At 39.5% G+C, this 72,089-nt stretch overlaps 1 pseudogene across 1 annotated transcript; it reads left to right on the forward strand.

Moving 5' to 3' along the window:
* The first annotated feature begins 23,976 nt into the window (after positions 1-23,976).
* Positions 23,977-33,655, forward strand: LOC308240195 (beta-citrylglutamate synthase B-like; annotated as a pseudogene). The gene is made up of 2 exons: positions 23,977-24,461; positions 33,127-33,655. The product of its transcript is annotated as a beta-citrylglutamate synthase B-like (transcript).
* Positions 33,656-72,089: the final 38,434 nt, after the last annotated feature.

Here is a 72,089-nt window from a genome sequence, read left to right on the forward strand (position 1 = left end):
GCAATGTAGCAGGATACAAAATTAACGCCAAGAAATCTATGGCATTTCTATACACCAATAGTGAACTTACAGAAAGAGAGACTAAAAAAGCAATCCCATTTACCATCGCACCAAAAAAATTAAGATACTTAGGAATAAACCTAACCAAGGAGGTAAAAGACCTATATGCGGAAAACTACAGGACACTGAAAAAAGAGATAGAGGAAGATGTAAACAGATGGAAGAACATACCATGTTCATGGATTGGTAGAATCAACATCATCAAAATGTCCATACTACCCAAAGCAATCTATAGATTCAATGCACTCCCCATTAAAATACCAACAGCATATTTCACAGACCTAGAAAGAACTCTCCAAAAATTCATCTGGAATAAAAAAGACCCCGAATAGCCACAGCAATCCTGAGAAAGAAGAATAAAGTAGGAGGGATCTCAATACCAGATTTCAAGCTGTATTACAAAGCCACTGTCCTCAAAACAGCCTGGTACTGGCACAAGAACAGACATATAGATCAATGGAATAGAATAGAGAATCCAGATATCGACCCAAACCAATATGCGCAATTAATATTTGACAAAGGAGGCATGAGCATACAATGGAGTCAAGACAGTCTCTTCAATAAATGGTGTTGGGAAAATTGGACAGATACATGCAAAAAAATGAAACTAGATCACCAACTTACACCATACACAAAAATAAACTCAAAATGGATACAGGACTGAAATATAAGACGGGAAACCATAAAAATACTAGAGGAATCCACAGGCAGCAAAATCTCAGACATATGCCAAAAGAACTTTTTCAGTGATACTGCCCCTAGGGCAATGGAAGCCAAAGAGAAAATAAACAAATGGGACTACATCAAAATGAAAAGCTTTTGCACAGCAAAAGAAACCATCAACAAAACAACAAGAAACCACACTGTATGGGAGAACATATTTGCAAATGGTATCACTGATAAAGGTTTAATTTCCAACATCTACAGGCAGCTTATACAACTTAATAAAAGGAAGATAAATGATCCAATAAAAAAATGGGCAACGGACCTAAATAGAATCTTTTCGAAAGAAGACAGAAGGAAGGCCAAGAGACACATGAAAACATGCTCAAAGTCACTTATTATCCGAGAGATGCAAATCAAAACGACAATGCGATACCATCTCACACCTGTCAGAATGGCTATCATCAACAAATCAACAAACGACAAGTGTTGGCGAGGATGCGGAGAAAAAGGAACCCTCGTGCACTGCTGGTGGGAATGCAGACTGGTGCAGCCACTGTGGAGAACAGTATGGAGTTTCCTCAAAAAACTGAAAATGGAACTCCCTTTTGACCCAGTAATCCCACTCCTAGGAATATATCCTAAGAAACCAGAAACACCAATCAGAAAGGATATATGCACCCCTATGTTCATAGCAGCACAATTTACAATAGCTAAGATTTGGAAACAGCCTAGGTGCCCGTCAGCAGATGACTGGATCAGAAAACTATGGTACATCTACACAATGGAATACTATGCTGCCATAAAAAAGAAGGAATTACTACCATTTGTAGACACCTGGATGGAATTAGAGAACATTATGCTAAGTGAAATAAGCCAGTCAATGAAAGAAAAATACCACATGATCTCACTCATTTAGGGATAATGAAAAATATTATAAACTGATGAACAAAAAGATAGTTACAGAGGCAGTAAAGCATCAAACAGACTGTCTAATTACAGCGGTAAGGTTAGGGAGAGGTGGGGGAAATAAGAGATCAACTGAAGGACTTGTATGCATGCATATAAGAGTAACCAACGGATGCAAAACATTGGGGGGTGAGGGCAGGTATGGGAGTGGGGTGGGGGGGGGGGCAATGGTAAGATATGTACACATATAATACCTTAATAAAAATTTGAAAAAAAAAATAATCTCATGGACAGATTTTGTCATTTTATTGCTCAATTTCTATCTCTGAGTCAATAACAAACCCAATATTTGATTCCTGTGGTGGTGAATTTTAATCAACTTTGGGGTTTAACATTCTTCATTCCAATGGGATTACACTGCCAAAACTGATGATGTCATTCAATAAGTGGAAAGCAGCTGTTTCCAGGCGCTGGCCTGGCCAGCATGTAAAGTAGTGCTGCTGCCATTTTTACCAGGACCTCCGCAATGCACATATTTTATTATTGAAAATGTCAGACATGTACAAAAGTTAATATTACAAATCTTATGCATTTATTGCACAGTTTTAACAATCTTAATTTTAACGTTCTGTTTCATTTAGCCATTCCTCTCCCTAAATTAAAAAAAGGAGAAGAGTGTTAAAGATTAAAGCAATTCTCAGATGTTGTCATTTCACTCACAAATAGATTAATATGTATATCTAGCAGATTAAGGTGGGGTTTTTTTCAACATAATCATACTTCTAGTTATAAGACAAATAAATTCTGTGGATGTAATATACAGCTTGGTGACTACAGTTAACAATGCTGCATTGTAAATTTGAAAGTTACTAAGAGAGTAGAGCTTAAAAGTTCTCATGGCAAGAAAAAAATTGTAACTATGTGAGGTGATGGATGTTAACTAAATTTATTGTGGTAATTATTGCACTATATATATGTTGAATCATTATGTTGTACACCTTAAACTAATACAATATTATAAGTCAATGATATCTCAATAAGACTGTAAAAAACAATCATAATACTATACCTAATGAACAGTAATTTTCTAATATTAGTTAATACTTAGTCCAATTTTTGTTTTCCCTGATTCACAAGCTCTGCCCTTGAAAAGATATTTGAAATGAGGAATTGGAGGCTCTATGTGACTTGCCTTGTGCAAGGTCATAGAGCCAGTAAATGAATGAGCTGTGACTAGAATCCATCTCTCTCAATCCACTTTCCAGTGCTCCTCTTGCCTTTCTCATGGTTTTTTCTTTGTTTTCTACTCTCCACTACCACCTCTGATTGTCTTTCCTAAATTTCTCCATTTTCCAGAACAGATTGTCCTCTAAAACACAGTGGTGACAGAACAGTCACCAGTTTCTATTTTATGATGAAAAAATCAACAATAAGAAATAAGATCATGATGTTAAAAATCGTGATTACTCTATATGTCCTCAACTGAAGACTGACAACAAATCAATGCCAGAGCTGATTACTAACTATCTCAGATGACTTTGGCAACTTCTTATTCATATAGTAAAGCCAATGACATTCCAATGTCTCTGTTTGTACATGTTTGCTCTTCTTCTGAATGCATGGCTTTCAGAACACTTGGGAAATTTGCTAATACTTGGCCAAAATTCCAGTACTTCCTGAAGCAGTGGCATGCCTGGCACATGCAAACAAGAGGAACATTGTAGTGAGCAGACCAAATGTACTATAGAAGTACATAAAGATTAACAGGTAAAGCTCTTAATAGTAGCTGCTCATTGGGGTTTGCTGGAGGATTGGCAAGTGGTCCTCAAAGGTCAGGACCCATGTTGGAGAATCTGTGAGATTATGGGTGGGCAGAATGTAGAGTGCCAGGTGTATCTGGCAAAGGAGTTTGAATTTTTATACTAACTCTAAACAAACAAGCAAGTAAATCAACAAACCACCAAGTCAATCCATGATTAAGTAGTTAAAAATGTAAAATAAAGTTTTTATATATTTTCTTTGGACAAATATCTCCATAAAATATTTGCAAGATTTTAGCTTTTGGCCTCAGTGTGGTATTTTACCTGAAAGAAACATACCTTCTATATTGGTCTGAAACAAAACTTGGGCCAACTGCTTAGAAAGTAGATCCACCACAGCATGACCCCTTGAGCCAGACTTTGGGGTGGGCCCCAGACTGCTTGGGTGATGACAGGTAGGATTTGAGTAATACTTAGGTTCTTGGATTTTTGGTAGCCACTGAAAATCATTGGCTGTAGATGCAGAAGGAGAAGGCAAGCTTTTCCCAATTGGTTGGAACATGAAAATTAGAGAGCAATAACCTGAAGTTATGTTCAAATAACCTTGCTGTCTTACCATGCCAAGGCCAAGGTGTTTCTCAGACCAGTCATTTCCCACCATAACCAGTGAAGTGCTATTTAATTTCACCCTGTCTTGTTATAATGCATAATTAGTGAGAAATAGGGGCTTAAACAGCTTAAGTCATTTACCCCAAATAGTTGTTAATCTCATTCTTATTGGAGTCCGGAACTGATTCTTCATTCTTTTTACTATTTGAGTAATCTCCCTCTGCCTTAGTTTTCTCATATGTTAAATGAGTAATGATAGTTCCTCCTTTGTATAATTTATGTGAGGCCTCAATGAGTTGAAACATATAAACACTAAGTAATATAAGTATTTATTCACTTATTTATATATTCACTTAACAAGTATTTGTTTATTACCTCCCATGTATGCACACAGGAAGGAGCTAAGCATAAGCACTCTGAGTAATACAACAGGGTAAAGACAGGCTACTTCTGCCCTGACCGGTTTGGCTCAGTGGATAGAGCGTCGGCCTGTGGACTCAAGGGTCCCAGGTTTGATTCTGATCAAAAGCATGTACCTTGGTTGCGGACACATCCTCAGTAGGGGGTGTGCAGGAGGCAGCTGATCGATGTTTCTCTCTCATTGATGTTTCTAACTCTCTATCCCTCTCCTTTACTCTCTGTAAAAAATCAATAAAATAAAATAAAAGACAGGCTACTTCCTTCAAAAAATGTATAATCTCATAAGGAAGATGAGACATACTTCATGAATCTATGACACAAACTGTGCTAAATGAGAAAAACAGACAAGCTGTAAGAGATCAAGAAAAGATATAACTTCTAACTTTCCTCTTCTTTAAGACACTTCAGGTTTCACCTCCTCTAGAAATACTTACTTCCTTGACACCTCTATCCATTCCATCACTAAGCCCTGATATATCTCTCTCCTCTCTTCCTCCATAATACTCTAGGCACAACACTCTCATTTATCCTCCATGCTTCACTACATAGTCCATTTCTGTCTCCTCCACTAGACTGTGTTTTAAGAGTAAAAACCATGGCTTATTCATCTATGTTTTCCTAGGACATTGCACAATGTCTGGCACACAGCAGATTGTTATCTCTGTTAAATGAATAATATTTTGCTATAATGAAAAGTTTACTGGAAAGGAGGCCATAAAACTTAGGTTCTGGTCCTAGTCCTGCTAATAACCTAAACTCTCTGGGCTTTATAAGTCCTGCTACTCATCTGTGATTGATAAGAATTGAACCAAATGACCTTCAAGAATGCTTCTTGCCCTGCCATTCTATAGCTATTTCTTCTTCCACTGTCATGGGATATCTGAGGGCTGAGCTATCACTGTATATCTCTTCCCTACAATGAATGTGTATTAAAAGTTGCACACCTGTCAGAATGGCTATCATCAACAAATCAATAAACGACAAGTGTTGGCGAGGATGCGGAGAAAAAGAAACCTTCGTGCACTGCTGGTGGGAATGCAGATTGGTGCAGCCACTGTGGAGAACAGTATGGAGTTTCCACAAAAAAAATTAAAAATAGAACTCCCATTTGACCCAGTGATCCCACTTCTAGGAATATATCCCATGAAGCTAGAAACATCAATCAGAAAGGATATGTGCACCCCTATGTTCATAGCAGCACAATTTACCATAGCTAAGATTTGGAAACAGCCTAAGTGCCCATCAGCAGATGAGTGGACTAAAAAACTGTGGTACATCTATACAATGGAATACTATGCTACACTAAAAAAAGGAATTCCTACCATTTGCAACAACGTGGATGGAACTGGAGAGCATTATGCTAAGTGAAATAAGTCAGAGAAAGATAAATACCACATGATCTCACTCATCTATGGGAAATAATGAACAACATAAACTGATGAACAAAAACAGATTCAGAGACAGGGAAGCATCAGTCAGACTGTCAAACCTCAGAGGGAAGGTAGGGGAGTGTGGGGGTAAGGGGGTGAGATCAACCCAAGGACTTGTATGCATGCATATAAGCCTAACCAGTGGACACAGACAACAGGGGGGTGAGGGCATGAGTGGGGCTGGGGTTTGGGAAGGTAATGGGGGGATGAGAACAAATATGTAATACTTTAATCAATAAAGAAATTAAAAAAATAAAAGTTGCAGTGGACATACAGATGGCCAAAAGACATATGAAAAAAAAATGCTCAAAGTCAATGATCATCAGAAAGATGCAAAGTAAAGTGGCAGTATCACCTCACACCTGCCAGAATGGCAACTGTCAACAAATCAACAAATGACAAGTGTTGGCAAGGTTGTGGAAAAAAGGGAACCCTAGTACACTGCTGGTGGGAATGCAGACTGGTGCAACCATTATGGAGAACAGTATGGAGTGTCCTCAAAAAATTAAATATGGAATATATCCAAAGAATCCAGAAACACCAACCAGAAAGAATACATGCACCCTAAGTTCATAGCAGCACAATTTACAATAGCTTAGATTTGGAAACAACCCAAGTGCCCATCAGGACAGTCTAAGGCAGCCGTGGGCAAACTACGGCCCGCGGGCCGGATCCGGCCAGTTCGGCTGTTCTATCCGGCCCGCGGAGCCGAAAGAGCCGAGGGTTCTCTTGCTCTCCCCTCCGCTCCTTCACCAGCAGCAGTGTTAACATGGCAAGGTCGGGAAACACAGCCGCAGCTCCTTCTTCTGAGTGGGCGGATTTATATCCGCCCATTCAGTAGAAGGAACAACCTCTCAATCTTCCAGAGGCTCCTTGTAATGCCCGCGGACGCGTCCCCTGACATCACCCTGGGAATGCGTAGACACGTTATCCTGGTGATGTAGGGAGACACGCCCCTGGAGAGCACAGTATCAGAGTATTAGCTAAAAAGGAGACCAACAACACTGTTCCCACCGAAGTTGATGTTTTAAAGACCAAAAACCTTTCAACCCAGTCTACATTGCCATCTACATCTACGTCCCGGGCATAATTTGGAAGTTGCACTAAAGAAAATGTTTAATTTACTGTTTACACATTTTGTTCTTTTCTATTTGTTTTAGTTTTAAATTATTTTATTATATTTAAGTTTAATTTGAAAGGCTTTTGTACCTTTCCTTTGTTAGGCAATTTTATTTTGCCTTTGCCATCTTCAATATAAGGTATGTTATTGTGCTATGATTCCTCTATTTTTTTAAGTTTCAAATTATAATAATTAGTGTTTACATTCTTCTTGTTAAAATGTTTGAAATGAATAAAACTCTTGAAATAAAAAAAAAGACCGTACCCTTTTATGTAATGATGTTTACTTTGAATTTATATTAGTTCACACAAACACTCCATCCATGCTTTTGTTGCGGCCCTCCGGTCCAGTTTAAGAACCCATTGTGGCTCTCGAGTCAAAAAGTTTGCCCACCCCTGGTCTAAGGGACCTGTGGGAAAACATGAAATGTAACAATATTTGCATCATAGGACTATCAGAAGAGAAGAAAGTGAGCAGGGGATAGAGAACCTGCTTGAAGAAATAATGGCAGAAAACTTCCCTAACCAGGTGAAGGAAAAGAGTCACACAAATTCAAGAGGTACAGAGAGTTCCAAGCAAGAAGACTCCAAAGTTGGAGGAAAAACAATACCAGATGTTGTTATACTACAAAGCCACTGTACTCAAAACAGCTTGGTACTGGCACAAAAAACAGGCATATAGATCAAAGGAATAGAACAGAGAACCCAGAAATTGACCCAAGCCATTATGCTCAATTAATACTTGATGAAAGAGGCAAGAGCATATAATGGAGTCAAGACAGTCTATTAAATAAATTATGTTGGGAAAATTGGACAGGTACATGCAAAAAATGAAACTAGACCACCAACTTACACCATACACAAGAATAAATCCAATATGGATAAAAGACTTAAATGTAAGTCATGAAATCATAAAAATCCTAGCAGAAACCATAGGCAGCAAAGTCTGAGTCATCTCTCTTAGCAATATGTTTGCTGATATATCTCCTAGGGGAAAGAAAACTAAGAATAAAATAAACAAATGGGACTACATCAAAATAAAAACCTTCTGCACAGCAAAAAAAAAAATCAACAAAATGAAAAGGGAACTCACTGTATGGGAGAATATATTTGCCAATGATACATCTGATAAGGGATAAATTTCCAAAATATATAAGGAACTTATACAACTTAACAAAAGGACAGCAAACAATCCAATTAAAAATTGGGCAAAGGACTCAATAGACACTTATTGAAAGTGGACATACAGAAAGCCAAGAGACATATGAAAAAATGCTTAAAGTCAATGATCATCAGAGAGATGCAAATTGAAACAATAATGAGGTATAACCTCACACCTGTCAGAATGGCTATCATCAACAGATCAACAAATAACAAGTGTTGGTGATGATGTGGAGAAAAGGAACCCTAGTACACTGCTGGTGGGAATGTAGATTGTGCAGCCACTGTGGAAAACAGTGTGGAGTTTCCTCAAAAAATTAAAAATGGAACTGCCATTTGACCCAGTGATCCCGCTTCTAGCAATATATCCTAAGAAACCTGAAACACCAATCAGAAAGAATGTGTGCACTCCTATGTTCACAGCAGCACAATTTACACTAGCTAAGATCTGGAAACAGCCCAAGTGCCCATCAGTAGATGAGTAGATAAGAAAGCTGTGGTACATTTATACCATGGAATATTATGCAGCTATAAAAAGGAGCTCTCACCCTTGGAGACAGCAGAGATGTACCTGAAGAATATTATGCTAAGCAAAATAAGCCAGGCAGAGAAAGACAAGTATCACATGATAACACTCATATGTGGAATATAATAAACAAAATAAAGTGATGAATAAAATGATACAAAGACATAGAAGCATGGAACAGACTGTCAAATCTCAGAGGGAAGGTGGTCATGGAGGCGTGGGTAGAGAGAGATTAAACTGGGAACTTATATACATATATGCATAGCCTATGGACACAGATAATAGTGTGGTGAAGGCCACCGGGCGAGGGGCAAAGGGGCGGGTATATGGTACTATTGGGGAAAGAGGAAGATATCTCTAATACATTCAACAATAAAGGTAAATTTTTTAAAAACAATGTGGTACAAGCTTCTGGTCAAAATGGCAGTGCAGGTAGCCACAGTACTTGCATCCTCCCATAACCACATCAAAATTACAACTAAACTACAGAAGAACCATCATTCAGAACCACTGAAATCTGGCTGAACAGAAGTCCTACAAATATAGAATTAAAGAAGAAGCCACATTGCAAATGGTAAGAAGGGTGGAGGTGCAGAATGGGCTGGTCCCATACACACGTATGGTGTTGTTGTTGTTTTTTTTCTGTTTGTCTGTTTGTTTTTAATCAGGAGGGATATCTTGGCTGGGGAGATCTCCTGTGAGGAGCATGAGGTCCCAGACCCCCCAGACCCTGGCTCAAGTACCTTAAAGAGAAATCCCTGCAACTTTGGGCTTAAAAAAAATAGTGGGAATTGTGGCTTAATGACATGGAGGCTGCTGAAGTCCCAGGCAGTGCCTCTTAAAGGGCCAATGCATGGACTTACTTGATCTCACTCCCACTGAGCTCCAGCACTGGGAAGTAGCTTGAAAGGATCCAGAAACATATGGGGATTATCCGGCATCAGGGCAAGAACTTGGGGGGTTGGCAGCTGTCTCCCAGACAAAAGTACTGACAGAGGTCATTGTTCCTTTGCTAAGACCTTCCTGCCACAGGACAAATATGCAGTTGCCATATCTGAGTCTCCATCAACCTGACCTACACTGTTTGCCCCACCCTGGTGATTCCCTGAGCCCCTGCCCCACCCAATTTGCAACCCCACCCAAGCTGTTTTCAGTGGCTTTTCCATATGAATGGCCTCTCCTAACTCAGGCTTCCTAAAATCTCTCAAACAAGCAGCTTTCCACAGCATTCCCCAAACCTCTTGATAAGTGGCCCCAGGCCTGGCACTGGCAGCAACCTGCCTTATTCACAGCCAAGCCTCCCTGGACACCTCCTAGCCCAACACAAGTAGCAGCCATATGTAAATCCCTCTGTAGCTCATTCTGGGTAGCCCTAGGAAGTGCACAGGCAGTAGCCAACTTTGCACCTTCTAGGAGGCCCCAGAACCAGTCCACCTGGTGTTCAGCTTTAGACCACCACAGATTATAATTCTACCACATCCAAGAGCAACACTCAAGGGTCAGACTGGGGGAGCATCAAAGGCCCACGAAGCAAGACCTTCTCCACAGGGGCGCCTCCTGCATAGCAGCTCTTCCATTGTAGTTGCATCTGGTCCACACAACTAATCGGCCTGGGGGATCAATCCCTCTCAGTGATGCCAACAGCAATCAAAGCTCAGCTACAACAGGACAGTGCACACAGCTCACAGAGTGGCTCACCTAGAGTGAGCTCAGGTGACTGGGGAGGCTGAGCCACTGGAATCCATAGGATACCTACTATACAAGGCCACTTATCAGTTCCAGGAGACATAGAAACTCTACCTAATATGTAGAAACAAACACAGGGAAGCAGCCAAAATGAGGAGATGAAGAACATATTGCAAATGAAAGAACAGAAGAAATCTCCAGAAAAAGAACTAAATGAAATGAAAGCAAGCAAACTACCAGGTACAGAGTTCAAAACAACGGTTATAAGGATGCTCAAGGAATTTAGTAAGAACTTCAAGGAACTTAATGAGAATATGAACAACATAAAAAAGGAAGACATAAATGAAGGATACACTAACTGAAATGAAGAATAATTTATAGGGAATCAAAAGTAGAATAGATGATTCTGAGAATCAAATCAGCTATTTGGAATATGAGGAAGCAAAAAACACAAAATCTGAACAACAAAAACAAAAAGGAGTACAAAATTATGAATATAGTGTAAGGAGCCTCTGAGACAACTTCAAGCATACCAACATTCTCATCATGGGGGTGCCATAAGGAGAAGAGAAGGAGCAAGAAATTGTAAACCTATTTGAAAAAATAATGAGACAACTTCCCTTACATGGTGAAAGAAATAGACATAGGGTCCAGGAAGAGCACAGAGTACCAAACAAGAGGAACCCAAAGAAGTCCATACCAAGACATAACATAATTAAAATGCCACAGGTTAAAGACAAAGAGATAATCTTAAAATAGCAAGAGAAAAGCAGTTAGTTACCTACAAGGAAGCACCCATACAACTGTCAGCTGATTTCTCAAAAAAACTTTGTAGGCCAGAAGGGAGTGGCAAGAAATATTAAAAGTCATGAAAAGCAAGGGCCTACAGCCAAGATTACTCTACCCAGCAAAGCTATCATTTAGAATTGAAGGTCAGATAAAAGCTTCACAGACATAGAAAAGCTAAAGGAACTCATCACCACCAAACCAGTATTGCATGAAATGTTAAAAGGTCTTCTTTAAGAAGAAGAAATATAAAAAATATGAACAATAAAGTGGCAATCAATACGTATCTATGAACAATTGAATCTAAAAATCAAAATAAACAAACAAGGGATACAATAAACAAAATAAACTAATGAACAAAATAGATCCAGAGACATTGAAGTATAACAGACTGATGAATTTCAGAGGGAAAGGGTTTGGGTGAAAAGAGTTTAACCAAAGAACTTAAATGCATATATGCATAAGCCATGGACAGACAATAGTACAGTAAAGGCCTGGGGAGGGTGTGTGAATGGGGGTGGAGGGGGTCAATGAGGGGAAAAGAGGAGCATCTGTAATACTTTCAACAGTAAAGTTAAAATTTTTAATATATTTTTATTGATTTCAGAGAGGAAGGGAGAGGGATAGATAGATAGAAACATCAATGATGAGAGAGAATCTTCAATCAGCTGCCTCCTGCATGCCCCAAACTGGGGATAGAGCCCACAACTCAGGCATGCGCCCTGACTGGGAATTGAACCATGATTTCCTAGTTCGTAGGTCAATGCTTAACCACTTAGCCACGCTGGCTGGGCAAAGTTAAATTTGTAAAAGTAGTAATGGAAACTATAGACTCTCAGGGACTTTTAAATTTCTTTCCAAAGTTCCTCGGGTAAAAAGTAATTTTTCCAGATTAGGTTAGCAGGAAGAGGAGATAGTAGAAAAATAAACAGATGTAGGGATGCTTGTGGTGTGTATTTCTTTTGGGCTATGTGAAAACATATGGCTATTTGTAACAACAACAGTGACAAAAACAATGTGTAACTCAATATGACCTTAACTTCTTTCTCCTTTCTATGTGAGTGTCTTTTCTCTCTGGGCAGCTTCAGCTCAGTAGTTACCATGTTTCACTTTTTGTGAAAGAATTAACTGAGCACAGGTCATCCTTCAGTATTCATAGGAGATTGGTCCCAGGACCCCCTCAGATATCCAAATCCACAGATGCTCAACTTCCTTATATAAATGGCATAGCATTTGTATATAACCTGTACATACCCTTCTGTATATTTTAAATAATCTCTAGATTATTTATAATCCCTAATACAATGTAAATGCCATTTAAATACTTTTTATACTGGATATTTTAGAAAATAATGGAAAAGAAATGTCTGTACATGTTCTGGACAGATGCAACCATTGTAGGCCTAACTACATAGTACATGTCTAAAACAATGTAATATATGATTTTTAATATTTTTGATCACCAGTTGGTTGAATCTGCATATGTGAAACCCACAAATATGTAGGGCTAACTGTATATGGAAATCACCCTGAACCAGAAATACCACAAACCTTCCTTTGTTCCTTCCTTTGTTCTCTGCAACTTTCCTTCCTTTCACATCCCTAATCCAAGCTCTCTTGTTCAGCTTCTCACATGCTTCAATGCTCTGGAGTCCTCATTCCTGACCCTTTCACCCTTGGCCCCATGAACTACCTTTTATCTATTCAATGCATTTACCCATTCATCAGCATTCATTAAATACCTACTTTCTATCAGGGCCATAGTATGAATCTCAGAAAGTTTCATAGAGGAGACATTTGAGCTGGATCTTGAAAAAGAATAGAAGTATGCTGGGGATGGGGTGGGAGATGAATAAGGAAACATTATTCTGGGCAGAGGAACAACATGTACAAAGTCAATGAGGCATAAAACTCATAACATATGTAGGGGTCCAGTAAGTAACTCAGGATACCTAGAGCACAGGGAAAGAATTGGAAGTGATGTTGGAAAAGTGAACAGAGGACAAATAATGAAGTGTCATTATGCTGTGCTCCGGGGTTTGGATTTTATCGAACAGGTTATAGGAAGCCATTGAAAGCTTTTAGGTAGAAGTTTAAAAATCAGATTTACATTTAGAAAAATCTCTGTGGCAGTAGCAAGATGGATTGTTTGGAAAGGAAGACAAGTAATAGAAAGAGGACTTGTCAGAACAATATTGCAATATTCTATGTGAAATAGAGAGAGGCTTGAGCCAAAGCCAAGATAATGGGGATGAATATAAATAGACAGCTAGGCACATGAATGGGATATTTATTTAAGTGGTAGATGACAAGACTTAGTAACGGATTAAATGAGAGAGATGAGGAAAAAGGTTTCTGACTCCACTGAGTTTTTGAATGGAAGTGCTGTTTATTAAAACAGGAACACAGCAGAAATCATGCTTGAAGGAAAAGCTAATGAGAATTGCATGATTCTGTATAGCTAATAAAATTGAAAATTAATACCAATTACTTGATTTCTTAGTGAGAAATCTACTGTACTTAGGAATCCATTAATTTAAAAAGCAATTTTAAAAACCAAACCTTTTATAAAACTGGAATGCAAGAGAAAAAATACATTATCTTGACCTTATTAAGTTTCTCCTGTAGAACTTTTTAGCTGCGTTGTATGAAATAAATACTATACCCCTTCAGTCTTCATTATAAAGCTGTTTTTTTTTCCAGAGACTTAGAGCCAACTCAATTAGCTATGCTGATGGAAAAAAGACTAGCACGAGTAATTGAAAACCACAGACAATTCAAAGCTCCATGGGCAACTACTAGGAAAAAAATGTGGCCTCCTGTAGTTCTTTGGAACCCTGAGTTGACCTCACTGGAAAATAAAAATGGTCAGGCAGTAATCTTCATGGAAAGTTTATGTTGTGGAAGTCTAAAATTGTAAGTAGGAGGTAAGAGAAAACAGTGGGAGGAAGTAATAACATAATAACAATGAAGCGTAAAATTAAGATTAAAAGACTATTCATTATTATTATCACACAGCTGGGAGTTGGATTATTTGAAAGAGCCAAGGATGAAAAATGAAATACAGCAAAAAAGGACAGATCTACACATTCCTATTTTTGAGTTAGAACTACACAGAGTCCTATGGTTCCACATAGCCCAAAAGATCTCAAGAGAGATCTGAAACAAGGACAATTATTTATTTGTAATTTAGACTGAAAAATCTAAAAGTTATATTTTATTTCTCTCTTTCCTTCACAACCTATACTCCCCAACAGCAGTGTGTCCTGATAGTTCTACCTACAAAATATGTCCTGAATCCACCCACTTCTCTCCATCTTCTCTGTTACCACCTTAGTACAGGCCACTATCACCTTTTGCTTAGATTACTGAAGTAGCCTTATAACTAGTCTCTCTGCTTCTACTCTAATCCCATTCCACAAACTATTCTCTACCTGGCAGTCAAAGAAATCTTAGCAAAATTACACACAGATCACGTAATCCCCATCTTTAAAACCCTGCAATGCCTTCTCATTGTGTTTAGAAAGAACCCCAAATTCACTAAAACAGCCTTAAAAACCCATACTATCTTGTCTCTACCTATTTTTCCACCTTATGTCTCATGAAATGAGTAAAAAAAATATTATTTCTCACACATCCATGAAGTAATTTTTATCTTTTTAAAATGAGCTATAATTCGCATACAATAAAATTCACCCATTTTAAAGTGAACAGTTCCATGGTTTGTAGTATATTCTCTGGAGGAAAAAAAGGGGTTATATGAAAAGTAACCTAACAGGATGATCTGAATATAAATTCCTAACTGGGCAGGTCATGGTGCATAGTCAAGCTCCAGGCCTGTAACTTCTTTAGTGAAAGTTTTAGGCCAGCACTGTTCATTGTTCTTGTGCATCTAAGTTAACACACTTTTGAAATATTACAAGTAAAACCCCTCAAAGGGGTATTAACCTTTAAGAGAACACATAGTCTTGTTAACTATTCTGTAATCTAGTCACCACCTTGCTTTCTCCAATCTTCTTTATGTACCCCTCCTTAATTTCAAATGCACAAAAGACACAAAACTGTTATTCTGAGCATTTGATATCTTGCTTGCCAGCATATGTTACAAGGTTTGTGAGAATAAACAAGTCATCTTACCTGTCAAAGAACAGTTTAGACAGCTGCCATTTTGGACTGTGTGACTTGGCAGCCGCCATGTTGGCCACATGGCTTGAAGCTCCCCTGAGGGCCTCCATCTTGAAACAGCAAAGGCCAGCCCCTCCCTTTGAATTAGCCAATCATGAAAGACTGTGCGTCTGAGCTCTAATCAAGAGCAAGGGACAGGTCATGTGCATCAGGGATAATAAAGCCGAGCAGACCACCTGCTCTGTGTGTGCGTGCTTCCAGACCGTGTGTGTGCACCCTTCTCCGTAGAAGTAAAGATGTTTGCCTGGCTGCCTGGCTCCTGAGTATGTTTTGTGTTCTACCAGGACCCCTGACTTGGGGGGCTCACCTTATTTCTAACAGGTTGGCTCAAATAAACTTTTATAAAAATTTTCTACAAGTTTGGATGTTTCTTTTGTCCACAATTCATATAACTGTACAATCATCACCACTACCTCATTTTACATCATTTTCATTACCCCAAAAAGACACTGTATACCCTTTAGCTATTATACCCTCATACCTGCCATCTCCTCCTCAGCCCTAAACAAGCCATTGTCTCTATATATATGCCTATTCTAGAAATTTTATATAAACAGAATAATACAAAACGTAGCCTTTTGTAACTGGCTTCTTTCAATTAAAATAATGGTTTTGAAGTTTACTCCTGTAATAGAAGTGATTCAATCTTTTTTATGGTTGAATATTATTTCATTATATCAATATACCATCTTTGTTTATCCATTCACTATTTGAAAGGCCTTTGAACTGTTTCCACTAAAGAGGTTCAAAACAAGTCTCCCCAGAATATTCTACTTTGGCATGTGGAGTGTTTTGAGCTAAAGACAATCAAGGCCAAAAAACTCAGAAAAAGTGTTTTGTTTTGTTTTGTTTTTACCTCCCTCTTAACTGCCTAAAGGAATTTCTATAGAGGGCCTGGTCTAGGAAGAGAACTATCACCAAAGATAACTACACAGAATATGTACTTGGTGTGGTGGGCTGTGGGGGGAGCTGGCAGGACCTAGAAATAAAATTACTCTGTGTCTCATTGTCTCTGCATGGCATGGCAAACATTTACTTATCTAACATTTGCTTTTCTCATTTCCTAAATTGTCTTCCACCCTTTTGAAGATCAGAACCAGGCAACCTTCTCCTAGCTCAGGGTGTCATATAAGCCTCAATTACCTGACCACTTATGGGTCTCAAATTCTTATGAGGCCCATGTACATAGGTAATTAAATTTTCTTTCTTCTTTCTAAATTGTCTTATGTTAATTTGATTATTAGACCAGCCAAAGATACTAGAAGGTTAGAAGAAAAAATTTTCTATTGCAACACCCCTTTTTGGCTATTGTGAATAATGCTGCTGTGAACATCCATGTATGAGTTTTTGTGTGGGTCTGTTTTTATTTCTGATGAAGTTACATTGCTTCATCATATGGTAACTCCATGTTTTTGTCAATGGACTCACTCCTATTCAGGACACTGCTCAAATGTGACCTACTTTGAGAGCCCTTCCCTGACACTCCATCCAAAATAATCACACCACCATTGCCATTCTTCATCATCTTTACCCTATTTTGTTTTCTCATAGCTCTTACCAATGTCTAAAGTCATGTTTATTTTAGTAGTTTACTTTTATGCCATCTGTGGCTCCCCACTAGACCATTAACTGCAAGGACAGAGGCCTTGTTGGTCTTGCTCACTGCTATTCTCTCAGCATCTAGGACAATTATCAGCAAACAGTATGAACTAAATAAGTATTTGTTGACCAAAGGAATGAATCTATGGCAGAAATGTTTGTTCTTTTCTTTCCCACTGTAGGGCCTATACACAAATCTACTACTATTTTAGTGCTTTTCTATTTCCTTAATTGTTCTTCGGGAAAAGTAAAAACTCACCCATTTAAATTATAAAAAGAAGTGGCTATAGCCAAGAATGTGTGGATCATTTGACTTACATTTGCACCTCCCACCCCTCCCTCTGACCCCCACCCCAGGAGTTGCAGAAACAAAGCCCCATGCCTTTAGTGATTAAGATTGCAGTACATGGGGGTGTTGAAAGAAAGAAAACTCTAGTGAATTTTCTAGTGACAAGTGAAATGCCCAACCTTGCAGAGCTATAAATTGAGGATTTCTTCTTTGAAAAATGAGATACTCTTAAAAAATGACTAGACTTTTTCAATATTTAGATAAAATTTGTATTTTGTAATATTTACATGGTTCTAAACTAAAAAATATTTCTAAGAAGAACAGCAAAAGTCCATTATATCTTTATCTGGGAAATGACAGATAAATTGTGTGATAACCTTGTTTGATCTTGTTAATCAATTATTTGCATAAAACAAATGATACAAGTGTTGAGGAGAATGGGAGAGGGGATATTATCTGAGGGTTTTTTTCTCTTAGGTCTTAATAGAAACATAAGATCAAGATTTGTATGAAAAATGTTTTCTGAACTTGTTTCCATTTGCCTTCATATGCCCTTGTTTGAGGATGGAGGTTTAAAAACTATCAAGATGCAAAATTGAGTAGGTGTAAATTTCAAGATAACTCATTAGCATTTCAGAAAAAAATAGAGTTGCTTATGTAACATTTTCATATGTGTGTTAATACCTTTTTTGCAGAACTTTACATTTCAGAGATGTTTGAAATTGCTCATTGAATATGTTTAAGCCTTGAATGAATAGTATCCTTTGACGAAGACAAATGGCCTGAAAGGGGGAGAGGAAGCTGTTTTCTAGAGGTTTAAAGTTGATTGATTTCTCCAAATCTAATCACATATTGAAGTTTCAAGTAGATAGTCCCAAAGAGCAGGAGACAAGTAATGACATATATAAATGCAGATAAACATCTCACAACTATTTCTTTTCTAATGCATTCCTAGAGACTATAATAATACACAAAACAGGTGGCTGCACAAAGGATTCAGAGGAGGTAAATGTAATCAGAGATCAGTAGGAGAGGCAGGGGAGAGTGGCTGAGATTGGAAGCTTATACATCCCGGGACTCTACAACAACAACACCCAGGGACCAGCTGCGAACCCAGGAACACCGGATCTCAAGCAGCACGAATACGCGGACTCGGACCAGCTCTGCACCTTCTCACGGAAAGGTCAGATTTTGCCTAGGGAAAGGTGAGGTCTGTGATCCAGGCTGGAGAGAGAAACGTGCGCAGTGGGATCTAGAGGTTCAGAGGAAGTCTGTGCCCCACAAAATCCGCAGCCTTTGGGACCAGCGTGATCCACCAATGTGGAAGGGTATCCACAGGGCTGCTGGCAGAAGGGAACTTTAAAAATCAAACCATAGCTGGACTGGGCACAAAAAGGCAGCTTGAAGTTTTACCAGTGTGACGCTGCTTCGTGCCAGGGGAAAAATAGACATGCACAGAGACAAACACAGAGTTGCACGCAGTGCCAGAGGGTAAAAGTCGCGAGTTCGCGCACTTACTCTGGCTCTTTTTTTCTCTTTAAACCCTTGCTTTTGATTACTAAGCCCAGTACATAGGATCACCCAATTGGGAACACTCTCAGCAACTGCAGGGGAAAGTTGTATTTGTGGAACCTGGGGATCAGAGCGGGGAGTAACAATCAGGGAACCAGCTCTGGGGCAGTCCATTCTCCCAAACCAGTATTAAGTGTGACAGGGAAAACAAAATCGAAATACTGGCTAGAGAAGACTTATAGCCCCAGAGGTCAATCCAGAAACACTGCCACCCAGGGGTTGAGTCACAAATTGACTCTTGTGTAAACACAAATAAAGGCAGTCTAAGAAACAAAGAAATACTGCCTGCTTGATAATTAGGACTGTGGCTTACAACACAGAGGAGTGGTGGAACACAGGGAACTGCAATACTGTCCTGACTACCTGACAGGAAACAGGTGTGCCAAACAGAACAGTAGAGGAAGTGAATGACCTTCACTACAGCTCATTTTTATTTTTTCATCTTTAACTTAAGAAACTAAATTTTTTTCTTTTTTCTTCACATGATTTTACCATTTTAATTATTATATTTTTATTTTTAATCAGTATTATTACTACTACTATTTTACCTTTTTTAAAGTGTCATTTTATTTTCTCTTTATTTTATTTTATTTTGGGATTAGTGTTCTACATTCTATTTTAATTTTTCCTTTAGCATCATTTTACTCTATCTCAACTTTACCTTTATGCCAACACTCTCTTCCTCACTTGTCCCCTTTTGCTGTCCTGTTTCTCTTACACTATTCCTGCTTTAGATTTTGCCAATTCCTTCTGTTTACCCCTGTTAAAAATTCATTCTACTTATATATCTAATTTCTGATCACCTGCTCCAAGTCCATACACACCTCTCCTCTTTGTTCACTATCCAAATTTTTTTCTCTCTTCCCTTTTTTTCCTGTTTTTTTTTGTTTGTTTGTTATTTTGTGGTTGTTATTGTTTCCTTGTTTTGTTTTGTTCTATTTTTTGTTTTATTTTGCTTTGTTTTGCCTTGCTTTCTCTCTGTCCTATTGTTGTTTGCTTGATTGTTGATTAGGTTGGGATTTTTTTCTTGTTTGTGAGACTGTGTCTCTTTTTTTGTTTGTTTGTTTTTTGTTTGCTTTTTGCTTCTGTTTTTCCTCTCTTCACTTGTTATTAGTTGTTTGTAGTTTGCATTCACCTCTGGGTGTTTGTTGTTTGCATTTTTTTGGGATTAGTTGTTTTTCTATTGGAGTTTTCTCCCCATATAAATAGTTTCCCCCCCCTTCTTTTTATTCTCTTTCTTTTCTCCCTTACTGTTTTTCCTTTTCTCAATATCATTTTTTGCACTCTTTTTTTTCTTATCACCTAATTCTCTTTTCTCTAGTGGTCACCTTTATTTGGGGTTATTGACATCGTGAATATATTTGTGTTCAGTGCCTTGTGCATTGTTCCTTGTTGTATTGTATTTGGTGCCTTTATATCAACACAGGAGAGAGAGAGAGCTACATAACCAGACACCCAGAGAAGAGAGATCATGGGGAGACAAAGAAACAGCCTACATATGAAAGAAAAGGAGGCATCACCAGAAAAGGAGGTAAATGAAATGGAGGCAAGCAATATGTTAGAGAAAGAATTCAGAGAAATGGTCATAAGGCCGCTGAAAAGAATGGAAGACAAATTGAACAATAGAAAGAAGAACCAAGAAGAAATGAAAAATGACATCGCTGCTATAAAGAACTCAGTAGAAAGCATCAACAGTAGATGAGAAGAAGCAGAGGACCGCATCAGTGAGCTAGAAGACAAGGTAGGAAAAATACTCAAGCAGAGCAGCATCTAGAAAAAAAAAACTTTTAAAAAAAGGAGGAGAGCCTAAGGGAACTTTGGGACAACATGAAATGAAACAACATCTGCATAATAGGGTGCCAGAAGGAGAGGAAACTGAGCAAGGAATAGAAAATCTGTTTGAAAAAAATAATGACAGAAAACGTCCCTGGTATAGGGAAGAAAAAAAACTCACACAAGTCCAAGAAGCTGACAGAGTCCAAAACAAAATGAATGCCAAAAGACAGATGCCAAGGCACATTATAATGAAATTGGCAAACACCAAGGACAAAGTAAGAATCTTAAAGGCTTCCAGAGAGAGACAGAAAGTTACCTAAAAAGGATCTCCCATCAGACTAGCCATTGTTTAATATCATGGTATTTAGCCTCCAAGTGTTTGATTTTTTTGTTTGTGTTTATTGTAGCTGATTTCTAGTTTTATGCCATTGTGATCTGAGAAGATGCTTGATATGATTTCAATCTTCTTGAATTGAAGAGACTTTGCCTGTGATCCAACATATGGTCTATCTTTGAAAATGACCCATGTGCACTTGAGAAGAAATTATATTCTGTGGCTTAGGGGTTAAATGTTCTGAAGATGTCAATTAAACCATCTGATCTAGTGAGTCATTTAGGATTGATGTTTCTGTGCTGATTTTTTGTTTAGAGGATTTGTCCAATGGTGATAGTGGGTTATTAAAGTCCCCTACTGTGACTGTATTGCTATCAATCTCTCCCTTCATATCCTCCAGAAGTTTTTTTATGCATTTGGGTGCTCCTGTATTGGGTGTGTATATGTTTACCAGAGTTATATCTTCTTGTTGGAGTGCTCCCTTTAGTATTATGAAGTGGCCTTCCTCATCTCTTGTTACATCCTTCACTTTGAGATCTAATTTGTCAGATATAAGTATTGCTACCCCAGTTTTTTTTTTCATTTCCATTCACCTAAAAACCTTTATCTATCCCTTCACTCATCATTCTGTGTGAGTCCTTTTTTCTGTGGTGGGTTTCCTGTAGACAGCAGATATATGGGTCATGTTTTCTTATCCACTCAGGTACCCTATGTCTTTTGATTGGGGCATTTAATCCATTTACATTTAAAGTTATTATTGATAGGTACTTGTTTGTTGCCATTTTTTTTCTTTACCCCTGTGTTCCTTCTTTGCTTCCTGTTTCTTCTTTTCACAGCAGGCCCTTTAGCATTTCTTCCATTGCTTGTTTGGTGATAATAAACTCCCTTAGTCCTTTTTTGTCTGTGAAGCTCCTGATTTCACCCTCAATTTTGATGGATAGCCTTGCTGGGTACAGTATTCTTGGATTCAGATCCTTCCTTTGCATGACTTCATATATTTCATTCCATTCCCTTCTGGCCTGATGTGTTTCTGTTGAGAAATCAGTCACTAGTCTGATGGGTTCTTTCTGTAGCCACTTCTCAGCTCAAACCTGAATTTCAACATAATTGATAAGGAGCCTCTGTTGCAGATTGCCAGAGAATCCTGTGTCCTACACTGTCAGGACTGCCACACAGGGAAAAGGAACTTGGGTTCAGAGTTGTTTCGGCTTGGATGCTACTGATGCTGCCCTTTGCTGGCTGAAGATTCAACTTGTAGCTGACCACTTGCTGCATGCTTTTCCTGCTATCAATCTAGGCCACCCCCAATTTATAAACACTGTGTGCATGTTGAAATCCATTGTTTATAGCTTGCCTGCATTAACCTATAAACACAAGCACTGTTTCACATAGTAGTTGATCCCCCAGGGTCATCCCTCCAAATCCATAAAGTAATCAAAATTTACCTGTTTCTATATAAAATGCTTTCAATTAAGATCAAGTGTTTACCAAGTATCTCCTATGTAAGGGGAGATAAGACATTAGCATGAGTGACTATGAGAGGCAGACAATTTGAAGTGCAAATTGGAGTGGTACACATGGAGAACAAGTGAAGATCAAAAAGAGGAAGATACCACATTTGGGAAGGAGAAACCATGGAAGGCTTTAAGAAAGCAGTGGCACCTGGCCAGTGTAACTCAGTGGGTGAGTATCGACCTATGAACCAGGAGGTCACAGTTTGATTCCCAGTGTGGGCTCGATCCCCAGTAGGGTGATGTGCAGGAGACAGCTGATCAATTATTCTCTCTCATCATTGATGTTTCTATCTCTCTCCCTCTCCCTTCCTCTCTGAAATCAATAAAAATATATTTTTAAAAAACAGACAGCAGTGGAATTTGACATGAATGATGAAAGTTAAAGGGGTAGGGTGTTTCAAGGAGATGGGACAACAGAAAGAAAGGCATGGAAATCGGAAGACGTGAAATGTGGCTACGAAATGGCAAATATTGCTGCTGTTAAGTCAGAGAATTAGGGGAGAATCCAGATATGTAACTTGAAAATCCCAGGCTATCCTTGGCAGCAGGAACAAAGACAACCTCTTCCTCCCACCCCCTGTTTGGACAATGACTCCTGTAGTTCAAGTAAGGCACATTAAGGGTATTAATATGTAGAATCCAGCAGGTTGAAGGTTGCAAGTTTTTTTAAAAAGGACTCTTGGACATAGAATAAGCTCGTGGACTTGGAGGAGAAGCTCTGGGTTAGGGCTGAGAAATGAGCAAGAGATAGGAAATGGAGCTCAGAGCTGCCCCCATTTCCTCCCATTCTGCCCCTCTTCCCCTTTCTCCTCTCCACCTCTGGCCATCCCAAGAGACTGACACTGAAATAATAAGAGAGTGTGGTGGGAAAACTTCAGTTGTCAATTGGGGTTGACACTGATATTTACTTTGGGGAGGAGTTGGGTGGTCTTGGTAGGGAGTGGAGTTGGGGGAAGTTGAGAGTAGCTGTGGAAGGCAGTGGTTAAAAAGGGATTTTTCCTTCATTCCTCTTCACTTTCTAGAAGTTGGTCTTTATCACTGCTACCCTGGGCTTGCTAGGAGGGAGAAACGGAGATAGAAATGGGTATCCTCCGGCCATGCAGCTAGGGTGGCAGTCCTAGGTGGCAGCCATATGTAGTTAGTCCTACATACATCAAAGAGGCTCCCAGACTCTTTTTTCTATTGATGTGTGGAGGAAAATTTATTGCTAAGTTAGGAACATTCCTTTGTAGCAGAAGAGAGCAATCTATCATTACCAGAAAGGCTAAGGAAGCAGGAGTTTGAAACTCAATTTTGTAACAATAATGATAACAATAAAATAGCTAACATTTTTTTGAGGGAATGCTATGTGGCAGGCACCTAACTTTTTTATCTTGTTTAATCCTCATGGTATAATCAATATAAATGGAAGCCCTGAGCTCAAACCAACCTGAGTTTAAAATCTTTGCCCTGTTGAAAGAAGTTTCACCTGAGGACTCCTGCTCTCAGATTTTGGACTTGCTTTTGCCAGCTCCTGCAATCAAATAGTTTACATTCAGGAAGAAATCATTCAGGAAAAGGAAGAACAAGCAGATCAAGATGTGTAGTGCTGTGGTTGCTAAGGTATGATTTTTGACAGATTGTTAAATCAGGGAAGACTATCCCTCAAAAGAGATCTTATCAGAATTAAAGGCCAAGTGTTGTGAGGAGAAACTGGATTTTAGGGCCATGTTGATGGAAGAGGTGGTGCTGATAATTGAACAAGGAAACCTGGGTCTGTGGATCAATGGAAAATTAATTCCTGCCCACCCCTAAGTGGTACTGAGAGTTGATACTGAGTACCAACCCCATTAGGTGCAAAGTGATAGTGACATCACTGTTTTGCACCATCTAGAGAAGATGAAATGCTGGTTGATGAATTGATCTCAAGCCATCATGAACTGTGTTAATAAGTTCTGGACATTTTAAGAGTTGGTTAGGCATAGTGTTCCTCTCCCAGATACTCTTTCTTATAGTGGTCATGAAAATTTTTCTATGAAATTGTTGATAAAGCAGAAGTACTGGAGGTACCATTAGTAGTAAAGAATACATGGGGCCAGGCAGTGCCCTACCCCCTACCCCCGATCTGTCTCTTGCTTCAACAATGACAGAACAGATCCAGGGATGCCCCCTTCTTCCAGCCTCCGACTACCTTCCAACCTCTTTTCCAGTCACCACCATTGGAACCACCTCAGTTATCCTCAGCATCGGAGACCAGCCAACTCCATTGTGTGTGTGTGTGTGTGTGTGTGTTTTAACTTTAACTCTTTATTGCCAACAAACTATGAGCACCCAAATTTGTCAGAATAATTCCACCAAGGCAGAGGCTGTTGTCTACTGCCTCACCAACCTGCATCTGTGGGCCTCCTACACTTACCCCTCTCTGAGCTTCTATTTTGATTGCAATGATGTGGCTCTGGAGTGCATGGGCCACTTCTTCCACAAGTTGGCAGAGAAGAAGCACACGGGTGCTGAGCATGTCTGAAAGCTGCAAAACCAGGGTGGTGGCTGCATTGTCCTCCAGGATGCTAAAGCCTTCCCAAGATGAGTGGGCAAAACTCAGGATGCCATGGAAGCTGCCATGGCCTTGGAGAGGAACCTGAACCAGGCCCTTTTGGGTCTGGATGCCCTGAGTTCTACCCACACAGACCCTTATCTTTGTGACTTCCTGGAAAACCACTTACTGGATGAGGAAGTGAAACTCATCAAGAAGATGGGAAACACCTGACTAATCTCCACAGGCTGGCAAGCCCCCAGGTTGTGCTGGGCGAGTATCTCTTTTAAAGGCTCAACCTCAAGCATGACCAGCAACCTTTGGAGCCCAGAGGCCTTTAAGGGGCCCCTCTGCATTTCCCTGGTGTCTAGTTTTAGCCTGAGCCTCTCCCCAAAACCACTAGCCATTCTTTTAACCACCCTGGAGCCTTCTCCCATGCATTGGACCAAATGGAAACAATAAAGCTTTTTACAGCAAAAAAAATAAATAAATAAAAAATAAAGAGGAGATCCAAGATGGCAGCCAATGGGACAGCAGGCTGCAAGATAGTGTGTGAATGAGAGAACGAAAGGAGAGTGTGTGGACATGTGGGGAGTGTCTGTATTTGTGAGTGAGGTACAGCTATATTCCAAGGAACTGCTGGGGACTGGCAGACCGGCCCCCTCCCCTCCGACTGGGCAGCCTCTACTGCAGCTGAAATCTCTCCCAGAGCTGCCGGCTCTGCTGTAGAGGCCACACCATCTTGAAGGGGAGACCAGCTGTGATTGGGAGACTGACTGTGATCAGAACCCCAGCCTTACCTTCAACCAGGGAGATCTCGGATACCTCCAGGGACCCTACAACCACAACGCCCAGGGACCAGTTACCACAACTGCGAACCCACGAATGCTGGAATTCCAGCCTCCCTGACCTTGGGTGCCTGGGAGGTCTGCTCAGGGGGAGAAAAGGTGGCTCAGAAAATGTGAACGGGCCCTGCACCTTCTCACAGAGCAGATAGAAGGAACAGCTGAATCAAACAGCACCCACCCAAAACCGGTGAATTAAACATAGCTGGTGAGTAAATCCATGGATGGAAAGGTCAGATATTGCCTAGAGAAAGGTGAGATTTGGGATCCAGGCTGGAGGGAGAAATGCGTGCAGTGGGTACTAGAGTCTCAGAGGAAGACTGGGCCCCACAAAATCCGTGGCCGTTGGGGTCAGTGTAGCCCTTGAATGTGGAAGGAAGTCCACAGAGATGCTTGTAGAAGGGGATTCTAGATATTAACCCACAGCTGGACTGGGTCCAGAAAGGCAGCCTGAAGTTTTGTTCTGGCTGCGCAGAGCCAGGGGGAAAAGAAGCATGCAGAGTCACATGCAGAGATGCACACAGAGCCAGTGGAAAAGTCGTGCACAGTGCCAGGGTAAAGAGGCCTTTTAGCTCTGGATATTAAGACAGAAACACTGCCACTTGGGGGTTGTATCAGAAATTGACTCTTGTGTGTAAATACAACTAAAGGCACGCTAAGAACCAAAGAGAGCAGAGAGATCACGCCTGCTTGAAAAGAGGGTTGTGGCTTATGACACGGTGGATCATAGGGAACTTCAATACTGTGCTGACTGCCTGAAAGGAAACAGACATGCCAAGCAGAACAGTAGAGGAAGTGAATGACCTTCACTAATTCAAATTTTTACTTTTTATCTTTTACTTAAACTAATTTTTTCTCTCACTTGATTTTACCTTGTTTATTATTATATTTTTATTTTAACTATTATTATTAATATTATTATTTTACCCCTTTTTAAGTTTTATTTTATGTTATTTTTTTCTTTATTTTATTTTATTTTGGAATTAGTGTTCTACATTCTATTTTTATTTTCCCTTTAGTATTATTTTACTCTATCTCAATTTTTTCTTTATGCAAACACTCTCTTCCTCACTTTTCCTCTTTTTGGTCCTGTATCTCTTACCCTGTTCCTGCTTTAGTTTTTCTCTATACTTTCTTTTTACTCCCTGTTAAAAATTGATCTTACTACCCTAACCGGTTTGGCTCAGTGGATGGAGCGTTGTTCTGCGGACTGAAAGGTCCCGGGTTTGATTCCGGTCAAGGACATCTGCCTTGGTTGTGGGCACATCCCCAATGGGAGGTGTGCAGGAGGCGGCTGATCAATGTTTCTCTCTCATCAATGTTTCTAACTCTCTATCCCTATCTCTTCCTCTCTGTAAAAAAATCAATAAAATATATTTTTAAAAATAAATAAATAAAATTGATCTTACTCATATATCTAATTTCCTCTCCCCTGCTCCAGCCCATACATACTTCTCTCTTTCTTCACTATCCAAAATTGTTTTGCCTTTTTCTTTCTGTCTTGTTGTTGTTTGATTGTTGGTTAGTTATTTTAATTTGTTTGGTTTTTTTTGTTGTTGTTGGAGTGTTTTTTCTTTTGCTTCTGTTTTCTTCTCCTCACTTGTTTTCTTCTTCTACTAATAACTTAACTAATTCCAATCACCAACTCAGCCTTATCTATCTCTATTCTCCTTTTCCAATAGTAAACATAGATATATATATACATAGATATATATATTAAAGAGGGGGAAATTTTTTATATATAAATTTTCCTTTATATATTTTTCAATATATATATATATATATATATATATATATATATATATATATATATATTTTCTTTTTTTGTATTTTGTTTTTTACTTTTCTTCTTATACACTCATTCTCTTTCTACCTCCTCTATACAGAATTGTGACTAGTTCCCCATTCATTCAATTCCTTGACTTTATATTCTGGAAATAAGCTATGCCTCCTCAGATTCATCTGGGTGTTTGTTGTTTGGAGGGTAGTTGTTTGCATTTTTTGACTAGTTGTTGTTTGTAGTTTGCATTCATATCAGGGTGTTTGTTGTTTGCATTTTTCGGATTAGTTGTTTTATTGGAGTTTTCATCCCATATACATATATTTTCCCCTTGTATTTTCTTCTTTCTTTTCTCTCTTACATTTTTTCCTTTTCTCAATATCATTTTTGCACTCTTTTCTATTCCCTATTTCTGTTTTCTCTGGTGCTCACCTTATTTTGGGGGTATTAGTATTGTGAATACATTTGTGATTGGTGCCCTGTGCATTATGTCTTGTTGTGTTGTATTTTGTACCTTTAAGTCAATGTAGGAGAGAGAGCTACATAACCCGAAACCCTGAGAGGAACGATCATGGGGAGACAAAGAAATAGCCTGCATTCAAAAGAAAAGGAGGAATCACCAGAAAAGGAAGTAAGTGAAATGGAGGCAAGCAATATGACAGAGAAAGAATTCAGAACAATGGTCATAAGGTAGGTGAAAAGGATGGAAGACAAATTCAATAATATGTGTAAGAACGAAGAAGAAATGAAGAAACAATAAGAAATGAAAAATTACATCGCTGCAATGAAGAACTCAATAGAAAGCATCTATAGTAGACTACAAGAAGTGGAGGACCATATCAGTGAGCTAAAAGACAAGGTAGGAAAAAATACGCAAGCAGAACAGCATCTAGAAAAAAACAAACTTAAAAAACATGAGAGCCTAAGAGAATTTTGGTACAATATGAAATGAAACAACATCCGCATAATAGGGGTGCCAGCAAGGAATAGAAAACCTGTTTGAAGAAATAATGACAGAAAACGTCACTGATATAGGGACGAAAAAACTCACACAAGTCCAAGAAGCTCACAGAGTCCCATACAAGATGAACTCCAAAAGATCTACACCAAGACACATTATAATTAAATTGGCAAACACCAATGACAAAGTAAGAATCTTAGAGGCTGCCAGAGAGAGACAGAAAGTTACCTACAAAGGATCTCCCATCAGACTATCAACTGATTTCTCAACAGAAATACAACAGGCCAGAAGGGAATGGAATGAAATATACGAAGTCATGCAAAGGAAGGGTCTGATTCCAAGAATACTGTACCCAGCAAGGCTATCCATCAAAATTGAGGGTGAAATAAGGAGCTTCACAGACAAAAAAGGACTAAGGAAGTTTATTATCACCAAGCCAGCAATGCAAGAAATAATACTAAAGGGTCTGCTGTAAAAAGAAGAAATAGGAAGGGAAGAAGGAACACAGGCATAAAGAATAAAAAACAAGTACCTATCAATAATAACTTTAAATGTAAATGAATTAAATGCCCCAATCAAAAGACATAGGATACCTGAGTGGATAAGAAAACATGACCCATATATCTGCTGTCTACAGGAAACCCACCTTAGAACAAAGGACTCACACAGACCTATGGTGAAGGGATGGAAAAATGTTTTTCAGGTGAATGGAAATGAAAAAAAAGCTGGGGTAGCAATACCTATAGCTGACAAATTAGACCTCAAAGTGAAGGCCACAACAAGAGATAAGGAAGGCCACTTCATAATACTAAAGGAAGCAATTCAACAAGAAGATATAACTCTGGTAAACATATATGCACCCAAGACAGGGGCACCCAAATACATAAAACAACCTCTGGAAGATATCAAGAGAGAGATTGACAGCAATACAGTCACTGTAGGGGACTTTAATACTCCACTAACACCACTGGACAAATCCTCTAAACAAAAAATCAGCAAAGAAATATCAATCCTAAATGACACACTAGATCAGATGGAATTAATTGACATCTTCAGAACATTTCACCCGAAAGCCACAGAATATACATTATTCTCAAGTGCACGTAGGTCACTTTCAAAAATAGACCATATATTGGGACACAAGCAAATCTCTTCCAATTCAAGAAGATTGAAATCATATCAAGCATCTTCTCAGATCACAATGGCATAAAACTAGAAATTAACTACAATAAAAACAATTTTAAAAATCAAACACCTGGAGGCTAAATGGCATGCTATTAAACAATGACTGGGTTACCAGAGAGATCAAAGAAGAAATAAAAAACATCATGGTAACAAACGACAATGAAAACACAACAATCCAAAATCTATGGGACACTGTGAAAGCAGTCTTGAGAGGGAAGTTCATAGCTCTACAGGCCTAGCTCAAAAAACAATAAACAATGGTAATAAATTATCTAAGCCTACAACTCAAAGAGTTAGAAAGAGAGCAACAAGAAAAGCCCAGCATGAGAAGAAGGAAGGAAATAATAAAGATCAGATCGGAGATAAATGACATAGAGACCAAAAAAAAATAATAATAATACAAAAGATCAACAAAACCAAGAGCTGGTTCTTTGAAAGGATAAACAAGATTGATGAACCTCTAGCCAGGATCACCAAGAAGCAAAGAGAGAGGACCCAAATAAACAAAATCAGAAATGAAAGAAGCGAAGTAACAACTGATCCCACTGAAATACAAACAATTATGAAAAAATACTATGAAAAACTCTAGTCCAACAAAATGGACAACCTATATGAAATGGACATATTCTTGGAAAAATACAAGCTCCCAAAACTCAATCAAAAAGAGTAAAAAAACCTGAATAGGCCGATAACTACTGAAGAAATTGAAGCAGCGATAAAAAATCTTCCAGCAAACAAAAGCCCTGGTCTGGATGGCTTTACAGGGGCATTCTACCAAGCATTCAAAGAAGAACTAAAACCTATCCTTCTAAGACTATTCTAAAAAAATTCAAGAGGAAGGAACACTTCCAAGCCCTTTCTATGAAGCCAGCATTACTCTAATCCCAAAACCAGATAAAGACACCACACACACACACACACACACACACAAAAAAAAAAAAAAAAAAAAAAAAAAAACTCCAGGCCAATATCCTTCATGAACATAGATGCAAAAATCCTCAACCAAATTTTAGCAAATTGAATTCAGCATTACATTAGAAAGATCATACACCATGACCAAATGGGATTTATTCTGGGGATGCAAGGATGGTACAATATCCATAAATCAATAAATGTGATACATCACATAAACTGAGAGACAAAAAAATCACAATCATATCAATCAATGCAGAAAAAGCATTTGAAAAAAATCCAACACCCTTTCTTGATAAAAAATCTCAGCAATGTGGGAATAGAGAGATCATGCCTCAAATTAATAAAAGCCTTATATGACAAACCTACAGCCAACATCATACTCAATGGGCAAAAACTAAACCCATTCCCCCTAAGAACAGGAACAAGACAGGGATGCCCACTTTCACCACTCCTGTTTGATATAGTACTAGAAGCACTAGCCATAGTGATCATACAAGATGAAAAAATAAAAGGTATCCAAATTGGAAAAGAAGAAGTAAAACTGTCCTTATTTGCAGATGACATGATACTATACATAGAAAACCCCAAAGACTCCATCAAAAAACTACTGGACATAATAAATGAAGTTGGCAATGAAGAAGGATACAAAATTAACATCCAGAAATCAATGGCCTTTTTATACACCAATAATGAACTCACAGAAAGAGAAGCAAAAAAAAAAAAATCCCATTTACCATTGCACCAAAAACATAAGATACCTAGGAATAAACTTAACTAAAGATATAAAAGACCTGTACTTGGAAAACTACAGGACATTGAAAAAAGAGATAGAGGAAGACATAAACAAATGGAAGAACATACCATGTTCATGGATTGGTAGAATCAACATCATTAAAATGTCCATACTATCCAAAGCAATCTACAGGTTCAATACAATACCCATTAAAATACCAATGGCATATTTCAAAGATCTAGAACAAACTCTCCAAAAATTCATCTGGAATAAAAAAGGACCCTGAATAGCCACAGCAATCCTGAGAAAGAAGAACAAAGTTGGAGGGATCACAATACCAGATATCAAGCTATATTACCAAGCCACGGTTCTCAAAACTGCATGGTACTGGCATAAGAACAGACATATATACCAATGGAACAGAACAGAGAACCCAGAAATTGATCCAAGCCATTATGCTCAATTAATATTTGACAAAGGAGGCAAGAGCATACAATGAAGTCAAGACAGTCTCTTCAATAAATGGTGCTGGGGAAATTTGGTCAGATACATGCAAAAAATGAAACTAGATCACCAAATTACACCATACACAAAAACAAACTCAAAATGGCTAAAGGACTTAAATGTAAGATGGGAAACCATAAAAATCCTACAAGACTCCATAGGCAGCAAAATAGCAGACATATGTCATAGCAATATCTTTACAGAAACAGCTCCTAGGGCAATGGAGACTAAGGAGAAAATAAACAAATGGGACTATATCAAAATAAAAAAGCTTCTGCACAGCAAAAGCCACCATCAACAAAACAACAAGAAAGCCCACTGCATGGGAGAACATATTTGCCAATGATATTTCTGATAAACGTTCAATCTCCATAATTTACAGAGAACTCATGCAACTTAACAAAAGGAAGATAAACGATCAAATCAAAATATGGGCAATGGATCTAAATAGACATTTTTCAAAAGAGGACATACAGAAGGCCCAGAAACATATGAAAACATGCTCAAAGTCACTAATCATACAAGAGATGCAAATCAAAAAAACAATGAGATACCATCTCACACCTGTCAGAATGGCTATCATCAACAAACGACAAGTGCTGGAGAGGATGTGGAGAAAAAGGAATCCTCCTTAACCGCTGGTGGGAATGCAGACTGGTGCAGCCACTATGGAAGACAGTATGGAGTTTCCTCAAAAAGTTAAAAATGGAACTCCCATTTGACCCAGTAATCCCACTTCTAGGACTATGTCCCAAGAAACCAGAAACACCAATCAGAAAGGATATATGCACCCCTATGTTCATAGCAGCACAATTTACAATAGCTAATATTTGGAAACAGCCTAAGTGCCCATCAGCAGATGAGTGGATTAAAAAACTGTGGTTCATCTACACAATGGAATATTATACCACTATAAAAAAGAAGGAACTTTTAACATTTGCAACAGCATGGATGGAACTGGAGAGCATTATGCTAAGTGAAATAAGCCAGTGGGAGAAAGATAAATATCACATGATCTCACTCAGATGTGGGATATAATGATCAACATAATTTGATGAACAATAATAGACCCAGAGACAATGGTAGGGGAAGGGTGGTTATAGAGCAACCAAAGGACTTGTATGCATGCATATTAGCATATCCAATGGACACAGGCACTTGGGCGGTGGGGGCTTGCCCCGGGGGGAAATAGCTGGGCGGGGGGTCATTTTGGGGAAAAGAAGACATATGTAAAACTTTAGACAATAAAAAAAAGGATAACACACATACAAAAAATATTTTTTTAAAATAAAGAATATACGGGGTCATAGAGACAAAGCTGTTTTCTTAACTCGAGATAAGCACCATTTGCCTTATCTAAGCCCTTTTATTATCCATGTGGCTCCATACTTGTTCCAGAAGTATGCTGAAGTCTCCTGGAAGGGGTGTACATGTCATTGTTGCGGAAGGCTGTGTGGTTGGCACTATGGTATATTGTTAAACAGATGGAAGGATGCAAAGCAACTGCTCATTAGGTGGTGTGGGGATGATATTCAAATTGAGTGACCCAGGGAAGCAGCCAGTTATCCAGATGTCTAATATTCTGGGGATGGATGTGTGTGGCATTGACCTGTTGATGAAAGAGGATAGTGCCTTCTGTGTCTCTGAGGCCAATGCAAATGTAGGTTTCATCACCTTTGATAAAGTTTGTAATCTAGATGTAGCTGGTATCATAGCATACTATGCCACCTCCCTTCAGCCCTCTGGCCTGCTCATTGGGTGTATATCCCTGCTGTTCATGGTGTCATATCTTGCTGCTCTTCATGGTGTCCCCAGCCAGTGAAATTAGTTAGCAGGAGCTGAGTCCCACAGCCAGCACTGCTGCCAAAATGAGCGCAAGTTCCAGCTCTGTCAATAGCACCTTGAAAGCACCAAGCTCCCTGGGGGCCTATTCAACATGAACCACCTGCTAGCCAATGAAATTGAACAGTGACTACATTGGTAAATAATTAATTACAAATAATTAATTATATAATATGACAAATAATAATAAATAATTACAAAACCTTTGTAAAAATTGCTTTTTTTCTTCTTTGTTTTACTATTAATTATTTTTTTAACCAACTTGCAATGCTGTTCATGGAAGATGCTCAGGAAGAAGAGAGAAAATTGAGTAGGATTAGTGAAGAAAGAAGAAGTCAGATAGAGGAGACCTCTGCTATTAAGATCTTACTGACTTCAGCCCTTGCCGGATAGCTCAGTTGGTTAGAGTGTTGTCCCAATATGCCAAGGTTGTGGATTCAATCCCTGTTCATGGCACATACAAGAATCAACCTATGAATGCATTCGTAAGTTGAACAACCAAATTGATGTCTCTCTCTCTCTCTCTCTCTCTCTCTCAAATCAGTAAAGCACACACATACACACACACACACACACACACACACACACACACAGGTCTTACTGACTTTTATACAGCTAGGCAGAAGAGGTGAGATACAGAAAAATATCAGGCTCTCATAGTTACCCTTTTTTTAAAAAAATATATTGATTTTTTACAGAGAGGAAGGGAGAGGGATAGAGAGTTAGAAACATCAATGAGAGAGAAACATCGATCAGCTGCTTCCTGCACACTCCCCACTGGGGATGTGCCCGCAGCCAAGGTACATGCCCTTGACCAGAATTGAACCTGGGACCCTTCAGTCCGCAGGCCAATGCTCTATCCACTGAGCCAAACCGGTTAGGGCTCATAGTTACCCTTTATTACTCAAAATTGTTTGTGCTCTCAGGCCATGAAGAACATATATAATTTTTTTCATGGTCCCTTGCTTTTGTTTTTGTACAGTGGGTAAAAATTTCAGAGTAGCACAACTTCACGTTGTGATGCAAAGATGTGTAATGGGTGAGGAAAACATCTACCTAAATTATAAGAATTTTTTATATAAGCCTGAAAATTCTGCCTTTACTGTATTAACCACCAGCTTTATATTAATAGCTTATGAAGTCTTGAGGGGCTCTTATTGGGATTTATTATTTCTGTTTTTAGTTTTTCCTTTCATTTGGGTGGGAGTGCAATGTAAACAGAACCCAATAAAGGCTTTTTTAATGACAAAAAAAAGAAATGTAAACCCTGTCACTTAGTAGCTCAAGCACAGAGTAAGAACTCAATAAATATGAAGTAAACAATCAATTGTCCAACCAATTGATAGTAATAATTAATGTTAATTGCCCTAGCTGGTTTGGCTCAGTGGATAAAGCATTGACCTGGGGACTGAAAGGTCCCAGCTTCGATTCCAGTCAAGGGCACATGCTCAGGTTGCAGGCTCAATCCCCAGTGGGGGGTGTGCAGGAGGCAGCCAATCAATTATTCTCTCTCATCATTGATGTTTCTCTCTCTCTCTCCCTCTCCCTCCCTTTCTGAAATCCATAAATATATATTTTAAATAATAATTAATGTTAATTAATATCACAATGTATTATGTATATACACACACACACAATGCTGTGAAGCAGGTGCACTTATTGTTATTATGTTATAAATGTGGAAATTTAGGTCCTCTAAGAAATTTGTGCAAGTTTACACAGCTACTTAGTGGAAGAACCTGAATTTAAAACCAGTTGTCAGTACAGTTTTTGTTAGAGATGATGAAAAAATTCTGGAAATGATTGCACAGCATTGTAAATATGCCTAATGCCACTGAATGGTATATTTTACCAGACATACAAAATAAAAACAAGCCAGTTGTCAAAAGCTTGAATCTTAACCACTGTGTTATATATAGTGCCTCTCAATGAACATTAATTGAGTTTCTATTGCTCATAATGCTCTTTAATGTCTTAGAACAAGGGCTAGATTTGCAGTCAAAAGATCCTGTGTTCAAATACCACTTCTGCTTCTTACTTATCATGTTATCAGTGAGTGACTAAGACTTGTCTGGGTTTTCTTTGGTGAAAAGAGGAACCAAGTTCCATGCAAGTCCCTCTTCAAGGATTCCCATCAGTTGCAGACACACAGGACCTAGTTCATTACTGACTGGCCTGGGTAGAGGGGACCTCAGGCAGCTGTGAGTCCCGGACAAGGAGAGCAATTAAATTTTGAGGTAGTTTAAGGTTTGAGCCAATAATCGTCTTGGTTACTCCTTTTACCAAAATAAAATGTGGCAGCTACTGGATGGAAAAACTTATAAGGAAGTAAGACTTGAGGAGGGCCTACTTGGAAATGGGAAGGAAGATGAGCTCGTATTGAGATAAACCATTTTCAGTTAAAAGGAAATAAAGACAGCGTTTTCACATACCACAGAAAAGAAACCCACATCACAAGCAATCCTGGTACCTACTTTTCCTACATAGTGTTCACTCTTTTGCACAAGATTCTTTGGAAAGAAAGCTAAAGTTCCTATCTGCCTCTTTGGTCCCTCTATGATTTTTCAGCATACTCAATGCAGAGAAGAAATGCTCAATGATAATGTGCCTCAGATATACCATGACACTGTAAGAAAATATGAAGCATGAGGAAATCTGCTCTCCTTCCCATTTTTTCAGACCACAACACTCATCCCCTCAATTTCCCTAAAGCTGTCACTAGACTTGTCTGGGAATGAAGAAATATAACCAGCAGCTGTTGCCATCTGTTGGAAAGCCAGGCCTCATCAGAAACTTCACAGCGAGACTTGGCTGCAAAAATTCCTTATGTGTGTGTTAATGGTTTTAAGCTCATAACGCATGTTTCTAATAAAAACTATTCAGGGTGCCAGGCTGTCCACCAAAGTGCATTTATCCTTAGAGAACACGTAGAACACCTTGCCAGGACACAAGGCAGGGCAAGTCCTCTACTCTCTCTACACAACATGAACAGTGCCTATTACAGCCTAGAGGAGAAGTACTGAAAACCTGCCTTACTGTTATTTTTCACATCTTTGCCTCATTAACTTGGCTTAGTCTGTTCTGAGAAATATAAATATATAACAACCCAGCTGGAGGCATTGGATGCCAGTGTTCTTGATTAGCCTCCTTCAGCTCCACTGAAGCAAGCTTGTTTCCATGCACCTTGATTCTGTCAGCCCTGATTGACTCAGTACTTAGGCTCCTGATGTTCTCCTTTATCTACTGCTTCCAGGACTATTTTAGCCATATTCCTTTATCTGGGTCTCAGCAAGTGTTCTCAAATTCTGTTGGTTTCCCCATAGCATCACACACTCAGCTTCTGCCCATTCTCTTGGACTGAGCTTACCTATTCCCTAAGGCTGGAGACACCAGAGAGCCCCAAAAATACCCAAATCCACAGATGCTCTAGTTCCTTATAGAAAATGGTGTCAAAGACTGTATATCCAAAGTCAGCCCTTTGCATTCGCAGATTCCCAACTGTGGATCAAAAATACTGTTTTTATTGCAGTTGGTTGAATCCACAGATGCAAAACCCGCAGACAAGGAGGGGCAACTGTACTCTGCCCTGGGCTTCAATGTTAGGCAAGGAGGTTGTAGAACTCTTCTCACAATCAACTTGACCTGTCCTATCATCACCATTGGTGCTGCCACCTAAAAGATTAACAAGGGAAGGTTGCTCAGATACAATTATAATTATACTGTTTTAATAGTCCTAAGGAAACACTGCCTAAATCATTTTCCTTGTCTCTTAGCTGGCAGAACGGTATTAATACAGTAGGACCCTTTCTGCAAACAAGAATACATTGGAATTATGCTGGAATAATGTGTACTATGCTAGAATTTTTCAGATTTCCAAACTGCTTTAAAAAACACTTCATGGCTCCACCTGCTAAGATATCATTAAGTCTGCAGGAAAATGGATTTGTTTTGCTTACTTAAGCAATAGGTGCCATGGGTAGGGTGAAACAAACTGGTAGCCCAATTTTTCAAAGTCTCAAAGAGATCAATGTGCAATGAATTTCCCCAATCAGCTGAGCCCTGGAGCCTCTGGGAGCTAACAGATTTGACCTGAATGTGAAGGCTGCCCAACATCTCCTGGGCACATCAGATTCTCCATTGGAGACTCAAGAGTAGATACAATTTATGTAGTTGGCTGCCCCCTGGTGTCCACAGGTAGCAACAACAGCAGGCAGGATAGTTACGGTTCTACTAGATATGGCAGCAGGGCAGCGGGGTTGTCTGGCATAAAGGTTCCAGGCCAATGTGGTGTGGGACTAAAATTCAGCTCGCCCTTTTTTCACTAAATTGTTTGCCCTGCAAAGAGCTGCATCCACCTGGATATTGGCATCTTTTTCTAATTTTTCTACCCCAAAGGGCCATCTTTTTCTAATCCTAATTTAGAAATCTCTACATTGCTTGAGATTTCTAACTTCTAAAGATACCATATAGGCTACTACCAGCCCTATATGATAGGCCATGCAGTCTGAATGTACTCAACCTTTGTTTCATTTCCATTTCTGAAAATTCACTTGTCCTGTAAGAATAGCTCAGAGGTGTTTGTGGGAGGTGTTGGAATGGAAAATGTCTAGATCTTCTACACCATGGATACACTCAGGAGCTTAGGGAAATATCATGTACCAAGCCTTATTTAAGCACATCTGCTGCACATCTGACTGAAACCCACTTCCCACTTTTGCATGAGTGGACACCACCAATTGATGTCTCTATTAGAGTGCCAGTGTCCCTAAACCTAAAAATCCTAAAAGACAACAATTGGCTAGAGCCAAACAGGGACAACTTTGATATAGGTCACATGCTCTCTGCCTAGTCAAGGCTGTTTCACAATGACTTCTGAGACATAAATCAGGGAGAACAAATAAGGTAAATGTGGCATCTTGGCCAGAGTATACTCATAATTGCATGTGGCAGCCCGATTTTTCAATAGTTTAGCCCTTCTAAACTATTCTCTTCTTCCTCTATAACAATAGAATTGTAGCTGGGACATAGCTGCCTGGCTAGGAATTCCTTTTTGTTAAGCCCTAAAACAGTATGTAATTAGAGTAGTGCTATGACGATTTTCACCACTGGCATATGAGTGGAAATGATGTATGTTACTTTCAGCCCTAGCCTGTAAAAATTTGCCAAGTGATTTTCTGTAGCCTTGATCCTCCCATGAGCTGATGCACACAGGTGAATCTGATCTGGCTGCAACTATGCTGTTAAATTCAGCGCTCAAGGAGTTATGGAGAAATAAAATAGATTGAACATAGGTCCCTGAATGACCACCTGGGATAGAGTGGCTTTGTAAATTTGAACTACTCACTGTCATTGCTATTTGAGAGAGATACATTTTTTAAGCCATTGAACTCTTTTTGGATTTCTTTGTTATAGCAGTCAAGAGTTATCCTAATTAACATAGTGATCAATGAAGGGGTCTTTGTATGAATACTGAACAGAGTAGTAGTGACCACCTAGGCAATATTTTGGTGTATATCACCCAATCTGGCCTCAAATCAATCTGGGAAAACTCTGACAATGCCACTTCTGGGCCATTTGGAGGGAAAGTGACTAATTGCACAAAGTAGGATTGTTTAAATGACAAGAGTAATGCCAAGCAAGATCCTAGGCTTGGAAGCTTTTAGGCTAACTTGTCATGGAATACTTAGGTTTTTCAAAAATGATCCCAATGATTCATGTTCTGTTTTTCACCAAGCTAACACTAATAAGTCATCTCAAAAAAGAATACTATATTCCTGATGATCAGTTATGGCATCCCAGGTTCCAAAAGCTTACTCCCTTACACCAAAATCTTGGTGAATCTCAATATAGCCAGAACATACACCTTCAAAATCAAAGCCTAATCTATGTCATCCTGCCCAAGGAAAATCCAGGCATCATGACAACCACCTTTATGCCTACCTCCAGGAAGTTGGTGCCAGTCAAAGCTAATTTCCTAGTGTGGAAATTAGACCTATTAGTGATTAACTCCCCCTTTGAGCTCCAGGACCATAGCCATTAAAAGCTCAACACTCTGCCGTTAGATCACTCCATCCTAGAGAAGCTAAGGCAGAACCTAAAACTCAGCCCAGGCCAGGAGAGTTGAACCACTTTCATGTATGCATAATTTGTTTCTTTAGATTGCTGAGTTGCATTCCCTGGTATGGATGTGCCTCAGTTTAATCATTCTTTCCTGATGTTGCAAGATTCCTTCTTTTTATAATTTTTTATTTAACTTCCTTTAATCATTATTTAAAAGAAAGTCTGCTAGTGAAACATTCTTTTGGCTATCCTTTGTTTCTTTTATTTCCCCTTCATTCCTGCAGGGTATTTTTGAAAGTATAGAATTTGCAGTTAACAGTTATTTACTCTAAGAAGTTGAAAAATGTGTTACTTCATCCTGTCTTCATGGTTTCAGATAAGAATCTGATATAATTTGAATTGGTGTTCTCCTATAGGTAATTCATTGGTTTTCTCTGGCTGCTTTCAAGACTTTGTCTTTGTATTTAATTCAAAAAGTTTAACTATCATGTGTCTTGGCATGGCTTTCTTTGTGTTTATCCTGTGACGTTTGCTCAGCTTCTTGAATTTGTAAGTTTGTGTCTTTCACCCAATTTTGGAAGTTTTCAGACATTAATTTTTTTTTCAAATACTCTTTCAGCCCTACTCCCTTATTTGCCCCTTCTGGAGTTCTGATGATACAAATGCTGGATCTTTTGTTATTGTCCCATAGGTCAATATTTAGTCTTATTTTATCGTCTATGGTCTCTCTGTTATACAGAATGGGAAAAGTCTATTGATCTGTCCTCAACTTCACTAATCCTATCCTGTCATTTCCACTCTACAATTGAGTCTATCTAGTGAGTTTTCCATTTCTGCTTTGTACTTTTCAGGCCCATTATTTCCATTTGGCTCTTTTTGTAACCTCTGTTTCTTTGCTGCAAATTTCTACTTTTATTTGTTTTAATATAGTTTGCATTGTTGAAGCATTTTTATGATCATTGCTTTAAAATCCTTGTTAGAGAGAGGAGATTCAAGATGGCAGCAGAATAGGTGGATGTTACACTCACCTCCTTCTAAAATCAAACTGGAATTACAACTAAAATATAGAGCAGGCAACCTGAATAATCAATAGAAAACTAGCTGAAGAAAAGTCTTATAACCAAGGATTTACAGAAGAAGACACATTGAGACTAATGGGAAGGGCAGAGACATAAAGGGACTGGCCCCGCTCTTACGGGTGGTGGCTAAGATTCCTGAGAGATACCTCAGCATCAGGGTGTCCCCCCTTAGAAGCAAATGGTCTCAACACCAAGCCGGGCTCCCCAGACCAGATCACCAGAGCCAGGAAGAGGTGCCGACATAATATCTGGCTCTGAAAATCAGTGGGGATTCTGTCCACCAGGGAGAGACAGGAGTCTGCTAGAGAAACAGACCCCCTCTTAAAAGGCCAGTGCACAAAATCTAGTTTGCAACCACTCACCCTGGGCTCCAGCAGGAGGAGGGCAGAGTGGACTAGAGTCGTGTGAGGAAAGACGGGTCTGTGGCTCTGAGGATAGAACTGCAGGGACAGCCACCACAATACCTGTGCTGAGTCCTTCTCCCACACTACAAACACCATCTTTCTTGGGTGGAGCACTTCCCTCCATGTGGAATCATCCTAAGGAAATGCAATATCCTCACCCTCTGTGCTCCCTATTACCCCTATCCTACAGAGCTCACAACCTGCAGAGGCCAGAGGTGTAGAGGTCTAGGCAGACTCAGGGATTGTCAGTGTCTGAATTGTGTGGCTTTGGGATGGGAGCCATTCCCTCTATTTTCCCATGAAGCTGACTGGTGCCAGTCCCTCACAGACAATCCCTAGCTCAACTCTAGGCACACAGGGGCCCCACCCTCCCAAATCCTGGTGATTCCAACCTGCCAAGATCTAGGCAGAATTCAGGAAAGATTGAGTTATGTGGTTCTGGGGGCTGATGGATAACTCTCCCTCACAGATCTACTAGCTTCACTCTTTTAACTCCTGGCAGCCCTGTCCTGCTGAGATTGGGCTGCTTGCAGAATCTGGAACAGTCTGAGTTGGGTGGCTCTAGGACAGAGGCCATTTTCCCCCTGCATACTTGACCAGTGCAGAGCCCTCCCTTCATATGGACAACTCTTGGTCTGTTTTGGCCTGATAAACTCTGCTGGCCTCACCTTGATGACTCCCTGAGACCCTGCCCCACCAAAAAGTATGCAAGCACCCTGTGGGTGGCAGCTAGACTTGATATAACCTGGAACATTTGTTGAGTGGCCTCAGGCACAGCACTGGAACCAAGTTTGAACCTGTATCAATCTGGTGAACACCACTCACCCCTACCTGATGACTCACTGAGAACAAACCTCATGCAATTCAAATAATTCCATAGGCTATTTCAGTGATTGAACCTAACAAACTGCTTTCAGGTGGAGGTGAATCTTGGGGTAGTTTGGGACTTTTACTGAACTGCCCCCAGGCCTGGTGCTGGTAATAGCCAACCTTGGTGCATAGATTGGTTCTTTCCATGTACAGCCAGGCCCGTCAGAGGCGGTCAAAAACTGTAGATCACATTGTACTTCCTAACAGGTTGCCCAGAGCCAGTCACAGGCAACATCTGACATTGGTCTCCATCAGATTTCCTTCCAAGAGGCCCCAGAACCAACACACCCAATGGCCAGCTTCAGACAACATTAGAGCAGGATACAATTAGTTTCACAAGTGGCACATCCAAAGGGAAATCTCTTCAGTCAATAAGCCCCTGCTGAGGCAAATTCCACTTTGAGTGTTCAGCACCTACACAGAAGCTCGTACACTGTGGTTGAGGTCAATCCTCACAGTCAGTCTTCCTAAGGATCACACCCACACACAAATGGGCCAATACCAATCAAGACTCAATTACAACAAGAGGGCCTACATAACCCCCATAAGGGACATTCCTGGAGCACCCAGCTCACAGGATCAGGGAAACTGTGCCACTGGGTTCCACAGGACACCTACTAATAGACACAAAATTCCAGGAAGCAGAGAGTCCAAAAAATGATGAACCAAAGAGGCCCACACCAAGACACATCATAATTAAAATGGCAAAGGTTGGTATTTTAATAGGAATTGCATTGAATCTATAGATTGCATTGGATAATATGGGAATTTTAATTATGTTGATTCTACCAATCCAAGAACCTGGTATATTCTTCCTCTAGTTTATATCTTCTACTATCTCTTTTTCAACGTTCTATAGTTTCCCAAATATAGGCCTTTTACATCCTTGGTTAAGTTTATTCCTAAGTATCTTAATTTTTTGTTTCAGTTGTAAATGGGATTATTTTCTTTTAGTTTCCCTTTCTGAGAGTTCATTATTATTATTTTAAAATGCCAATTATTTCTGGATCTTAATTTTGTATCCTGCTATATTGCCAACATTATTTATTAAATCTATTCGTTTTTTTGGTGGAGTCCTTAGGGTTTTCTATATACAATATAATGTCATCTGCGAATAGTGACAGTTTGACTTCCTCCTCTCCAATTTGGATGCCCTTTATTTCTTCTTCTTGTCTGATGGCTGTGCCTCTTATTAGGTTGGTCCTTGCAGTGGTGTTCAGCAGCCTTGGTGAATACCCTGCCTCCAGTGGCTGCTACCCATCCCTCTCATCCTTAAGCCCCTCAACCCCGCACAATACATAAGAATAAACTCAAAATGTTTTAAAGATTTTCATATTATACTTGAAAGCATAAAACTCCTAGTAGAAAACATAGGCAGTAAAATCTTATTGCAATATTTTTTTCTGATATATCTCCTTGGGCAAGGGAAACAAAAATAATAAACAAATGGGACTACATCAAACTAAAAAGTTTTGCATAGCAAAGGAAACCATCAACAAAATAAAAACATAACCAACTGAATGGGAGAACTTATTCACCATTAATACATCTGATAAGAGGTTAATATCAAAAGTTTATAAAGAACTAATACAATTTGCTGCAGTCTTTTTTGCAGCTAGGGTTCAGGAATCTGGAGAAGGGGCTGTGTATAAATGAATAACTAGACAAGAAATATAAATTTGGGAGGCTTGGGGGAGCCAGGGGAGGCTCCACTTTCTAGTGAAGTGGGATGTCTGAATATCTGGACCCATGGCTTTTTATTTGCTGGAAAACACATTGGCCCTTTAGGAATGCAAACAGGTAAAGTTTGATAAAAAGGAAAATATTATCAGGTTAGGGGCAATTCCTTCAGCTATTCTGCCAGCAGCAGGTAAACAGGAAATGATTATCAGGTTAGGGGAAATGCCTATAGCTGTTGCAGATCTTCAGCCCTGCTGAAGCCTCAAGGTCCATCAGCCTTCTGACGAACTTCTTGCATAATTATGACCTGCTGGAATTTGTTACCAGCATATCCCCCTTTTTGATTTAATAAATTTAACAAGAATGTATGCCATTTGCAGAACTCAGGTCCTTTTAAGATTTTTCAATTCAATGGAAAGGATTGAGTTCTTTCATGTCCTTTTAAATTGCTGCCAGGCATCAAAGGAATCAGTCTGCAGTAAGCTCCTTTCTGGGCCAACAGTTCTTTGAGTCCCCTTTCCAGTCACTGTCCAACAGTTTTTTATGGGTTCCCTTCCCAACACTGTCCAACAGTTTTTTATGGGTTCCCTTCTCAATCACTGTCCCCTGTGACATGACAGCAATGATATTCCAGTTTTTTACAATAGCCAAGATTTGAGCTGAAGTGCCCATCAGTAGATAAGTGTATAAAAAGCATTGGTAACCCTTGCCAGCATTGTTCAGTGGTTAGAGCATCAGCCTGTGCACTGGAGCAGTGGTCAGCAAACTGCGGCTCGCGAGCCGCATGTGGCTCGGGAGCCGCGGTTTGCCGCTCTGTTGATTAATGAGTTTGCTGACCACTGGGATAGGGGCTTAATCACAAGGAACAACAACAGCCTGTAATTATTGGAATTGAGAGTCTAGGTCAGTGGTCGGCAAACTCACTAGTTAACAGAGCAGCAAACTGTGGCTCGCGAGCTGCATGTGGCTCGCGAGCCGCATGTGGCTCGCGAGCCGCAGTTTGCCAACCACTGCACTGGAGGGTCACGGATTTTATTCCTGGTCAAAGGCACATACTTGGGTTGCAGCTCTGATCCCCAACCCTGGTCTGGGCACATACAGGAGGCAACCAATCCATGTGTCTCTCTGATATAAATGTCTCTCTCTCTCTCTTTCACTCTCTCTCTCTCTCTTTCTCTCTCTTCCCTTACCCCTCCTTCCATTCTTTCTAAAAATAATTGGAAAAAATATCTTCACTGCTTGGGCAAGGATTAAAAAATAATTTAAAAATTAAATAAAAAAACAATGATACATTTACACAATGGAATACTACACAGTCATACAAAAGGATATAGATATATATGTGTGTGTGTGTATATATATATATATATATACATATATATATACACATATATACATATATATATAGTATTTTTAATATATTTTATTGATTTTTTACAGAGAGGAAGGGAGAGGGATAGAGAGTTAGAAACATTGATGAGAGAAAAACATCGATCTGCTGCCTCCTGCACACCTCCTACTGGGGATGTGCCTGCAACCAAGGTACATGCCCTTGACTGGAATCAAACCTGGGACCTTTCAGTCTGCAGGCTGATGCTCTATCCACTGAGACAAACCAGCTAGGTGGTATATATAGTATTTTTATTGATTTCAGAGTGGAAGGGAGAGGAAGAGAGAGATAGAAACATTAATGATGAGAGATAATCACTGATTGGCTGCCCCTGAATGTCCCACAATGGGGATTGAGTCCACAACTCAGCATGTGCCCTGACCTGGAATTGAACTGTGAAGTCTTGGTTCATAGGTAGATGATCAACCACTGAGCCACACTGGCTGGGCTTAAATCTCACACAATTAAAATTGAACTTCTTTTCTTTCCCTAAGAAACTCCTTTTGGTATTTCTCAACAATGAACATTGTCAGCATAAATAAAGATGGCTGTATTAGTTAAGATGATGAATATGACAGAAAACCCAAACTGATGTTGGTTTACCCATCCTAGATTTAATTCTATCATATACAAAGGCCAAAAGTCAGCAGTTCTGGGCTTGTGTGATAGGTTCATGCATTTTTATTTTTTTATTTTTTATTATTTTCTTTACTGATTAAGGCATTACATATGTGTCCTTATCCCCCTTTGCCCCCCCCCAACACCCCTACTCATGCCCTTATCCCCCCTTACCCCCCTGGTGTCTGTGTCCATTGGTTAGGTTTATATGCATGCATATGAGTCCTTTGGTTGATCTCTCCCCCTTACCCCCACCTTCCCATACTTTCCCTTAGGTTTGATGATCTGATTGATGCTTCTCTGTCTCTGGATCTGTTTTTGTTCATCAGTTTATGTTGTTCATTATATTCCACAAATGAGTGAGATCATGTGATATTTATCTTTCTCTGACTGGCTTATTTTGCTTAGCATAATGCTCTCCAGTTCCATCCATGCTGCTGCTTTGTTTATTTTCTCCTTTGTTTCCCTTGCCCTAGGAGTCATATTGGTAAACCTATTGCTGCGAGAGATGTCATTTTGCTGTCTATGTTTTATTCTAGGATTTTAATGGTTTCACAATTTACATTGAAATCTTTTATCCATTTTTGAATTTATTCTTGTGTATGGTATAAGTTGGTAGTCTAGTTTCCTTTTTTTGTGCACGTCTGTTCAATTTTCCCAACCCCATTTATTGAAGAGACTGTCTTTACTTCATTGTATGCTCTTGCCTCCTCTGTCAAATATTAATTGAGCATAATGACTTGGGTCGATTTCTGGGTTCTCTGCTCTGTTCCATTGATCTATATGCCTGTTCTTGTGCCAGTCCCAGGCTGTTTTGATTACAATGGCTTTATAGTATAACTTGATATCTGGTATTGTGATCCCTCTCAAGATTGCTACAGCTATTCAGGGTTGTCTTGGTTCCATATACATTTTTGGAGTGTATGTCCTAGATCTGTGAAATATGCCATTGGTATTTTAATAGGGATTCCATTGAATCTATAATTGCTTTGGGTAGTATGGACATTTTAATGATGTTGGTTCTACCAATCCATGAACACTGTATATTCTTCCACTTGTTTATATCTTCCTCTATCTCTTTTTTCAACACCCTGTAGTTTTCTGAGTATAGGCCTTTAACATCCTTGGGTAAGTTTATTCCTAAGTACCTTAATTGTTTGTTGCAATGGTAAATGGGATTCTTTTTTTTTTTTTCAGTTTTTCTTTCTGAGAGTTTATTATTGGTATATAAAAATGCCATTGATTTCTGGGTGTTAATTTTGTAACCTGCTACTTTGCCAAATTAACTTATTTATGGGCTTATTCATTTATTCAGGGGTTAATTTCCAAAATAGATAAGGAACTCATACTACTTAACAAAAGTAAGACAATTTAATTTAAAACTGGGCTAAGGAATTAAGTAGACACTTCTCCAAAGTGAACATACAGAAGGTCAAGAGATATATGAAAAACTGCTTAAAGTCACTAATCATCAAAGAGATGCAAATTAAAATGACAATGATGTATCTATCACCTCACACCTGTCAGAATGGCTATCATCAGAAAATCAGCAAATGATAAGCGGCTGGTGAGGATGTGGAGAAAAGGGAACCCTAGTCCACTGCTTGTGGGAATGCATACTGGTGCAGCCACTATGGATAATAGTATGGAGTTTCCTCAAAAAATTAAAAATGGAACTTCCATTTGACCCAGTGATTCCACTTTTAGGAACATACCCTAAAAACTCGAAACACCAATCAGAAAGAATATGTGCACTGCTATGTTCATAGCTTCACAATTTACAATAGCTCAGATCTGGAAACAGCCCAATGCCCATCAGTAGATGAGTGGATAAAACAGCTGTGGTACATTTATACCATGGAATACTATGCAGCTATAAAAAATAAGGATTTATTACCCTTTGAGACAACAAGGATGGACCTGGAGAGTATTATGCTAAGCAAAGTAAGCCACTCAGAGAAAGATAAGCATCACATGATCTCACTCATATGTGGGATCTAATGAACAAAATAGATCCAGAGACATAGAAGCATGGAACAGACAGACAAATTTCAGAGGGAAGGTGGTGGTAGGCAGGTGATGGGGAGAGATTTACCACAGAACCTATATACATATACTAGTATGCATAACCCATGGACACAGACGATAGTGTGGTGAAAACCTGGGAGGACTGGGTTGGGGATGGAGGGGTCAATGGGGAAAAAAGGGACACATCTGTAATACTTTCAACAATAAAGATACTTTTTAAAAAAATAAAGCAACAAAAATATATTTTTAATAATAATAAATTAAAAAGGAAATCTTACCTTTGCAACAACATGAATGGACCTGGAGAGTATTATGCTAAGTGAAATAAGTCAGTCAGAGAAAGACAAATACCATAAAATTTTACTTATATGTGGAATATAATAAACAAAATAAACTAAGGATCAAAGTAGAAACAAACTCATAGATATAGAAAACAGACTGATGGCTGTCTGAGGGAAGAAGGTAAGGAGGGATGAAAAAGTGAAGGGATTAAGCAAAGAAAAACCACCCTCATAGACAGACAACAGTATGGTGATTCCCAAAGAGAATGGGGTTGAGGAGAGGTAGGAGAGGATAAAGTGGGGATAAATGGTGATGGAAGGAGACTTGACTTGGGGTGGAAAACACAAAATACAATATACAGATGCTGTATTATGGAATTGTACACCTGAAACCTACATAATGTATTTATCAATGTCAGCCCAATAAATTCAATTAAAAATAAAAATAAATTTTAAAAAGAAATAAAAAAGAAATCCCAAATAGATCTCACTCTCCTTCCAGCATGAGAGGTTATGGTGTGAACACAGCTATCAGTGAGGAAACAGGCTTTCACCATACACGGAATTTGCCTTGATCTTGAACTTCCCAGCCTTGAGAACTAGAGAAACAAATATGTGTCACACAGACACGGAATATCCCAACATCTGATTAATCTCAGTGCTTCCTTCAGTTAATTAACTTTCTAATTCAAGCTATAGTTTTATTGGTTCTTGGCATGACAGATGATATTCAATTCCATCCTGAACAGTTTGTCTATTATGTTAGGAGACTCTGTGTAATAATTATTTTAATTTTTCAGTCAGCCACCCTGTTTAACTTTAGCACATAGGTCATAGCCTACTTTGTGGGTTGTGGTTCCAATGGTGCTTTAATTTTCAGAGTCTATGAAGTCAGCATCAAAGAACTTCAGTTGAGACAACAAGGCACCCACCCCATGAGTAGCGCAGCAACAAGGAATCTAGGAATGTCCAAGCAAGCGAGCAAGAACATCCAAGAAAGAATGAAATTAGAGAATCAGGGAAAGACTGGCAAGCGAAAGACAGGCTTCTAGCTTTAAGAACTGAGGCATAGAACAGGCCAGGTAATAAGACAAGGACAGAAGTATCAGGTCTGGCCTTCAAGATATACTTGTCTTAGGAACAAAGCCCAGGTATTACAGATAAGGTGAAACTTTAACTTCTAACCAGCCAACTAAAGCTCCTTATCTAATGCCCCTTGTCTGACAGTACTATTTGTCTAGGGCAGAAACTACAAATAGGTAGGGAGTATGAGAAGTGGAAGACTGTACTAGCAGTGTCATCATATCATGGTTATAATGATGGGCTCTAGAGACAGAACACCCTACATTTCAGGCCTGCTCTTTGTCTCATACTCTGTGTCACCTCTGAGCCTCCATTTAAACAAAGAATGTGATAATGACATATATCTATAGACCTAGGGTAAATATTGAATGAACTCATCCATGGAAAGAAATGAACCCAATGCGCAGCCCATGGTAAGTGCCCAGTAAATGTGAGGTAATGTTCTTATCCTTTGCCTGACACTGACCTTGAATAATAAGGCAAGCCCAGGGGTGGGCAAACTTTTTGACTCGAGGGCCACAATGGGTTCTTAAACTGGACCGGAGGGCCGCAACAAAAGCATGGATGGAGTGTTTGTGTGAACTAATATAAATTCAAAGTAAACATCATTACATAAAAGGGTACGGTCTTTTTTTTTATTTCAACAGTTTTATTCATTTCAAACATTTTAACAAGAAGAATGTAAATACTAATTATAATTTGAAACTTCAAAAAATGGAGGAATCATAGCACAATAACATACCTTATATTGAAGATGGCAAAGGCAAAATAAAATTGCCTAACAAAGGAAAGGTACAAAAGCCTTTCAAATTAAACTTAAATATAATAAAATAATTTAAAACTAAAACAAATAGAAAAGAACAAAATGTGTAAACAGTAAATTAAACATTTTCTTTAGTGCAACTTCCAAATTATGCCCGGGACGTAGATGTAGATGGCAATGTAGACTGGGTTGAAAGGTTTTTGGTCTTTAAAACATCAACTTCAGTGGGAACAGTGTTGTTGGTTTCCTTTTTAGCTAATACTCTGATACTGTGCTCTCCAGGGACGTGTCTCCCTACATCACCAGGATAACGTGTCTACGCATTCCCAGGGTGATGTGGGGAGGTCCGAGGGCATTACAAGGAGCCTCTGGAAGATTGAGAGGTTGTTCCTTCTACTGAATGGGCGGATATAAATCCGCCCACTCAGAAAAAGGAGCTGCGGCCGTGTTTTCCGACCTTGCCATGTTAACACTGCTGCTGGTGAAGGAGCGGAGGGGAGAGCAAGAGAACCCTCGGCTCTTTCGGCTCCGCGGGCCGGATAGAACAGCCGAACAGGCCAGATCCGGCCCGCGGGCCATAGTTTGCCCACGCCTGGGCAAGCCCCTTCTCAGCAGCTCCCTAATTAGTGACAATGAAAACAGGAGTCTTCGTGGTGTTTTTAAAACTATAAAATTTCATTCTAAAGACAGTTCTCATTAATATTCTTAACACTATTTCTTACAGACAGCACCAGAGACTGATATTTATCTAATGTGAACAATTTAAAATAATATCTGTAAGCATATACATAGCCAGCTTTCAATTACTCACTCTAACGGAGAAAATTAGTCACGGGTAATCCAAAACTGTGATGGTTTCAAAGTCATCTATGTTTGGTTTGGAGATGGACTGGATGACCTTCTTTTGCAGTACAGATGCCTTTTGGATTTTTTTTCCTGATTTGGCTAATAATAAAATGAATTTATATTCTCTAAGCACACTAGCTGGCAGCAAGCGAACGTGCACATAAATATTGTTGGGAAAAAAGGGAAGCTAAGATCATGACATTAAATTTATAGCTGTGAAGAGAGTATTTACTATACATTTTGTCAGTGGTTCTCAAAGTTGAGGAGATAAAAATCACACAGGGAACTATTGCATACTCACAGCTCCAACCCTTGATATTTTGGTTCAATAGCTCTGAGGTAAGGCTCAGAACTGTGTTTTTCTTTATTTATTTATTGTGGTTAAAAGTACATAGCATTAAATTTATCATCTTAACCATTTTTTTAAAAATATTTTTTATTGATTTGAGAAAGGAAAGGAGAGGGAGAGAGAGATAGAAACATCAATGATCAGAGAGAATAATTGATTGGCTGCCTCCCGCATGCCCCCTACTTGGGATGGAGCCCATAACCCGGGCATGTGCCCTGACCTCCTGGTTCATAGGTGGATGCTCAACCATGGAGCTATGCCGGCCAGGCTCACCTTAACCATTTTTGTGTGTGTAGCTCAGCAGTGCTAATTATATTCACACTAGAGGCCTGGTGCAGCAATTCGTGCATGGGGAGGGGGCGGGAGGGAAGGATCAGAGGAGGTTGGCTGCCAGCTTCAAGGAGGGAGCTGGCCCTCAGCACTCCTGAGAAAGGGAATGTGTCTGCCACCACCCACCCCTGGTTCCCCATCCCAGCCCGGGACCCGAAGGCCCCCATAGGGTCGGGAGAGGAGGCAATGGATGCCAGGCCGGGAGTGGAAGGAAAGGACTCCAGGCACTGATGCCACCCTGCCACCGCCCAGTTCCCTCTTTCCTGCCTCCTCCTTCCCTTGCCACAACACTGACACCACGGCATGGAGGGCAGGTGGCCCCCAGGGAAAGGAGAGGATGGGAGCAAGACAAAACCTTATGTCGAGGGCTGACTTTCAATAGATTGCAGTGAAGTAGCTGCTCTGCTATGTATGAAACCCTAACCCAGAAGCAGGTCATCTACGAATGGTTTAGCACCAGGGGCTGATGGGGACCAACCCCCCGGGGGGATGGACCGCGGGTGGTTGGCCGGCTACGGGAAGTTGGCTGTGGAAGTGCACTGACCACCAAGGGGCAGCTCCTGCATTGAGCGTCTGCTCCCTAGTGGTCAGGGCGTGTTGTAGCGACTGGTCAACCCAGGCGTTCCAGTTGTTCCAGTCATTCGGTCGTAATGGTCACTTAGGCTTTTATATATATATAGACTAGAGGCCCAGTGCATGGATTCGTGCACTAGTGGGGTCCCTCGGCCTGCCCTGTGCCCTCTCAGAATCCGGGACCCCTTGGGGGATGTCAGATAGCCAGTTTCACCTGATCCCTGCAGGCCCAATCCAGACAGGAGGGAGCCCAAGCCTATGCATTGATCATCTGTCCCCTGGTGGTCAGTGTGCATCACAGCAACCAATCATTCCACTGTTCGGTCAATATGCATATTAGCCTTTTATTACATAGGATATAGATTGTTGTGCAACAGATCTCAAGAACTTTTCCGTCATGCAAAACTGAAATTCTATACTCATTAAACATTAATTTCCCCTCCTCTCTTTACTCAGCCCTAGACCACCACCTTTCTATTTTCTATTTTTATTATTTGGACTATAATAGATACTTCATCTGAGTATAACCATACATTTGTCATTTTGCTATTGGCTCATTTCAGTTAGCTTAATGGCTGCAAGGTTCATCCATGTTGAAAATGTGACAGGGTTTCCCTTCTTTTAAAGGATGAATAATATTCCACTATATGTATATGCTACATTACATTTTTTATCTCAAGAAAAATGATTTTAAGTATGACAATGTTACATGCAATAAACACCAATTATTCAAGGAAAATGTTCTTACATATAATTACATACAATAAACATTAATATTTCAAGAATAAAAGGATTTTAAGTATAACAATATTACCAAAACTATACTAACATAGTATGATATCACAAAAGTTCAGGATATATTAAAAATCTGCAAATAACAGGATTACTTCTATTATATTCCAGCATATTTTTCCCTCTGGATCTATTTTTGTTCATCAGTTTATGTTGTACATTATATTCCATAAATGAGTGAGATCATATGATATTTATCTGTTTCCGACCGGCTTATTTTGCTTAACATGATGCTCTCCAGGTCCATCCATGCTGTTGAAATGGTAAGAGTGCCTTCTTTTTTACTAAAGTATAGCATTTCATTGTGTAGATGTACCACAGTTTTTTAACCCACTCATCTGCTGATGGGCACTTAGGCTGTTTCCAAATCTTAGCTATTGTAAATTGTGCTGCTATGAACATAGCGGTGCATACTAGTAAACCCTTTCTGATTTCTTGAGATATATTCCTAGAAGTGGGATTATTGGGTCAAATGGGAGTTCCATTTTTAAGTTTTTGAGGAAACTCCATATTTTTGTGAATGATCCATGTGCACTTGAGAAGTATGTATATTCTGCTGCGTTGGGGTGAAATGTTCTATAAATGTCTATTAAATACATCTGATCCAGTGTGTCCTTTAGAGTCTCAATTTCCTTGTTAAATTTTTATCTGGAAGATCTGTCCAGGGAAGTCAGAGGGGTGTTAAAGTCCCCTACTATGACTGTATTGTCAATCTCTCCATTAAAGTCTTCTAGAAGTATATATATATATATATATATATATATATATATATATATATATATATATATATATATATGTATGTATGTAGTGCACCTATATTGGATGCATAAAAATTTACCAGGGTTATATCCTCTTGTTGAATCGATCCCTTTAGTATTATGTGGTGACCTTTGTTGTCTCTTGTGATGGACTTCATTTTAAAGTCTATTTTGTCGGATATGAGTATTGCTACTCCAGCTTTTTCTTTTCCATTGTCATGGAAACTTTTTTTCCATCCCTTCATTTTCATCCTGCATGTGTCTTTTGTTTTGAGGTGGGTCTCTTGTAGACAGCATAGAGTTGGGTCATGTTTTTGTATACATTCAGCTACCCCACACCTTTTGATTGGAGCATTTAATCCATTTACATTTAGGGTTATTATGGATAGGTACTTATTTATTGCCATTTTAATTCTGTATGGCTAGGTTTCTCTCTCTGTTTCTTCTCAGCAAACCCTTACAGCAATCCCTTTAGCATTTCTTATAATGCTGGTTTGGTGGTGATGAATTCCTTTAGCCTTTTTTTTGTCTGGGAAGCTCTTTATTTGACCATCTATTTTGAATGATAGTTTTGCTGGATATAGTAATCTTGCTCTCAGATCCTTGCTTTCTATTACCTTGAGTACTTCATGCCATTCCCTTCTGGCCTGTAGAGTTTCTGATGAGAAATCAGGTGTCAGCCTTATGGGAACTCCTTTGTAGATAACAGTTTTCTTTTTTCTTGCTGCCTTTAAGATTCTATCTTTGTCTTTAATTTTTGGCATTTTAATTATGATGTGTCTGGGTGTGGGTCTGTTTGGGTTCTTTTTGTTTAAGGTTCTCTGTGCCTCCTGCACTTGTGTGACTTTTTCCTTTACCAGGTTAGGGAAATTTTCTACCATTATTTCTTCAAACATCTTCTCTATTCCTTTCTCCCTTTCTGACTCTTCAGGCACACCTACTATTCTAATATTGTTATGCTTCACTTTGTCCCACAAATCCCTTAAGCTGTCCTCCTGTTTTATAATTGTTTTTTTCTTTTTGGTTCTCTGATTGAGTGATATTTTCAACTCTGTCTTCTAATTCACTGATTTGATCCTCAGCTTCCCTTAATCTGCTTTATATTCCTTCCAATGTGTTCTTTATTTGTGTTATGTCATTTTTTATCTCAGACTGTTCTTTTTTCATAGTTACAATATCTTTTTTCATATTATTGAGTATTTTTTAACATCATTACTCAGAACTCTGATTCTGATAAATTTCTTATCTCTGCTTCATTTTCTCTTCTTCTGGAGAATTCTCTAGATTTTTCATTTGGGGGTTGTTTCTTTATCTCCTCATTTTGGTTGTCTGTTTGGTTTTGTGACTGTGTATTAGGTAGATCCTCTACAGCTCTCAATCTCTAGTGTTGGACAGTGTTAAAGGCTGTTTCTGACTAATTGGATCAGGCAAAGACTCAAAGCCTTCAGAGACCACCTCTGTCTACAGACTAATAGGATTCTGACTTGACTTGCTTCCCAGGCAATCGTCCTCATGTGTGGCAAGAGTTTTATATCAACAGGATGGGGTAGTTGCTTCTGCCTGGAGGCTAATTGTTATTTTTAATCTCTTAAGTGGCCTCATGGCAAGGTGTTTTCCAATAGGGTGTGTCAACTCTCTTACCCACAGGCAAAGCAGATGCCTATGTTGGGAAGATGTCCTCTGCTTTATGAGGGAATGACTCAGCCCAGGAAACTTGGGTTGTCTGCCTTCTGAGCTCTATCCCCCAAGTTCCCAGTCCTGGCTTCTGCTCACAGAGCTCCAGTCCACTTCACCCTCCCCCTGCCAGAGCACAAGATGGGTAGCTCCACAGGGAATTTTTGTGCATTGGCCCTTTAAGAGGTTGCTGGAACTTTCAGCTGCCACTCCCTGGCAGACACCACCACACTGCTTTTCACAGCTAGATGTTATATGGGTACCCTCCTCAGTTTAGTGCTCTCTTCTGGGAACCCGGCTTTGGGATTTGATCCCAGAGTTCTCAGTGGCACTCCCCGCCCCCACTTCTGAGATATCTCTCTGGGACGTCAGTTGCCATCTGTGGGTGCCCGGCTAGCCCTTTTGTGCCTCCGCCCCTCCTACCAGTCTCTATGCCGTCTCCACCTTCAGTCCTTGGGTATCAGGGTCCTTTCCTGTGAGTTTTCCATTAATTATTCAGGAAGCCTTTCCGTATTTCAGTTGTAATTCCAGCTTGTTCCTTGGAGCATGTCCGGGCAGCATTCTCCTACTCTGCCCTATACTACATTTCTTTATCTATTTATCCATCAATGGCTGTGGTCTTCTAATAAACACCATGGGTGATTGTTATTGTTGGATCTCATACCATACCTTGATAATAATGCTGTGGACCACAGACTTTCAGTGGGAAATGCCTTTACATGAGGGTAAGGTGTTATGTTTTATTTTACAGGTGAGAAAACTAAGGTCTGGAGAGAAATGATCTGTTCAGTGTCAGAAAATAATTATAGAATGGAAGTGGGACCTAGGTCTCCCAAATCCTCGTATGATGTACTGGGCAGAAAAGATAATAGAACACCTGAGGAAAAAAGTAGAGATAGAAGGCCAGACAGAATAACAGAACTTAGTGGGTGTCCACATTAGGTGGAGTGAGATAACACAACAAGAATAGAGAAAATGGATAAATTTCTTGGATCTTGGCTGATCTTTTTAGAACCTTCAAATCCAGATGTTCTCAAAATACCATGTACATGGGCCAATTTAGGTACTTGTTTAAAATGTGGAACCCCAGACATTCTGATTTAGTAGTGTCTGAGTAAGGACTCAAATTTCTGCATTATTTTTTTTTTAAGTAGGCAACTCAGGTGATTCAGAATAAAATAGACGGAAAAATCACATTTTGAAAAATTTTGTGTAAACTTCTAAGATCATGAAAGTTTGTTGCCAAAATGTTTTAAGGAAGCAGCTAGGTCTTTAAAAACTTCATATTTCTATTATTGAGTGACTTGGGATCAAGGGTGAAATCTGACAGCCCATAAGCTGCTGTGACTATGTGCTCTGTCTGAGTAAGGGAAGTATGGCATACTCTTTAAGGATGCAAGATTTATCTCTGCACTGGTCTAGGTTAAAATCCTATCTCTGCCACTTGCTAACTAAGTTTTCTGAGACAAGTTCTAAATTCTGTTTGCCTCTCTGTGCTTTAGTCTCCTCAACTGTAAAGTGTGGATAATAATGGCATCTGCCTCATAAGGTTGTTTTGAAGGTAGTACTAAGTAAATAGCTTTTAGCAACCACTCAAACACAGCTTAGATGATTATTCTTTTCAGTGTTGCTTGGATGGTGAGTCTTTTGCTAAGAATCAATCTTCTGAAGATTCTAAGGGTGCTAGAGTGACCAACTGCACATTTTGCCCTGGACTGAGAAGTTTTCTGGGATGCATGGCTTTCAGTACTAAAACCAAGACAGTCCCAGGCAAACTGGGATGGTTGGTCACTGCAAAGGCAGACCTTTTTAAATATCTTCAAGTACTACTTACATACATTATTTTTACTAGTAAACAGTAGCTATAAGCCTCAGAGGCTTTACTAATTCAACAAGGGATGATTGATAAAGGTTATCTGAAAGTCTACATATCTATTACTCCAGTTAAAATATCTAATTGAGGTGATTTGGAGAGAAGTGCACAAGAAGGAGAATGTTTCAAGACTCCCTGAAATTCCCTATATCTGGAATGTGCCTAGCTTTACTATATACATTTTTTGATTAGGTGACATATTTATTTTTATAAAAATGCAGGTGTATATTAACAGGACTTGAGTAGCCTGAAGATGCCACTTGGTGTCTCAGCAAATGTTGGCTGAATGAATAAATGACTACCAACAGAAATGTCTTGATTTGAGTGTTTCATAGATTTTATTTATGAAATTGGAAAATATGATTTGGAAGTCATCCCATTCTCATACTACAATTTTCCCCCTTGTACAACACTAATTCTCTCTTAATATGTCTTCCTAGACTGAAGTTATGACACAAGGGAGTCAGTTGCATTTCCCTGGTGAAAAGGCCCCTGTGATGCCTGTAAAGAGCACTTGTGAAGTTTCTGAACTTGCCCATGAAGTCATCCTTCAACAATGACAGTCTATAGTTATACATAGGAACTGGCTATGCTCCAACTGGGACTTACCTTTTGCTGTACACACATTTTCATATGATAGTGCTTTGGACCTGTTAGGGTGGTTGAGGGATTTTCTTTTAAAGATACAAAAAGGAGACATATGTATTACTATTTGTAATACTTTAAACAATAAAATAAAATAAAGATACACTGTAGAATGGCAGCAGAGTAAGTGGATGCTATACAGACATGCTCCCAGGAACAAACTGGTATTACAACTAAAGTACACAAAAAGTTCCTGAATAATCAACAGAAAACTCGCAGTAGAGAACCCTGATACCCGAGGACCGAAAGTGGAGATTGCATAGAGACTGGTAGGAGAAGCAGATGTGTGAAAGGGCTGGCTGGGCACCCACAGACAGCAACTGAAGTCCCAGAGAGATATCTCAGCTGTGGGGGGTTGTCACTGAGAGCTCTGGGATCTAATCCCAAACCTGCCCCCACCAGCAGAGAGCACCAAAACTGAGGAGAGTACCCACATAAAATCTAGCTGTGAAAAGCAATGGGGTGCTGCCTGACAGCTGAAAATTCAGGCACCCTCTTAAAGGGCCAACACACTAAATTCCCTGTGGAGCCACCCACCTTGTGCTCTGGCAGATGGAAGGTGAAGTGGATTGGATCTGTGAGAGCAGAAGCCAGGACTGGGGACTTGGAGGACAGAGCCCAGAAGGCAGACACCACAAGTTTCCTGGGCTGAGTCATTTCCTCAGAAATCAGAGTGCATTTTACCACATAGACATCTGCCTTGCCTGGGGGGAAGACAGTCAACACACCCTATTGGAAAACACCTTGCCATGAGGCCACTTAAGAGATTAAAAATCACAATTAGTATCCAGGCAGAAGCAACTGCCCCACCCTGTTGAAATAAAACTCACCACACCTGAGAATGATTGCCTGCGGGGGGGGGGGGGTAATTCAAGTTGGAATCCTATTAGTCTCTAGGTAGAGGCAGTCTATGAAGGCTTTAAGTCTATGCCTGATCTAATTAGTCAGAAACCACCTTTAACACTGTCCTGCACTAGAGATTGAGAGGTGTAGAGGATCTACCTAATACACAGTCACAAACCCAAATAGAAAGCCAAAATGAGGAGACAAAGAAACAACCCCCAAATGAAAAAACTAGAGAATTCTCCAGAAGAAGAGATAAATGAAGCAGAAATAAGAAATTTATCAGAATCAGAGTTCTGAGTAATGATGTTAAAATTGCTCAATAGTATGAAAAAAGATATAGTAACTATGAAAAAAGAACAGCCTGAGATAAAAAATGACATAACACAAATAAAGAACACATTGGAAGGAATACAAAGCAGATTAAGAAAAGCTGAAGATCAAATCAGTGAATTAGAAGACAGAGTTGAAAATATCACTCAATCAAAGAACCAAAAAGAAAAAAACAATTATAAAACAGGAGCACAGCTTAAGGAATCTGTGGGACAATGTGAAACGTTACAATATTACAATAGCAGGTGCCAGAAGAGGCAGAAAAAGAAAAAGGCATAGAGAAGGTATTTGAAGAAATAATGGCAGGAAACTTCCCTAAGCTGCTAAAAGAAAAAGTCACACAAGTGCAGGAAGCACAGAGAACCCAAAACAAGAAGAAACCAAACAGGCCCTTGCCCAGACACATCATAATTAAAATGCCAAAAATTAAAGACAAAGATAGAATCTTAAAGGCAGCAAGAGAAAAGAAAACTGTTATCTACAAAGGAGTTCCCATAAGGCTGACACCTGATTTCTCATCAGAAACTTTACAGGCCAGAAGGGAATGGCATGAAATGCTCAAGGTAATGGAAAGCAAGGATCTGAGACCAAGACTACTATATCCAGCAAAGCTATCATTCAAAATAGATGGTAAAATAAAGAGCTTCCCAGACAAAAAAATGGCTAAAGGAGTTCATTACCACCAAGCCATCATTACAAGTAATGCTAAAGGGATTGCTGTAATGAGAAGAAGAAACAGAGAGAGAAACCTAGCCATACAGAATTAAAATGGCAATAAATAAGTACCTATTTATAATAACCTTAAATGTAAATGGATTAAATGCTCCAATCAAAAGGTGTGGGGTAGCTGAATGTATACAAAAACATGACCCAACTCTATGCTTTCTACAAGAGACCCACCTCAAAACAAAAGACACATGCAGGATGAAAGTGAAGGGATGGAAAAAAAGTTTCTATGCAAATGGGAAAAAAAAAGCTGGAGTAGCAATACTCATATCCAACAAAATAGACATTAAAATGAAGGCCATCTCAAAAGATAACAAAGGTCACTACATAATACTAAAAGGATTGATCCAACAAGAGGATATAACCCTGGTAAACATATACGCACACAATATAGGAGCACCTACATATACATTAAAAGAAAAAAACTTCTAGAATACTTTAACGGAGACATTGACAACAATCCTATCTAATAAAAGAAACATGCAAATTAACCATCACTCTGCTACACCCACCAGCCAATCAGGAGCGAGTATTCAAATTAACCCAACGAAGATGGTGGTGGCCACAGAGCTGGAGTGAGCAGGAGGCTTGGGTTGCCCCCGGTGATGGAGGAAGCCAAGCTTCCAGCCCACCCTGGCCTCCACTCATGGCTATAAAGTTTCAATTATAAAAGATAAATAAATCCCAGATACCTGCTTCCAGCCGGCCCTGGCCTCTGCTCAAGGAAGCGCTGAAAAAAAAAAGAAAAAAAGGAGGGGCTGGGAGCCTGGGTCACTGGGGGGTGTGGCCAGCCTGAAAACAGCCATCAGCCCCTCACCCAGAATGGCCAGGTACCCCATTGGGGTGAAGGTGCCCACTGGGGGCTTGGCCAGCCTGAAAACAGCCATCAGCCCCTCACCCAGGCTGGCCCCCACCCGTGGCCCAATCCCTGTACATGGCCAGTCAAACATCCCTCAAGGGGTCTCAGATTGGAGAGGGTGCAGGCTGGGATGAGGGACATGCTCCCTGTGCATGAATTTCATGCAACAGGCCTCTAGTATAAGCAATAAAAAGGCAATAAATACATATCTATCAACAACTGAATCTAAAAATCAAAATAAATGATTAAGAAATCTAATGAACAGAATAAACTGGTGAATAAAAGAGAATCAGAGGCATGGAAATGGAACAGGTTGACAATTCTCAGAGGAAGGGGGGAAACAGGAAGAGATTAAACAAAAATCTTATATGCATAAATGCATTACCTATGAACACAGACAATAAGGTGGCGAAGGCCTGGGGCAGGGCGGGAACCAGATGGAAGGGAGCAATGAGGGGAAAGAAAGAGCGACATCTGTAATACTCTAAAGAATAAAGATTAAAAATAAATAAATAAAATGAAACTTAGGAGGGGAAAATCCCAATGACATTTCTTATAGAAATAGAAAAATGCATCCTAAATTCTACAAGGAACATCAAGGGACCCCCAAGTAGCAAAAACAATCTTGAAAAATAGTAAAGTTGGAGGCCTCACACTTTCTGATTTCAAAACATACTATTAAGCAACAATAATCAAAACAGTATGATACTGGCAAGAAGACAGACAAATAGACCAACAGAACAGAATAGAGAGATCAGACATAAATCTTCAGGACATTATGCTATCTCAAATGAGGTACACAAAAGGACAAATACTGTGTAATTACACTCTTTTGAGGTATTTAAAATAATCAAATTGATAGAAACAAAGAGTAAACAGGTGGTTATTGGGGAGGGGGCAAAGGGACAAGGAATAGTTGTTTAATTGATTTAATGTTTCAGATTTGTCAAATAAAAAGGTTCTGGAAATCTGTTTCACAATACTGTGGGTATACTTTAAACTACTAACTATATACCCTAAACATAGTTAGGAGGGCAAATGCTTTTTAACACAACTTTTAAAAGTATTTTAAAAATAGTCTTTTTTTAAAATGACAAACCAGATGGAAGAAGATATTTGTAAAACATATAAGCTGAGAATGGGCTCATCACATATAATTCCTATCTGCTCCCTAAAATGACACACCACCTTTTTAAAAATGACAGCCCAATGGAAATATTGTAAAAAATACTTACACTACAAGATCACAAGATATCGAAATGGACAATCAAGATATAAAACAGTTCTCAACTTTGGTAGTATTCAGAAAAATAAAAAATACAAAAAAGTAACAAAATACCAGATTGGCTAAAGTTTTAAAAAACCTAACTGTACTATTTGTTGAGGGAGGTATGAATCAACAGATACTCTCATAAACAATTTATAAGACCATAAACTGGTATAGCCACTTTGAAAAAGTTGTGCATCATCTATTAAAGTTGAAGACATAAATACATTAAAACCAAAATATCCCTAGATATATATCCAAAAGAAATGCATGTATGTATATGCATACTAGAATACCTATAAAAAATATTCCCAAGACCAATTTTTTTTTTTAATCCTCACCTGAGGATATTTTTCCATTGAATTTTAGAGAGAGTGGAAGAGAGAGGGAAAGACAGAGAAATATCAATGTGAGAGTGGTTGCCTACTGCACCTGTCCTGACCAGGGCCTGGGCAAGAGAGGAGCCTGCAACCGAGGTACGTGCCCTTCACTGGAATCGAACCCAGGACCGTTTGGTCCATAGGCCAACACTCTATCCATTCTGCAAACTGGCTAGAACCCCATGATCATCCTATATAATAAAACCCTAATATGTAAATCGACTGAACAACAGAATGACCAGCAGAATGACTGGTCACTAGCTCCTGTGTTGAGCTTCTGTCCCCCACCCCCGCCCCCGAGAGGGAGGCAACTGGCGGAGGCAATCAGGGCGCAGAGCCGGTCAGTGGGCGGCACCAGGCCGCCAGCAAAGGTGGGTGCCAGCAGGGAGCCACCAGATTGCCCCACCTGCTAGTCACCCCACAGATGGCCCTGATCTCTGGCCAGGACTAGGGACCCTACCCTATATATTGGTAACAGTCTCTTAGATTTAAAAATTAAAACCTGGCAAGGCTACTCTAACACTGAAAAAAAACAGATGATGCAGCAATGATATGCATGGGCTCTGGCTTGCACATTTTGTGGTCAGCCCTGATTCTGACACTTATAACTGTGTGACAAAGCCAATTACTTAACTTCTCTCTGCTTCAGTTTTTCCACCCATTAGATGAGGGAAATGGTATTAATGCCCCAGAAAGATCATGTTATATACTACTTTTCATAATCAGGACAAAAACATGTAGTTGCCCATACAACAGCAAGATGCCTTTCACCTGTATGAAAAGTATGGTCACCTGTATGAAAAGTATGGTTACTGGTGTATGAAAAGTATGGTCCTGGATTGCGAGAGGGATGTCCGACTGCCGGTTTAGGCCCGACATCCCCCAAGGGGTCCCAGATTGCAAGTGGATGCAGGCTGGGCTGAGGGACACACCCCCGTGAATGAATTTCATGCCCCAGGCCTCTAGTACAGTCATAATAAGAGACTTTTACACCCCTCTGAGTTCACTGGATAATCTTCCAGACAATAACTTAATAAGAACACAGAGACTCTAAAGGACATAATAAATCCGATGGATTTAATTGACATTTATAGAACATTTCACCCCGACACAGCAGAATATACGTTCTTCTCAAGTGCACATGGAACATTGACAAAGAGAAATCATGTTAGGACACAGACCAAGTCTCTACAAGTTCAAGACGATTGAAATCAGATCAAGCATCTTGTCATATCACAGTGGAATGAAATTAGAAATAAACTACAGTAAAAACACCCCAAAACAGTCAAACCATGGAGGCTAAATAGCATGTTATTAAAGAATGAATGGGAAATCTGAGAGATGGCAGCTGGCAGGACAGAGGTGAGGGAGAGGAAGTGACTGAGTGAGGGGATGAAAAGAGAATGTGTGGATGTGTGCGGTGTGTGTGTGAGTGAGTCAGAGACAGTTAAATCCAGCAGGAGCAGCAGGGGCTGGCAGACCAGGCTCTCTTGGACCGGGAGAGACTACAACCGCTGTGTACACTCCCTGGACTGCGGGACTCAGGCACGTAGCCCACACCATCTTGAAGGGGAGAGAGGCCTTTTCTAGGAACTCATCAGCACCACCACCCAGACAGGCCTTGGACACTGCCTGCACCCCAGAATCCACTCCAGCCAAAACCCTGCTGCCTCACCCACAGACCCGTGGACCCTGGGACCTCCACCTCCAAAAGGGCACCGCTCCCGCAGCAGTAAGTGCAACTTCCCCTCTCCCCAGCATCAGATCTCTGGACACCATGTTCCAGTGTTTCCAGTGAACAGGTACCCAGGGCACACCACTCCATAGGCAGCACCTGGGAGCCACTGGGAGCCCCTGCAAGGTGTGATTTTCTACAGATAAGGGTGCGCCATCCCGCTGTAGAAATTCTGAATTCCCTCTTCCTGAATAACTGCCCACAGACAACCCAGCTGCGCAACTTCAGCACCAGGGTACCTCTGAGTGCATCAGAGCTCTGTGACAGCAAAGGCACTGCCACAGTGACCCATTTCCAAGGAGCAGGCCCCCTGAACCCATCTATACACAGGGTGCTCTGGGGAGCTGCTGTGAGGCCCTGCTGGGTGTGATTCTGTACAGACAAGGGCGCACTGCCCCAGAGTAGAAATTCTGAATTCCCTCTTCCTGAATAACTGCCCACAGACACCCTTGCTGCACAACTTCAGTGCCAAGGCCATCAGAGTGCACTAGAGCTCTGCACAGGCAAACGCACCCCCACAGTCATGCATTTCCAACGGGCAGACACCCTGAGCCCTTCTATCCACAGTGCACTTCTGGGAGCTGCTGTGAGCCCTCACTGGGTGCAATCTTGAACAAACAGGGATGCACTCCCCCAGGCAATAGAAATTCTGAATTCACTCATCCTGGATATCTGCCCACAGATGCCTCAATTACATGGCTTCAGAGCCAGGGCCCTTCAGAGTGTGTCAATGCCCCTCACTGGCAAACACACTGCGGGTGCCCCTGTGAACAGCCACTGGGAGCGTGCGCCTATCCACCACAGGTGCAGCAGCAAAAGCTGAGTCTGCCCACTCCAAAACTACAGAACTGTGGACACCACAGTCACACCTTTCCAGAGCGCAGGCCTCCTGAGTCCCATCACCTCAATAGATGGTTCCTGGGTGCCACTGTGAGTCACTGCTGGGCACACGCAATTTCAATCAAGGGTGCAAGACAGCAAAAATTGTGACACGCCCCCTCCACGGCGGCAGACTTCTAGAAACCACAGTTGTGCCTTTCCAGCTCACAGGCCTACATCAAGAGAACCCAAAGAGCTCAAGTAGGGAGATACGCTAGATGACCAAGCCCAGGAGAACTGAGAGATTACACCAGTAGCACCATACCCAAAAGAAACGGGGTAGCAAAGCAATCAAATCTACAATTAAAACGTTACAGCAAAATATGGGAAGACAAAAAAAGCAATCTCCAAAGGAAAGAAAAAGAGGAATCACCGGAAAGGGAGTTAAATAAAATTGAGGCTAGCAACATAACAGAGAAAGAATTCATAGTAATGGTTATAAGGATGCTCAAATGGCTGGATGACAAATACACACAACTCAATGAGAATTATAAGGAGCTGAATGAGAACGTCACAAACATGAAATGAAACCAAGAGGAGATGAAGAATGACATATCTGCAATAAAGAACACAATGGAAGGCTTAAACAGTAGACTAGAAGAGGCTGAGGAATGCATCAGCGAATTAGAAGACAAGGTAGGGAAAAACACACAAACACAGCAGCAACTGGAAAGAAGACTTAAAAAACAAGAGGAGAGCATAAGGGAGCGTTGGGACAACACAAAATGAAACAACATTCACATAATATGGGTACCAGAAGGAGAGAAAGAGAAGCAAGGAATAGAAAACCTGTTTGAAGAAATAATGACAGAAAATTTTCCTGATATTGGCAAGAAAAAAACTATGCAAGTCCAAGAAGCCCAGAGTCCCAAACAAGATGAACACCAAAAGACTAACACCAAGACAGATCATAATTAAATTGGCAAACACCAACGACAAAGTAAAAATCTTAAAGGTTGCCAGAGAGAGACAGAAAGTTACCTACAAGGGATATCCTATTAGAATATCAACTTATTTCTCAACAGAAACACACCAGGCCAGAAGGGAATGGAATGAAATATACAAAGTGATGCAAAGCAAAGGACTGAATCCAAGAGTACTATATCCATCAAGGCTATCATTCAAAATTGAAGGCAAAATCAGGAGCTTCACAGACAAAAAAAGGGCTAGGAGAGTTTATTACTACCAAGCCAGCAATGCAAGAAATGCTAAAGGGACTACTGTAAAAAGAAGAAACAGAAAGGCAAGAAGAAACACAAACATTAAGAATAAAAATGACAACAAACAAGTTCTTATCAATAATAACATTAAATGTAAATGGACTAATACACCAATCAAAAGATATAGGGTAGCAGAATGGATAAGAAAACATGACCCATATATTTGCTGTCTGCAAGAGACCCACCTCAGAACAAATCATTCACACAGACTGAGAGTAAGGGGATGGAAAAATATTTTACAGGCAAATGGAAATGAGAAAAAAGCTGGGGTTGTGATACTTATATCTGATAAAATAGACCTCAAAGTAAAGGCCATAACAAGAGATAAAGAAGGCCACTACATAATACCAAAGGGAGCAAATTCAACAAGAAGGTATAACTCTGGTAAACATATATGCACCCAATACAGGAGCATCCAAATACATAAAACAACTTCTGGAATATATCAAGGGAGAGAGCGATAGCAATACAGTCATAGTAGGGGACATTAATACCCCACTGACACCACTGAATAAATCCTCTAAACAAAAAATCAGCAAAAAAAAACAGCAATCCTAAATGACTCACTAGATCAGATGGACTTAATTGACACCTTCAGAACATTTCACCCCAAAGCTACAGAATATACATTCTTCTCCAGTGCACACGGAACATTTTCAAAGATAGACCACATATTAGGACACAGGAAAAGTCTTTTCAAATTCAAGAAGATAGAAATCATAACAAGCATCTTCTCAGACCATAATGGCATAAAACTAGAAATCAACTACAACAAAAAAAAATGAAAAAAATCAAACACTTGGAGGCTAAATAGCATGCTATTAAAAAATGATTGGGTTAATAAAGAGATCAAAGGAGAACTTAAAAGCATCCTGGAAACAAATGACAATGAAAACACAACAATCCAAATTCTATGGGACACAATGAAAGCAGTCCTGAGAGGGAAGTTCATAGCTCTACAGGCCTACCTCAAAAAAAAAAAAAAAAAAAAAAAAAAAAAAAAAAAAAAAAAAAAAAAAAAACACAAGAAAAAATGGTAATAAATTATCTAACCTTGCAACTTAAAGAACTAGAAAGAGAGCAACAAGAAAAGCCCAGAGTGAGCAGAAGGAAGGAGATAATAAAGTTCAGAGCAGAAATAAATGACATAGAGAACAAAAAAAAAATACAAAAGATCAATGAAACCAAGAGCTGGTTCTTTGAAAGGATAAACAAGATTGATGAACCTCTAGCCAGGCTCACCAAGAAGCAAAGAGAGAGGACAGGACGCAAATAAACAAAATCAAAAATGAAAGAGGCGAAATAACAACAGACCACACAGAAATACAAAGGATGCTTTTAAAAAAATGCTATGAACATCTCTATTCCAACAAACTAGACATCATGGAGGAAAAGGACATATTCCTAGAAACATACAACTTTCCAAAACTCAATCAGGAAGAATCTAAAAATCTCAATATGCCAATAACTATGGAAGAAATTGAAGCAGTCATCAAAAAGTTTCCAACAAACAAAAGCCCGGGGCCAGGTGGCTTCACAGCGGAGTTTTACCAAACATTCAAGGAAGAACTAAAACTATCCTCCTCAGACTATTCCAAAAAATTCAAGAGGAAGGAACACTTGCAAGCTCATTCTATGAAGCCAGCATCACCCTAATACCAAAACCAGACAAAAAATTACAGGCCAATATACCTCATGAACATAGATTCCAAAATCCTCAACAAAATTCTAGCGAATCAGATCCAGCAGTATGTCAGAAAGATCATAAATCATGACCAAATAGGATTTATCCCAGGGATGCAAGGATGGTACAATATCTGCAAATCAATAAATGTGATACATCACATAAACAAACTGAGTGATAAAAATCATAGTCATATCAATTGATGTAGAAAAGCATTTGACAAAATCCAACACACTTTCTTGATAAAAACTCTCAGCAAGGTGGGAATAGAAGGATCATATCTCAACATAATAAAAGCCATATATGACAAACCCACAGCCAACATCATACTCAATTGGCAAAAACATTTCCCCTAAGAACAGGAACAAGACAGGGATGCCCACTCTCACCACTCCTGTTCGACATAGTTCTGGAAATACTAGCCATTGAAATTAGACAAGAAAAAGAAATGGAAGACATCCAAATTGGACAAGAAATAAAACTATCCTTATTCACAGACAGCATGATACTGTACATAGAAAACCCTAAAGACTCCATCAAAAAAGTATTAGACTTTATAAATGAATTTGGCAATGTAGCAGGATACAAAATTAACTACAAGAAATCTATGGCATTTATATACACCTACAGTGAACTTACACAAAGAGAGACTAAGAAAACAATGCCACTTACCATCACACCAAAAAAATTAAGATACCCAGGAATAAACTTAACTAAGGAGGTAAAAGACCTGTACTCAGAAAACTACAGCACATTGGAAAAAGAGAAAGAGGAAGACATAAATAGATGGAAGAGTATACCATGTTCATGGATTGGTAGAATCAACATCATTAAAAGTTCCATACTACCCAAAGCAATCTATAGATTCAGTGCACTCCCCATTAAAATACCAATGGCATATTTCACAGACCTAGAACAAACTCTCCAAAAATTCATCTGGAATAAAAAAAGACCCCGAATAGCTGCAGCAATCCTGAGAAAGAAGAACAAAGTAGGTGGGATCTCAATACCAGATATCAAGCTGTATCACAAAGCCACTGTTCTTAAAGAAGCCTGGTACTGGCACAAGAACAGACATATAGACCAATGGAATAGAATAGAAAACCCAGAAATAGACCCAAAACACTATGCTCAATTAATATTTGACAAAGGAGGCAAGAGCATACAATGGAGTCAAGACAGTCTCTTTAATAAATGGTGTTGGTAAAATTGGACAGATACATGCAAAAAAATGAAACTAGATCACCAACTTATACCATACACAAAAATAAACTCAAAATGGATAAAGGACTTAAATGTAAGATGGGAAACCATAAAAATATCAGAGGAATCCATAGGCAGCAAAATAGCAGACATATGTCAAAGCAATATCTTTACAGACACAGATCCTAGCGCAAGAGAGACTAAGGAGAAAATAAACAAATGGGGCTACATCAAAATAAAAAGCTTCTGCATAGCAAAAGAAACCATCAACAAAACAACAACAAAGCCCACTGCATGGGAGAACATATTTGCCAATGTTATCTCTGATAAGGATTTAATCTCCAACATTTACAGGGAACTCATACAACTTAACAAAAGGAAGATAAATAACCCAATCAAAAAATGGGCAATGGACCTAAATAGATACTTTTCAAAAGAGGACATACAGAAAGCTAAGAGACACATAGAAACATGCTCAAAGTCACTAATCATCTGAGAGATGCAAATCAAAATGACAATGAGGTATCATCTCACACCTGTCAGAATGGCTATCATCAACAAATCAACAAAAGACAAGTGCTGGAGAGGATGCAGAGAAAAAGGAACCCTCATGCACTGCTGGTGGGAATGCAGACTGGTTCAGCCACTGTGGAGAACATTATGGAGTTTCCTCAAAAAACTGAAAATGGAACTCCCATTTGACCCAGTGATTCCACTTCTAGGAATATATCCTAATAAACTAGAAACACCAATCAGAAGGCATATATGCACCTCTATATTCATAGCAGCACAATTTACAGTAGCTAAGATTTGGAAACAGTCTAAGTGCCCATCAGCAGATGAGTGGATTAAAAAACTATGGTACATCTACACAATGGAATACTATGCTGCTTTAAAAAAGATGGAATTCTTACCATTTGTAGCAGCATGGATGGAACTGGAGAGCATTATGCTAAGTGAAATAAGCCAGTCAGCGAAAGAAAAATACCACATGATCTCACTCATTTATGGAAAATAAAGAACATTATAACCTGTTGAACGAAAAGATAGATACAGAGGCAAAGAAGCATCGAACAGACTGTCAAATTACCGCGGGAAGCTGGGGAATGGGGAGGGAGGTAAGAGATCAACCAAAACACTTGTATGCATGAATATAAGCATAACCAATGGACACAAGACACTGGGGGATGAGGACATGTTTGGGAGTGGTGTGGGGGGACAATGGGGGGATAGGGACACATGTAATACCTTAATCAATAAAAAAATTGAAAAAACAATAATTGTGTTATCAATGTGCCAGAGGCTAAAACCAACCAGAAGTTAGCATATTAATGCAAAAAAACCCACTGGAAGACCAATGGACTTTGATATTCAGCAGGGCTGAAAATCAGCATAATATTGCACTCTGTTGGCTCAATGGCTCAAGGCAATCCCCTAACCTGATATTCCTTTTACTGTTTACCAAACTTTACCTTTGATATGCCTGTATGCATTCCTAAAGGGAAAATGTGTATTTAAGTAAATAGAAAGCAGACTGGCCAGGAGTTGGTGAGCTTCTCCTCTAGAGAGAGGTTTCTACCTGCCCCTCTATGCCTTCTAAATTCATATTTCTTGTCTAGTATTTTCATTTGTGTGTGGCCCCTTCTTCAGATCCTGAACCCTAGCCATGCTGGATGTGGCACCAATGAGATCAAGGAAGAAATCAAAAATTTCCTGGAAACAAATGAAAATGAAAACACAACAACCCAAAATTTCTGGCACAGAGCAAAAGCAGCTCTGAGAGGGAAGTTCATAACCCTACAGGCATACCTCAAAAAAAAAAAAAGAAGAAAGAAAGAAAGAAAGAAAGAAAGAAAGAAAGAAAGAAAGAAAAAGAAAGAAAGAAAGAAAGAAGGAAAGAGAGAAAAATCAGCAATAAACTATTTAACCCTACAACTTAAAGAACTAGGAAGAGAACAACAAGAAAAGCCCAGAGTAAGTAGAACAGGGGTCGGCAAACTTTTTGACTCGAGGGCCACAATGGGTTCTTAAACTGGACCGGAGGGCCACAACAAAAGCATGGATGGAGTGTTTGTGTGAACTAATATAAATTCAAAGTAAACATCATTACATAAAAGGGTATGATCTTTTTTTTATTTCATTAGTTTTATTCATTTCAAACATTTTAACAAGAAGAATGTAAACACTAATTATTATAATTTGAAACTTCAAAAAATGGAGGAATCATAGCACAATAACATACCTTATATTGAAGATGGCAAAGGCAAAATAAAATTGCCTTACAAAGGAAAGGTACAAAAGCCTTTCAAATTAAACTTAAATATAATAAAATAATTTAAAACTAAAACAAATAAAAAAGAACAAAATGTGTAAACAGTAAATTAAACATTTTCTTTAGTGCAACTTCCAAATTATGCCCGGGACGTAGATGTAGATGGCAATGTAGACTGGGTTGAGAGGTTTTTGGTCTTTAAAACATCAACTTCAGTGGGAACAGTGTTGTTGGTCTCCTTTTTAGCTAATGCTCTGATACTGTGCTCTCCAGGGCGTATCTCCCTACATCACCATGATAATGTGTCTACGCATTCCCAGGGTGATGTCGGGGGACGCGTCCACGGGCATTACAAGGAGCCTCTGGAAGACTGAGAGGTTGTCCCTTCTACTGAATGGGCGGATATAAATCTGCCCACTCAGAAGAAGGAGCTGCGGCCGTGTTTTCCGACCTTGCCATGTTAACATTGCTGCTGGTGAAGGAGCGGAGGGGAGAGCAAGAGAATCCTCCGCTCTTTTGGCTCCACGGGCCGGATAGAACAGCCGAACGGGCCGGATCCGGCCCGCGGGCCGTAGTTTGCCCACGGCTGAAGTAGAATGAAGGCAATAATAAAGATGAGACAGAAATAAAATGCATAGAGACTAAAAAACTACAAAAAATCAATGAAACCAAGAGCTGGTTCTTTGAAAAGATAAACAAAATTGATAAACCATTAGCCAGATTAATCAATAAGAGAGAGAGGACCCAAATAAATAAAATCAGAAATGACACTGAAGAAGTAACCACTGACACCACAGAAATACAAAGGATTGTAAGAAAATACTACGAACAACTGTATGCCAACAAGCTGGACAATGTGGATGAAATAGACAAATTCCTAGAAAAATACAATCTGCAAAACTAAATCAGGAAGAATA

Source organism: Plecotus auritus (genome assembly GCF_963455305.1).
Source record: "Plecotus auritus genome assembly, chromosome: X".
Classification (NCBI taxonomy): Eukaryota; Metazoa; Chordata; class Mammalia; order Chiroptera; family Vespertilionidae; genus Plecotus; species Plecotus auritus.